Source organism: Manis javanica, chromosome 14 (genome assembly GCF_040802235.1).
Source record: "Manis javanica isolate MJ-LG chromosome 14, MJ_LKY, whole genome shotgun sequence".
NCBI lineage: Eukaryota > Metazoa > Chordata > Mammalia > Pholidota > Manidae > Manis > Manis javanica.
The window spans coordinates 44,194,129-44,266,217 of NC_133169.1; the positions used below are offsets into that span (position 1 = coordinate 44,194,129).

The window sequence follows — 72,089 nt, forward strand, 5'->3', positions numbered from 1 at the left end:
ATGGTCTATATCTGCATCACCGTCCCCAAGATGCTGCGAGACCTTCTTTTCGAGGAAAAGGTCATCTCCTTCCTGGGCTGTGCGCTTCAGATCTTCCTTTACCTGACCCTGATTGGAGGTGAATTTCTCCTTCTGGGCCTCATGGCCTATGACCGGTATGTGGCTGTGTGCAACCCCCTCAGGTACCCTCTCCTCATGACCCGCAGGATTTGCCTGCTCATTGTGGTGGCCTCCTGGATTGGCGGCTCCCTGGATGGATTCCTACTCACCCCCTTCATCATGAGTTTCCCTTACTATGGATCCCGAGAGATCATTCACTTCTTCTGTGAGATCCCAGCTGTGCTGAAGCTGTCCTGTGTGGACACATCGCTCTATGAGACCATGATGTATGCCTGCTGCGTGCTCATGCTGCTCATCCCTGTATCCGTCATCTCTGACTCCTACATGCGCATCCTGCTCACTGTCCATCGGAAGAGCTCTGCTGAGGGCCGGCGCAAAGCCTTTGCTACCTGCTCTTCCCGTATTATGGTGGTGACCATTTCTATGGGGCAGCCTTCTACACGAATGTGCTTCCCCATTCCCACCACACACCAGAGAAAGACAAGGTTGTGTGGGCCTTCCACACCATCCTCACCCCCATGCTCAACCCACTCATCTACAGTTTGAGGAATAAAGAGGTGGCTGCAGCTCTAAGGAAAGGGCTGGGGAGATGCACCTCCTCCCAGAGAATCAGAGCAGGGGATGCGCCCAGAAAACCCTAGATGGGCTGGTGCAAACATCTCTTATGTTCTGGTCAAAGGCACAGTTATTCCAGAAAATATATCCTTGGTTCTGAAAAACATTCACCATCATTTTAATGATCGTTAATTACCAACAGGTCATCTCAGCATATGCCAACCTGTCTGGATTCACTGAAAAACATCTTTCAGAGACCATTCTCTTCGAGAGACCATCCTCTGCAAACAGTACTATTCATCATCCCAGGCAGGCCAGGTATCCCTATGAAGAGTCTTGAATAAATGTGTTTATGTGTTACACGTGTTCATGTGTCTTCTGTGTCCGTATTGCTGACCTACTTTGGAATGAGATCCACAGGGAGCAGTCACCGTGTCCTTAATGATTCAATGCCAGGCATCAGTACCAATTAAATGTGTTCTAATGGTAAAAGTGAGGCAGCATTGAGGAAACATTTATTAGGACAACTCAATTGTATTTGGGGTTCTATTTTCTTAGTCACCTTTTATGAATGTTTGTGTTCTCTAACCACTGAAATTAAACTATAGGTACTTACAATGCCTTTATTCACATAGCTAGTCTAATATATGCCGGGAAATCAGGAAACATATACTGATTAATTGGTTAATGTTTGACTTCTGTCTTAAGGTAGTAACATTACTACAATCCTTCTAAAACATCCATTCATACCTTATTACTGTGGTATAGATAAACATAGAATGAAGAAATCAAGATATTTTATGAGTTAACCCAGCTCCATTGGTCAATTCTATTCTCAGCCTCTCCCTCTGGTATACTGGTAGACAAATATTTCTTCTTCTAATTAGTTTGTAGTTAATTGTGGTGTTTTGATAGATGTAGAGTGCTGATAGAATATAAACTAAATAAGGACCACACTGACTGAGCCTTCTCCACCCATTTACCCAATTGTGACTTCCTCCTGCACCTGAGGTTCTAAAATGTGACAAGCCAAAAAGAAGTTTGCATTTACCCAGTATTTATTTTCTGTATTGGTAGAGGGCTGTTGGGCATGTTTGGGAGAGGTTTGCTAGTTTACAATGTCTAGGAAAGGTTACTCAGCCTATGTCATTCTGGTGTCAACACAGAGGGAAAAAGTGTTTCCTCCACTGATACTGATGTAAGCAAGACATATTCTCATCAATATGCTAATCACAAGGCTAAAGAATTTCTCCTTGGAAAACTCCTAGTAATTTGATCTTACCCTGAAATCAAACAAGAAAACAGAAAAGAGCTTGTAAAATGGCTTGGATGGATAAATCTCTTCAAGTGGAGCAGGTACCCAGGATTAAATTGTGAATCACCATTGATGTTGCTTCAATTCAGTTCCATTCTCTGCATCTCCGCACTGCTACTTCCTCCTCTCTTCTTCTCTTGCCTTGTTAGCGCCTCTCCTCATCTTTCCCTCTGTAAAATCCTTCATTTTGCAATTCCCATTTCCGCTCTGCTCTGAGTACTTGTCTTCTTTCCCATTTCCTCAGAGTCCTGCCTAGACCTGGGTTGTTATTACCAATATTAACAGGGCTTTTGTTCTTACATCCCCAAGATGAATCTTTTGCCCATGTAACAAGGACATTTTACACAGACAATTTTAAATATTTCAAATGTATCTGAGAAGCAGCAGGTACAGGAGATGCATTCTGATAAGTTCCTAGAGGTATCACAGGAATTAGTGATCAGGGCAGGGAAGGGGGGCCTGTGGGATGTGGTCAGGCATCTATTCCCTACCTCAGTGGTGCGAGGGTGTGTTCACTTCACGGCGATCTGCCAACCTCAGCACTTCTCATGCACGCAGTGTTCTGTTGTGTGCTATATTTTAATGCAATCAATTATTTTTTAAAAATCACATCATATATATTGTGGTGTCTTCTCCCCTCACACACAAGACTAGTCTTACCTTACAGGGAAGGATCAGGGATTTTTTCCCAGTCACCATAACAAATTCTTATATAAGGTAATTTTTGGTTACTAGATATTCCTGTTTATTAAAAATATATAAGTTGGTAATGAAAATGTTAAGTTATAACAATTTACAATGATTCGATATATAAAAAGTGTCCACTCTGAAGATGTCAGGTACTGTTTTAGATTATGGGGAAAATAATGAAGGGAAAACTGTCCCTATTTTTTGAAGCATCTTCAACTGCATTCTCTGATTTTGATCCTGATCTTTACAAAGTTCTACCAAGTATTTGGAGAAGGAATCAGCCTGAGGGGAGATGGAGAAGCTGGGGCTGAGTGCAAATGATCACCTCTGCAAGAGGCAGATGGTAGCTTCAGAGCTTTGACTTCTGACCTGCAGTCTTGTGTTCTTATGCCAATTCTTACTCTTAATTGACAGAAAAGAGAGAAGCATGTGGTGCAAAGTGCAGCTGCCAGCCTGTTAATCCTGCTAGTATCCTAGAGAAAAAATTCTCTGTGGACTAACATGCTTATAAAAATCCACATTTGGGGGTGGAGCCAAGATGGTGGTGTGAGTAGAGAAGCGGGAATCTCCTCCCAAAACTACATATATTTATGAAAATATAACAAGGACAACTCTTCCTAGAATAGAGACCAGAGGACACAGGAAAACATGCAGACCACATGCACACCTGCGAGAACTCAGTGCCTCGCAAAGGTGGTAAGATACAAGCCCCAGCCCAGTGGGACCCGAGTGCCCCTACTCCCACCTCCTGGCAGGAGGAGAGGAGTCAGAGCAGGGAGGGAGAAGGGAGCCAGGACTGCTGAACACCCAGCCCCAGCCATCAAGACCAGAGCACAGACACAGTGCATGTGTGGGGTCCTGGATACTAGGGAAACAGGGCAGGAAGACCAGTGAGTGGGTCCCAGAGGCCAGCACCTGAGGACAAAGAAAAGCGAGAGGCTTTTGTTTTGTTTTGTTTTATTTTGTTTTGTTTTGGCGAGTGCTTTTTGGAAGTCTTAAAGTGACAGGGTGAGATGCTTAGTCTAGAGGAAGGGAATCTGGGGATCTCTGGGCACTATAACCCCCTGGGCAGCAGGAAGCACAGACGCAACTCACAGAGATAAATAGCCTCACTCCCTCTTCCCCTACAATGCAGCTCCACAATTTTGGAGCTGCAGCCTGAAACAGGCCATGCCCACAGAGACAGCAGACATAAACTCCATAGCAGCCAGGCAGGAAGCAGAAGCCCTGACTGCACGCAGCTGCACAGCACAAGCCACTAGAGGTTGCTGTTCTCCCAGAAGAGGAGGGCCACAAACCAACAAAAAAGGAAGTTCTACCAGCAGTCACTTGTCCCAGCTCTGCAAACTACTTCTAAAACCATGAAAAGGCAAAATTACAGGCAAACCAAGATCACAGAGACAACAGCAGAGAAGGAGGCAGACCTAACCAGTCTTCCTGAAAAAGAAATATAAGTAAAAAAAATAAACATGCTGATGGAGATGGAGAGAAATATGCAAGAACTAAGGGAGGAAGTCTGGAGGGAGATCACAGATGCCAGGAAGGAGATTACAGAAGTGAAACAAACTCTGGAAGGATTTATAAGCAGAATGGATAAGATGAAAGAGGCCATTGATGGAATAGAAACCAGAGATCAGGAATGCATAAAAGCTGACATAAAGAGAGATAAAAGGATCTCCAGGAATGAAACAATATTAAGAGAACTGTGTGACCAAGCCAAGAGGAACAATGTCCATATTATAGAGGTACCAGAAGAAGAAGAGAGAGAAAAAGGGATAGAAAGTGTCTTTGAAGAAATAATTGCTGAAAACTTACCCAAAATGGGGGAGAAAATAATCGAACACACCACAGAAATACACAGAACTCCCAACAGAAAGGACCCGAGGACACCAAGACACATAAAAATTAAAATGGCAAAGATCGAGGACAAGGAAAGAGTTTTAAAGGCAGCTAGAGAGAAAAAGGTCATCTATAAAGGAAGACCCATCAGGCTATCATCAGACTTCTCGACAGAAACCTTACAGGCCAGAAGACAATGGCATGATATATTTAATGCAATGAAACAGAAGAGCCTTGAACCAAGGATACTGTATCCAGCACGATTATCATTTAAATATGACAGAGGGATCAAACGATTTCCAGACAAACGAAAGCTGAGGGAATTTGCCTCCCACAAACCACCTATACAGAGCATCTTAGAGGGGATGCTCTAGATGGGAGCACTCCTAGAAAGAGCACAGAACAAAAAAACCAACAAATGAAGAATGGAGAAGGAGGAATAAGAAGGGAGAGAAGAAAAGAATCTACAGACAGTGTATAACAGCTCAATAAGCGAACTAAGCTAGGCAGTGAGATACTAAAGAGGCTAACCTTGAACCTTTGGTAACCATGAATTTAAAGCCTGCAATGGCAGTAAGTACACATCTTTCAATAGTCACCCTAAATGTAAATGAACTGAATGCACCAATCAAAAACAAAGAGTAATAGAATGGATTAAAAAAAGCAAGATCCATCTATATGCTTCTTACAAGAAACTCACCTCAAACCCAAAGACATGCACGGACTAAAAGTCAAGGGATGGAAAAATATATTTCAGGCAAACAACAGCAAGAAGAAAGCAGGGGTTGCAGTACAAATATCAGACAAAACAGACTTCAAAACAAAGAAAGTAACAAGAGATAAAGAAGGACACTACATAATGATAAAGGGCTCAATCCAACAAGAGGATATAACCATTCTAAGTATATATGCACCCAACACAGGAGCACCAGCATATGTGAAACAAATACTAACAGAACTAAAGGGGGAAATAGACTGCAATGCATTCATTTTAGGAGACTTCAACACACCACTCACCCCAAAGGATAGATCTACTGGGTAGAAAATAAGTAAGGACACAGAAGCAGTGAACAACACAGTAGAACAAATGGACGAAATAGACATCTATAGAACTCCACATCCAAAAGCAACAGGATATACATTCTTCTCAAGTGCACATGGAACATGCACCAGAATAGACCACTTACTAGCCCACAAAAAGAGCCTCAGCCAAAATATTAAAATTCTACCAACCAACTTTTCAGACCACAATGTTATAAAATGAGTAATAAATTCTACTATGAAAAAAAAGGCTCACAAACACATGGAAGCTTAACAACATGCTCCTAAATAATCAATGGATCAACAAACCAATTAAAAAAGAGATCAAGGAATATATGGAATCAAGTGACAACAACAACAAAAAGACCCAACTTCTGTGGGATGCAGCGAAAGCAGTCCTAAGAGGAAAGTATATAGCAATCCAGGCACACTTGAAGAAGGATGAACAATGCCATGTGAATAGTCTAACATCACAATTATCAAAACTGGAAAAAGAAGAACAAATGAAGCCTAAAGTCAGCAGAAGGAGGGACATAATAAAGATCAGAGAAGAAATAAACAACATTGAGAAGAATAAAACAATAGCAAAAATCAATGAAACAAAGAGCTGGTTCTTTGAGAAAATAAACAGAATAGATAAGCTCTAGCCAAACTTATTAAGAGAAAAAGAGAATCAACACAAATAAACAGCATCAGAAATGAGAACAGAAAAATCACGACAGACTCCACAGAAAAAAAAAATTATTAAATACTACTATGAAAACCTATATGCCAACAAGCTGGAAAACCTAGAAGAAATGGACAACTTCCTAGAAAAATACAACCTTCCAAGACTGACCAAGGAAGAAACACAAAAGTTAAAAAAACCAATTATGAGCAACAAGATTGAAACAGTGATTAAAAAACTACCCGGAAACAAAACCCCAGGCTGGACGGATATACCTCGGAATTTTATCAGACACACAGAAAAGACATACCCATTCTCCTTAAAGTTTTCCAAAAAATAGAGGAACAGGGAATACTCCCAAACTCATTGTATGAAGCCAACATCACCCTAATACCAAAACCAGGCAAAGACCCCCACAAAAAAGAAAATTACAGACCAGTATCACTGATGAATGTAGATGCAAAAATGCCCAGTAAAATATTAGCAAACCATATTCAAAAGTATATAAAAAGGATCATACACCATGACCAAGTGGGATTCATCCAAGGGATGCAAGGATGGTACAACATTTGAAAATCCATCAACATCATCCACCAGATAAACAAAAAGAAAGACAACCGCATGATCATCTCCATAGATGCTGAAAAAGCATTTGACAAAATTCTACATCCATTTATGACAAAAACTCTCAGAAAAACGGGTACAGAGTGCAAGTACCTCAGCATAATAAAGGCCATATATGATAAGCCACAGACAACATCATACTGAACAGCGAGAAGCTGAAAGCTTTTCCTCTGATACCAGGAACAAGACAGGGATGTGCACTCTTCTCACTGTTATTTAACATACTACTGGAGGTCCTAGCCATGGGAATCAGAGAAAATAAAGAAATACAAGGAATACAGATTGGTAAATAAGAACTTAAACTGTCACTATTTGTAGATGACATGATATTGTACATAAAAATCCCCAAAGTCTCCACTCCAACACTAGTAGAACTGATATCAGAATACAGCAGAGTTGCAAGATACAATATTAACACAAAGAAATCTCTGGCTTTCCTATATACTAACAATAAACCAATAGAAAGAGAAATCAGTAAACAATTCCATTCACAATTGCATGAAAAAAATAAAATACCTAGGAATAAACCTAACCAAGGAAGTGAAAGACCTATACCCTGAAAACTGCAAGTCACTCTTAAGAGAAATTAAAGGGGACACTAACAAATGGAAACACATCCCATGCTTGTGGCTGGGAAGAATTAATATCGTCAAAATGGCCATCCTGCCCAAAGCAACATACAGATTTCATGCAATCCCTATCAAATTACCAGCAACATTCTTCAATGAACTGGAACAAATAATTCAAAAATTCATATGGAAACACCAAAGACACTGAATAGCCAAAGCAATCCTGAGAAAGAAGAATAAAATATGGGGGATAACACTCCCCAACTTCAAGCCCTAATACAAAGCCATAGCAATCAAGACAATTTGGTACTGGCACAAGAACAGAGCCACAGACCAGTGGAACAGATTAGAGACTCCAAACATTAACCCAAACATATATGGTCAACTAATATTCGATAAAGGGGCCATGGACATACAATGGTGAAATGACAGTCTCTTCAACAGATGGTGCTGGCAAAATTGGACAGCTACATGTAGGAGAATGAAACTGGACCATTGTCTAGCCCCATACACAAAAGTAAATTCAGAATGTATCAAATACATGAATGTAAGTCATGAAACCATACAACACTTAGAAAAAAACATAGACAAAAACCTCTTAGATATAAACATGAGTGACCTCTTCTTGAACATATCTCCCCGGGAAAGGAAAACAAGAGCAAAAATGAACAAGTGGGACTATATTAAGCTGAAAAGCTTCTATACAGCAAAAGACACCATCAATAGAACAAAAAAGTACCCTACAGTATGGGAGAATATATTTGTAAATGACAGATACAGTAAAGGCTTGATCTCCAAAATATATAAAGAGCTCCCCACCTCTACAAACAAAAAACAAATAATCCAATTAAAAAATGGGCAGAGGAACTGAACAGACAGTTCTCCAAAAAAGAAATACAGATGGCCAACAGACACATGAAAAGATGCTCCACATCACTAATTATCAGAGAAATTCAAATTAAGACCACAATGATATATCACCTCACACCAGTAAGGATGGCTGACATCCAAAAGACAAACAACAACAAATGTTGGCGAGGTTGTGGAGAAAGGGGAACCCTCCTACACTGCTGGTGGGAATGTAAATTAGTTCAACCATTGTGGAAAGCCATATGGAGGTTCCTCAAAATGCTCAAAATAGACATACCATTTGACCGAGACATTCCACTCCCAGGAATTTATCCTAAGAATGCAGCACTCAAGTTTGAAAAAGACAGATGCACCCCTATGTTTATCACAGCACTATTTACAATAGCCAAGACTAGGAAGCAATCTAAGTGTCCATCATTAGATGAATGGATAAAGAAGATGTGGTACATATACACAATGGAATATTACTCAGCCTTAAGAAGAATACAAATCCTACCATTTGCAACAACATGGATGGAGCTAGAGGGTATTATGCTCAATGAAATAATCCAAGTGGAGAAAGAGAAATACCAAATGATTTCACTCATCTGTAGAGTATAAGAACAAAGGAAAAACTGAAGGAACAAAACAGCAGTGGAATCACAGAACCCAAGAATGGACTAACAGGTACCAAAGGGAAAGGGACTGGGGAGGATGGGTGTGTAGGGAGGGATAAGGGGGGGGAAGAAGAAAGTGGGTATTATGACTAGCATGCATAATGGGGAGGGTGGGAGAAACGGGAGGGCTGTACATCACAGAGAAGACAAGTAGTGATTCTACAACATTTTGCTATCCTGATGGACAGTGACTGTAAAGGTGTTTGTGGGGGGACCCTGGTATAGGGGAGAGCCTATTAAACATAATATTCCTCATGTAATTGTAGATTAATGATAAAAAAAGAAAGAAAAGGGGGATTACTCTCTTATAGGATAAAACTAACTGTAAATCAATGATTAAAGCATGCTTTAAATATCCTTATTTTTGATCATTTAAAGGGTGTCAAATGATCAGCTATGGAAGTACATTTTTCTGATAATATTCCTTTCTCTTAAAAAAAAGCAGTTCCTGTGGGGTGATATCCAATGTGTTCTTCACAATGATATAAAGGGCATATCAAAGTGTAGGCATAGGGTTTGTTTGTGTTTATACAGAGGATCAAAGCCTAATTTGGCTACCCAGAAAACGAATTATGATACGATATGAAGAAAAACTTCCAACATCAACATTGTCTGAAAGAGTCATTCCAGAAGATGATCATCAAAAAACTTCAACAAAGATCCTGGCGCTGTTGCAGTTGTAGCTGCATTCATCCCTGTGGTTACTGGACTTGCCATTGGAATGAAGAACGAGATATCTAAGCTGGCCTGTCCATACAGTAAAACAACAAATTTGACTGGATGTATACTGTTGGAACTCAACCAAGAATTAGGAGAAGTGCAAGTTGCAGTTCTCCAAAATTGTGCAACTATAGACTACTGTTAAAAGAACATATGGGATGTGAACAGTTCCCAGGAAAGTGTTGTTTTAATTTGTCTGATTTTTCTCAAACTATTCAAATTCAGTTAGACAATATCCATCATATTATTGATAAGTTTTCACAAATGCCTAGGGTGCCTAACTGGTTTTCTTGGTTTCACTGGAGATGGCTGGTAATTGTAGGTCTGCTTTGGTTATGTAGCTGTATTCCTATTATGTTAATGTGTGTGTGCAATTTAATTAGTAGTTTAAAACCGATATATGCTTATGTTACTCTACAAGAAGATATGTCAAAGAAATAATCAATCTTCCCATGTTTTCTTCCATCTGCTACTTCTATACCTTTTCTTCTTCCTTCCTAATTCCAACCCTTAAGTACAATTCGTGCTTCATAACAAAATTACTGAGAATCATAATTCTTCCAAGTGGTAAAGTTACCTCAAGACAAATGCTGGGCATAAAAGCCACAGGGCATAAATCTGCAAAGAAGTAAAAAGCTAACCTTTTCAAACAATATTGCTTCTCTCTCACTTACCAACTTTACATTTACCTGTATGACCCTGGAAGAAGACTGGTAAGTCAGAGACGGGTAAGATTCCTCAAGGGAGGAACAACCTAAGGACTGTGCCTAAGACAGGCACTGTCTCAGGGGGGCCATCAGGTGAGAAATTGGGGATCAACAGAGGTGAGGCTTAGATCCCCACACCCCCTGTTTTGAGAGAAATCTTCTGCATCCATGGATGTTTTGTTGCCTTTGTCTAGCTTGGATTAATACTTAGTCTAGAGACACACACCTGATCATCTACATTTGCCCTCTTACAGCACTAAACTATGTTTTCTATCTTTATACTGCATCTACCTACCACTTCAACATTTTATTAAAAATAATAATAATAACAATAATAATAAGGGAGAAATTTGGGATTCACATATAAATCAAGTATAAAAATTGAACGAATATTCATATTTGACCTGATTGTTTATAGTTCATAATGCGTGATCAAAACTGAAAGTTTCTGTGATGACTGTGTTTGCACTGTTCACCATGTAAGAACTTATTCACTATGTAAGAATTTGTTCACCATCTAAGAACTTGTTCGTTATGCTTCAGAAGATTGGAGACTATTGAGAACTAGGCTTGGGGTTGATTAATGATTGTGCATTGAGGCCCCTATACAGAATTTTATTGTTGTTAACAACCATTTGATCAATAAATATGAGAGATGCCCTCTCAAAAAAAAAAGAATAAACTATTGTCAGCTGAATTTGCACTATCAGTGAATACTTTGATTTACTCCATAATTACATGTATATACATACATAGGTGTATATATATATATATATATATATATATATATATATATATATATACTTATGTATACAATAATACATATATAACAGCATATTAAACTATATACAGTTATATATATATACACGTATATAAATGTATATATATATTCATCATACATATTGGTGATATATAGATATGTGTGTGTGTATATATATATATATATATATACACATATCCTTATTTTATATATATATGTGATACACACATGTGTATATATACCAAATTTTTCACTAAGAATGTAATGAAATTGTCATACTAGCATAATAATTATGAATCCATTTCATATCCTAAAGGTCATTTGGAGATGTGAATATTAATACTAAAATCTATATTACTTATTATGTTTCTGAAGCAGATGCTTAAGTTGCCTCTGCTTTTTTATATTGCAAATAATATCAAAATGAATACTTTTACAAAGTTGTCTGCTTATCTCTTGATTTCCATTTAACATTTTGTATCTTTGGAAATCTATACACATTATTTTTAACGTACTGATATTGGCTTTGTACCATCTCACAAAATAATACCTAGTCCCATTCCCATGAACAATTTACAAAATCCCTCAATAGTCAATGTTAATACCACCCATCTCTCAATGGGAGGCTCAAATTGAGTAACTCAGTGGTCAGTCTCGATTCCTACACTCAGGTCTGTGCAGCAGAGGAGAAATTAACCAGTGCTCCCGGCATCTTTCCTGTTGAGAAAGTCTCCTGGTGCTCATACTACAGGGAAGAAACCACGTGATTTAATGTCAAGTTCCAAGCCTGTAGCCATGGACGGCCGATGCCCAGCTGAGCACCCAGACCAGTGGCCTCACACGAGTCAGATGAAGGTGGCGTCATGCGCTCAGTGGTAAGTCCACAGTCAGGGAGAAGGAGCGAGAGCTGCTTTTAGGCAGCCACCTGGCAAAATCAGAGGGGACTGGTTGGTTGGAAACGAAGGCCGAGAACACCTTTAATTTTCCAATGACATTGTGTTTAATAACTAACTTGGATCCAGCTCAAGAAGGGAATAATCATCTTGAAAATGTCTGTTTCCGTAGAACTAATCACCTAGATCAACAGTGGAGAAGCACTCAGAGCACCTCCCCCTTTAGGGAGGCTTTGGCTTAAGAGAGTGATGTACTGTGTTTCAACAGCAAAATCAGACATGACCATAAGAATATCGAGATCTGGTTGCAGTTAACATTTTATTTTTGTCTTTTTTTAAAAATACTATTTTAAAAACAGATGACCTCCTCTTCCTATTTAGGAGCATCAGCACCTAGAAAAATATGGTAGAAGCTGAATATGTTTCTAAAAACTTGATAATTTAACTCTTGGTTCTAGATTTGTAAAGTTTTCAAAGGATTTCTCTCAAAACATTTCAATTTACTATACAAGGATTTAAACAGAATTTATACCTCCATGCAATATTTGATATGTTTTGTTTAATCTTTGCTCAGCATGGAATAATACTCTTATTCGCAGGGTTCATTTATTATTTTGTACTGACGTATGTTTGATATACAACATTACATTGGTTTCAGGCATATAATACAATCATTTGATGATTATACACATTAGTGTATGCTTAGCACTATAAGAATAATTACCATCTGTCATCAAAGATATTACAATAGACATAGATATTGCAATACTATTGACTATGTTCCCTATGCCTCATTTTCATCCCTTTGACAGAAATCATTTATTCTTGAGTGAACTCTGCTGCTTCTCCATGACACACATTACAGAGGAAATATATTATCTTTACAAGGCTGCATATCCAGTGTTGTTTGAACTGGTGGAAGCCTGGGGGCAGGTCTCCTGGATGTGGCACTATTATGTCTCCTTAGAGATGGGAGGTTGCCCACAGTGATATATAAGTCTGGGGCTTGCAAGTCGTTCTCATGGTATATCAGGTGAACACTTTTCTTTCCATGGGACCTCAGCAGGAAGCCAAGCAGCCAGTTAGACACACTGCATGCAGATGCAAGATGGCTAAGCATTGCCCTGGAGTTTGAATGCCTTTTGGATTTCTGGAAACAATTAACTTCCTTTTATTACTTTACAACACTGTTGACACCTTTTAATCAGAAATTCAAATTACTGTTAAATGTGATCCTGGCCTTGAAGCCTATATTCCTTGGACTTTTCTTCACTTTTTGTAAACCTAACTGATACTTAAAAAGATAGTGTGCATTTGGGTGTCAGTTGAACTTAATTGTGGTAAGTAAGGAAAACAAAACCTGAGCCCTTGAGCCAAGACAAAGGCTCACCACTTGCCCACTTTTAACCTCAGTTTCTCCAGCTGCAAGATGTTGATAATCACAGTACATGACCCTATGGCTGTGCTCTGCAGAGTGACTACATCAAAACACAATGATGAGGAGCATAAAGAAACAATGCCTGGCAGAAATTCAGCACTAACATATTATTAGGAACATGCTTCAGTCATGCTTATGCTCTGCAATCAGAGCTCATTATTCTTATGGTTATGTTTAAAAGTTGATAAAATTATTTATTGGTATGGCAGCTGCATCAAACTCATTGGCTTAAAATGACATGGCTGATTGTCTTACAGTTCTAGAGCTCACAAGTCTGACATTAGTATTGCTGGGCTGAAATCAAGGTGTCAGGAGAGTCTGCACTCCTTTCGGAAGGCTGTAGGGGAGAATCCACTTCTAGCCTTTCTCAGATTCTGGAAACCACTCCTTGCCTTGCCTGTGGTCCCTCCACTTTCAGAGCCAGTGTTTGGATCCTGGGGAACCATCTGTACATGATGCCGCATCTCCCCCTCTGTCTCCTGCCTCCCTCTTCCCCCATCCCTCTTTTGGGACTTTTGTAATTTCACTGGACACAACAGGACATTCCCAAATTATCTCCCATCTCACCACCCCTAACTTAATCACATCTGCAAAATAGGAATTGAACATATTCATGATCTGGGTATTAGAACATAGTGCCTTTGACTGGGGACATTATTCTGCCTAGCACAATTGGATTTATTGCCCATTACAGCTTTGCAAAATTTAAAAATGACATATTAATAGTAACATTTTAAGATAAATTTTTTGAACATAGTAAACACATGGAAACTTTCTCTTAAGAAAAGTCATACATAAGTTTTTTTCTCCTTTTATGTGTATCTCACAGATTGAGTTCCAACTGTATTACCATCCACAATACAAACTCTGGATGGATGACAGCATCTGAAGTTACAAGTATCTTTCATATGATAACTGGGATATAGTAAATGAAAAGCTGTCACAACAAGGGGAGATTCAGAAGAGAAAGAAAGTGGTGAGCCCATTGTTTGCTGTACTTTGTGTTGACATGTGACTTTGTCTAAGATGGTATAGTAAGTACCAGAAAGTGATTGTCTCAAAATGTTATATATAACCTTAGAAATTTATGTTTAATTCCTCTTTCCTAAAACTAAGTTTATTATTAGAAAATGTGAATGGATCCTATTTTGCAGGAAGCTCATTTTGGATTGAAGATACACACAAGGGCCTGCTATTTAACACATTTTATTTTCCTTAACCACATTATGTAAAACATACCCAGATATATTTTAAATAATTTCTACTAGAAGGGCATCACCCTAAACAGAAAAAATTTTTTTAAAGCATCATATAGATAGCAAATGTTTAGCAATCATTCATTTAAACATTGAAAAAAATATTTGCCAGGTCCCAGGCATTCTTTTATATTGTCAAAGCACACAGAAAACAGAATAGGCAGACACCCTTGCTTATATTGAACTTACTGTCTAGCAACAGTAGACTAATAAAAAATAAGATGAATATATGAATATATATGTGAAGTGTGTTAAGAGATGTGAAAACCTGAGTCATCAAGTCCAGTAAGAAGGGGCTTCTCTGAGAAGTTGGGTACAGAGCGAAGCCCTGAAGGGCACGAGGGCAAAACTGGGCTCAGATGTGGGGAAGGGGCTTGGGCCTGGGTCACAGTGTGGGTAAAAGCCACTGGCTGAGGGTGAAGGATCCAGCAAGGAGAACGTGGGGTCTGCAGCACCAGGGTGAACACACTGGAGGAGCAGGAGATGATGAGAGGGTGAAGGGTCACAGCAAGGCAGGATTTGCATGGACCCTGTAGCACCAGAGCAGTCCTGAGCAGGATGACTTGGTCTTATGTAGGTCTTTCAACATCACTTTGCTTTGTCTAAAAACACAGAGATAAATGGAGATAGTGGGAAAGGTTCTGGAATAACCTGATTGAAATAGGGTGACTAGAACATTCATGAAGCCTCAGCCATGGCTTACCCTTTTGTGATGTTGTAATGCATAAAAAGAGGTACATGTTTGTGCTTTGTCTCCATTCTGGCACAGACCCCTAGAACCCTCGGGATTGTCTAAATGAAAAGAGCTATGTGGGTATCTTTTGTTATTCACAAAAAGGCCCTTCAGAGTAACCCATGAGTTCATGGTAGTGAGCTGATGCATGAAACTCTCTGAAGACTCACAGCTTGTTGCCAGGAAGCTGACCATATGATCAGAGGTCAGAAGTTTTCAGCACTCACTTCCAAGGCCTCCCAGAAGACAAGAGGAGCTAAAGGTTCAATCAATCACCAATGGCCAATGATTTGTTCAATTATGCTTAAATAACAAAACCTGTAAAAATCCAAAATGTAATTCAGAGAGCTTCTGGTTGGGGCACAGGTGGAGTTGCTAGGAGGGCAATGCACACCCATGGAGGGCAAGAGATATCTGCACACCACCCCACAGCTCGCCCCATGCATCCTCGGTCACTCCCAGGCTTTATGCTAGTCAGCCTAGTAAGTAGATTATTTTCCTGAGTTCTATGAGACACTTTGGAAAATTACATGAACCTAGGAAGGGGTCATGGAAACTTCCTCCTGAAGCCAGCAGATCAGAAACACGAGTGACTGAAACTGGCGTCCCAGGTCAGACCCTTGTGCTTGCAGTTGGCATAGGAGCCACAGGCAGGCTTGTGGGAATGAGCATTTAGCCTGTAGGATATCAGGCTGACTCCAGGCAGACATTGTAAGAACTGAATGAAATTATAAGAAACCCAGATGCTGTCTGGAGAACGGAAAATCTCTTGGTATTGGAAAGAAATCTCCATATATCTGGTGACCAGAAATGTCATAGGTGAAGCATGGACAGCAGAGCAGAGACACAGGATGTGATCTCACTGCACACACTTCACTTCCTGTGTTTTTTTCTTTTGTTAACCTTTAGCCATTCAAATAATAAATCAATTGCCCTTTTCTCCAATTACTATTGACTTAGCCTGACTGTTAGAGATTAAGGTAGATGTGAGAAACTGGGGAAGAGGAAGTTAGAGTTCAAGGAAAAAATTGCCCACACTTCCCAAGCAGGGGGTTCCACGAGGAGACCACAAAGGCTTTGCAGGGAGATGACTGCTTGCCTATCGCAACCTAGCCAACCTGTCCCAGCCAGGTCCCAACACAGCGGACATCAAAGAAAATTAAGAACCACCCAAAACACAGTTCCTCATGATCTCATTAAAATAAAATTGCTGTTTTGCTCCCCACCATGGGCATTTCTGTGTGCACTTTGGGAAGACATACACACCAAGAGGAATGGGTGTAGAACTTGAGCTGTCCATCAAAAGACCTCAAATCAAAAGAGGTGCCTCGGGGCTTGGTTATGGTAAATAGACCCTCCCCTAAAAGTTCAGGGCCTTTGTCTTCCTTGACTCTAGCCTGTTCCTCCCTTGGAATGGATTTGAATAAAAATATCAGTCTGCTTCACTACTGTGTTTCTATCCTTCACTTTGTTGTCGTGGGGACAAGAACCCGAGATCAAACCCCACCTGGAACACTGGTATGGATGGGACATCACTCTGGAAGCCAGAAAGGCAGAATGCAGAGGACAGACACAGTTAAAACTCTCATATAGATACAGCAAACACCAACTTTACTATGCAATTAGCAAAACCTATACATTGAAACATGATCATAAACAAAATATACGAAGGGTTGTTCTCCAACAGGAGGAATAGGTCTACAGTCACTGATTTATGGATGTGTCTCTTGGTCTGCTTCTCTCTAGCATCTGTCTTGGAAGATGCCATCCTGACAAGTACCCTCTGAGGCGTCATCTCCACTGCAAGTTTCTCTCATAGAGAAAGTTCTTTCTTTCCTCTCCATCCTTAATCTCCGTGGCTTCCTGCTCCCTGGAGCTGTCATAGGCAACGTCAATGAAGAATAGAACTTTGCCAGCAGACTTTATCCTCCTGGGGCTTCAGGTAAACAGCAAAGCTTCATTAACAGTCTTTGCAATTATTTTTGCTATTTTTGTGATGGCTGTAACTGCAAATGTCATGATATCCTTGATTCAGGTGGACTCCCGCTTCCACACCCCCATGTACTTCCTGCTCAGCCAGTTGTCCGTGATGGACACTGTTTTCATTTGTAGCACTGTCCCAAAGCTCCTGGTTGACATGGTTTCTAAGGAGAAGACCATTTCCTTTGTGGGCTGTGGAATCCAGATCTTCCTCTATTTGACCATGATCGGTGCAGAGTTCTTCCTCCTGGGCCTCATGGCCTATGACTGCTATGAGGCCGTGTGTGACCCTCTGCGGTACCCCGTCCTGATGAACTGCAGGGTGTGTCTTCTGCTGGCTGCTGGTGCCTGGTTGGTGGGTCCCTGGATGGCTTGCTGCTCATGCCCGTCACCATGAATTTCCCCTACTGTGTCTCCCACCTCATCAACCATTTCTTCTGTGAGATCCCTGCAGTTCTTAGGCTGGCCTGTGCCAACATATCCTTCTATGAAACCCTAATGTACATCTGCTGTGTAATCATGCTGCTCATCCCAGTCTCTGTTATTGCAGCCTCCTACTCCCTCATCTTGCTAACCGTCCACTGCGTGCGCTCCCCTGAAGGCCTGAGAAAGGTCTTTAGTACGTGCTCTTCCCACTTGACTGTGGTCAGCATTTTCTATGGGGCTGCCTTCTATACACACATATGTGCTTCCCTAGTCCTTCCACACCCCTGAGAAGGACAAGATAGTATCAGCCTTCTACACCTTCGTCACACCCATGCTCAACCCTCTCATCTATTGCCTCAGAAACAAGATGTCACAGGGGCATTTAGAAAGACATTTGTACAGTGCTCTTCCAAAAGCACCCACAAGGGATGCTTAAAGCTCCAGTGACCTGGAAAAATGTCTCCAAGGAACATCCTCTATAGGCCCTGTTTCACAAGAGACTGTTGGTCAGCTATCAGAGATTATTCACATTTGGCAATTAAGATGATTTACCTTAGCTTGTGACTTTTTCCTGGGAGTGACGGAGACCCACAATGTTTCATTACTTAAGCAGAGACTTTCTGGCTATGAAAAATAATGTGTTATTAATTAACTTAAAGATTGCATCTGATCTAGGTCATTTGTTTCTCAAAAAAATGAAGAACAGATATTAGATTTCACACTAACTCTTCACAGGCTCCTCCACACTTAACTCATGGTTAAACAAATCAAAAACCTTCCAAAGCTACCAAATTTCAGTGCCCAAAATTCTGTGAATTTTTTTGTATCAATAAAGAAAAACAGTGCCAATTCACAAGTAACAAAGAAATTAAACCACACAATGTGGGTTGTCTCTGGTTATTGGATTTCTCTCAGTGGATCCTCAGGTCTCTGATCACCTTCATGCCACTCGTGCTGAAAACGGTGACTGTCAAGTGCAAAGTACATGTGACAGTGAGTGAGCCTGACTCAGATGACTATGAATATTCAATATTGAAGTAAAACATATTTACTGAAAGAGAATATACTCTAATATTTAACATAAAGGAACATAACCTTGTCTTCTTCCATGTCATTTTAATAGCAGAGATCTAGGAAGGAGGAAGGCTATGACAGAAAATTTACATTTCCCAAATCTGTATGATTCATCATCAGTATTACTTGAATACATTTTTGGTTTGGTTTTGGGTGAGATGGGAAGCTTTTGAAGAATTTTCTGTAGCAATGTAATTTGATATAATGTACAGTTTAAAAGGATCACTCTGTTTATAATGTGGAGAATAGAGCTAGGAACTAGGTCAGGTAGATACAGGAAGACAACTTCAGAGGCTTTAAAGATGAGAGACAAAGATGGACTGAGTGGAGCAGTTGGACAGCAGGATCAGGTCTCAGGAAAGACGGCTGCTGGGAGGAGTGCAGAGCAAACGTTGGCTCAATGGTTTGGGCTCTAGCGAACTGACAATGGCATTTCTATTTACTGATATTTTGAAAACTTTTCAAATGTCAATATTGAGTAGGAGAAATAGAATTTCATTGTTATGAAGACACTTTTGAAATGCTTGTTAGTTGTGTGAAGTCAGTTGGGCTTCAGATTAGAGTTCTGGGCTGAACATCTAAATATGGAGTCTTCAGAGTTGAAGGGATATCAAAAGGCATAGGATGAGTTGCGATCATTTAGGTAAGAATAGAGGGTTGAGAGTGAGAACTGAGGCAGCTTTGTTCACTGGGAAGCAAGTGAGACAGTAAAAAACAAATGAACAAACAAACAACAGAAATAGAGTCAGTGATACCGAGAAAAAATGGGTGATGACTGTACTGGGGGGATAGGTGAAGGGCATGAGGAGATAAAAACTACCAATTATAAAATTAATTACTATTGGGAAGAAAAATGTAACAGGGAATATATTTACTAATATTTAATATCATTGTGTGGTAAGAGATCATAACTACACTTATAGTGTTGAATAATAATGTATATAATTATTGAAACATTACATTGTATAGCTGAAACCAATATATTATTGGATTAAAACTATACTTTGATAAGTAAATAAAAATAAATAATAAAGAGATAGGGATTGATTGGGTAATACAAAATATTTTCTCAGATTCAGGTGTGAGAATGGCTCAAAGATGGGAAGTGCGATCAGCTGCAGCAGGTGCGGCGTCTTGTTGGATCACAGTGAGCTCTGAACACTGACCATTGTATTTGGCAGCCTGGAGTCCGCTCGGGACCTAGTAAGAAGAGTCAAAACGGAGTTATGCTCAGAGGGCATTTGGGGTAAAATAGAGGGAAAGGAAGGGAACAAGATGAATAAAATATTAATTAATACAGTTTGTCTTTTTGTGCTAAATGAGAGCAGAGAAACGGAGGAGTAGCTAGAAGGGTGTATGACTCCAGTGTGTTTTGTTGCTGTGAGATATTACAGGCAGGTTTAAGGGAAGCATTCTATAAAAGAGAAAATTGGTGATGAATGAAAAAGGGGGAAATTTCTTACAGACAGAAGACATTTGAGAATGGTCAAAAGCTTTGGAATCAATTTCTTGTGTGAGCAAGGCCAGCTCATTAACCACAGCAGGAGGGAAGGCGGAGAGAGCCCCCGCGTGGCACGAGTGACTTACTGTCTTTTGCCTCCTGTTTTCTCGGTGCGACCAGAACCAAGAAGAGCTCCTCTCTGTGAGAACAGGGCGGATTGTTAAAAACTTTAGAATAAAGGCATTTTGGAGAGTAGGTGAGCAATGAACAAGGTAGAGATATCAGGATTGTCAGGTAGTCTTAGGAATCTTTTGGGATTGATTTATAAATTTAAGATAAACATATCTGTGCAATAGTCTAATAACTGCTCCCCACGGGAGCCTAGCAAAGAATGAGCATCCACTGTGTTACCTACAACTGATTATGGCAACAATAATGACAAGAATAATAGGAAAAACAACTGCTATCACTTCTACAGACTTAGCATTCTTTATGTGAGTAAACATGTTGTAATCATTTATGTTTTTCCAGTGCTTAGAACTTGAAGCATGTAATCGGTATGCATCATTGTTCATTTAATGGATTGTTCCCTTTATGTAAATTAAAGGCTGTATAACCCACATTCCTTCCCCTGTGGATCTTCTAGGACAACATGACGTGATTTGGAATCATAAGGTAACATCCTGTTCTTTCAATATGCTAATTATTAAATTCAGGAGTTAACACACTCCCAGCATATCCAATCTTTACTCTTGTGTTTGTGATGGCTTATCTGCTGAAAAGCTGTCTCCACATTTAGTGTGAATTAACGTCCCCAAGCTGCAGTTGTGCTCAGTGAACAGCCTTTGTGTTCCGACAGATCTGATTGACACGATCCAGGTTTCTACTTTTGTGCATGCCTAAGAAGTGATCATTCAGCTCTTGACCTCATTGTTTTTCATAAGGTTTATTTTCTGTTAACATGTAAATGCTCTTTAAATTACCTGATACCTATATACCACTTTCAGGTGTGAATTAGATAGGCCTTAAAATCATTGGCTTATAGTTAAACTATCTGTTGTTTGAAGCTTTTCTTGTTAATGTCTAGCTCATGTATCCTTGGCCATGATAACTGATCTCTGTACCATAGTTTCCTGTCTTAAGCACTAATCAAAAATCAAGAAGTGGGAGAAGCGTCTTATAACAGAAGTTTTCTGTGTCTGTGATGGTTGCTCCTTGAGGTGAAGGAAGTTCTGCCTTTGTCATCTGGCCGCTTAGCACCCTCTGCATGTTCTCAGGATACCACTCTTGCCAGAACTCTCTCTATGCGTTAAGAAGCTTGTTCCTCAGCTACCGGAATCATAGATATTTGTGACTGTATAGGAGACTCTTATATCTGTCCCCTTTATCCCTTGGCTAGATGATCTGTCTCCACAGGAAGGAGAAATGTGTATATTAATTGAAGGGATTATTTTCAGATTCTATCTAGAACTCTAGTAGGCTAATATGGGAACGATTTGGCATCACCCATGGCCACCTGGTGGATAATTAACATAATATTTTTCCAAAGCTACATTGTATGTCCTCGGTGTATTTCTTAAAAGAGCATGTATGACTAGGGGAATAAAAAACAAAATATAACTACAAAATGATATTAAGAGTACCTATGAAGGATTGATGTTGATTTTTAAAAATTTTGTCATTAAATATTTTCTGCATTGAGCAGACTATTGTTTGACATATCATTATTAGAGGTAGTATTCTGTGTTTAAGCACACAAATCAGTTGGATTTCAACACAACACAACCACTTACAGCCTTGAGGAAAGCACTTCACATTTTTGTGACTCAGTTTCTTCATTTTCATAAACATTAAATTTGTACTGTAAGTGGAGTGCTTTTCTGACTAGTTTAGTTTTTGGGTTAGTTTTTATAACCAGCATCATCATCATTACTATAGTCCTCAACACCCAGGGTACATCCTGGATTAAGGGATTAAACTCTAAATTCAAACACCTGAGTATGAACCCTATGGGATGTGGATAGTTTAATACCACCAGGAATCATAGGAGCAACTGGTTCATCGTGATATCCACTTCACTGAATAGAAGGGAGGATTACGTCCACCACTGATATATCTAGTGGTTCTCTGTAAGAGCCTAGAGGTGTACTGAGGTATTGCCATCATAGTTATTTTTACAGTTGCCCTTCACATCTCACCTTGGTCTTTACATGTTCTGTCTCATTTTTATTCCATATCCCTCTAGAAGCAATAAGGGAGATACAATATTTTCTTTATTACTTCTCTCCAGACATATTTTTGTTAATATTAAGAGAAGTTCATTGCTTCAAATACATTTCTAAGGCAATTTCCCTCCTATTGTATTATAATGATAGAATAAAGATGGTTATTCAATGTACTTCTGTGGTAGAGAAGTAATTCCTTATTGGGTACATTTATTTGTATCTTTGTACTAATTTCTATAAATTTTACTTGAATGTTTCATATTTTTTAACAATTCACCATTTTATCATGTATATTTAGGTTATCATTAAACACTACTTAAAATTTTTAATGGGTGTGCATTATACCACTGCGTGACAAAAAGACCTTATTAATCTGTTGCTAAGGTTTTCCTCTCATAACAAGAACATTAAAAATGCCAAACAATTTTCCAATGATTAACATGATTTATTAAAGTGCAATATTTGATAAGCAAGTATTACTGCCCCCAAGTTTTATGATCCTGATACCAGGAAAGACAGAGGTCTAGGGTGGGAACTCTGTCCTGGCTGAGAGCCAGACTTAGGGAGAAAGATCCATGGAGCTGGATACCACCACTGATAACATTAATGGTAATGCATATCATTAAAATTTTTAAAAATATATGTATCATTCAAAAAATTGTATCTGTGTGCATCTTTAGTTGCCATTCTATCATTCTATCTCATTGGAATAAGACATTATGACAAAAACCCACACAGCTCTCTTTGACAAAGAGGAGAAATCCTTGCTTTAAAAATGTTGGGAAAGAAAGGTAACTTAATATTTAAATGTGGTATCTGCACAACTTCAGGGAAAGCAATAGAGAAGGGACCACATGAGTAAAAAATTTATTGAGAGTCACGAAAATCTAAGGGAAAGCACCTACCACGAATATTGGAGGGTCAGTGATTTTAAACCAATCTTACCTAGATATCAAGAGTTACTATGACATCTGTGTTCTGACATGAATAGAAAGTATTCTTGAACAACAGAAGCTATGTTATAATAGTCAGTCTGTTGGTAATAGACACTTTGAGGGTTTTACGAAAGTATTCAAATGGTTTGTATATCAGATGTACAACTGTGTTAGGGTTCTTCAGAGAAACAGAACCCATAGGGATAGATCTATTGATAAGAGATAAATAGATAGATGATAGATAGACAGATGACAGATAAATCAGATGGATAAAGATATACAAATATAGATATATAAATTCTATATAGTTATATAATCATACATAGGCATATATTTTATATATAGATATTCATATAGAGATAGATGTGGCACCAATCACCTATCTATCCACTGAGAGAGAGACAGAGAAGATTTATTATAAGAAACTGGGCCACATAATTATGGAGGCTGAGAAGTCCCGTGATCTCTTTTCTACAAGCAAGAGACCTCATAGACCTGTGGTGAAAGTCCTAGTCCAAATGCAGGAGACCAGTGTCATAGGTCAGACTATCAGAGTGTAGGAGACCAGTGTCATAGGTCACACTGTCAGACAGAGTGCAGGAGACCAGCATCATAGGTCAGACTGTCAGTCAGAGTGCAGGGGACCAGTGTCATAGGTCAGACTGTCAGACAAAGTCTAGGAGACCACTGTCATAAATTAGACAGTCAGACAGAGTGCAGGAGACCAGTGTCATAGGTCAGACTGTCAGACAGATTGCAGGAGACCAGCATTGTAGGTCAGACTGTCAGTCAGAGTGAAGGGGACCAGTGTCGTAGGTCAGACAGTCAGACCAAGTGCAGGAGACCAATGTCTCAGGTCAGACTGTCACACAGCATGTAGGAGACCAGTGTCATAGGTCAGACTGTCAGTCAGAGTGAAGGGGACCAGTGTCGTAGGTCAGACAGTCAGACCGAGTGCAGGAGACCAATGTCGCAGGTCAGACTGTCACAGAGCATGTAGGAGACCAGTGTCATAGGTCAGACTGTCAGATAGAATGCAGTTGTCCAGTGTCGTAGGTCAGACAGTCAGAAAGAATGTATTCTTCCATCCTCGGTCTTTCAGTTCTATTCAGGTCCTGGATGGATTGGATAATGCTCACCCCCATAAAGAAAGGCAAAATTCTTTACTCAGTCCATGAAATCAAGGGATTATCTCATTGGAGACATCCTCACAGATAAATTTTAAAAAATAATTTTAAATAGGTTGTGTCAATCAAAAAACTTGTTTTTATTCTTCTGATTTTCAAAATCCTTCTTTCCAATTTAATATCTTCTCATATTCTTATTTCTCTGAGTTGATAAATCGTCGTTCCCTTTGAAATACTCTTTTCCTTCCTTGCATTCACCGTTTGCTTTTTTACTCTGCCTTTGGTTTGCTGAATGTATTTTGTTTTAGAAAATCTCTTATGTGTCAGCTAATCCTTGCATTTCTGCTGTTAGGAAGGTCTTTGGACAAGAGTAAATCTTAAAAACTGCCAAGTTGTGCTGAACTATGACCCAAGTGATTCATTCATCTAGGAAACAGTCAGCGCCAGTGTGACATTTCCCTGGTTGCCATCTGATTCCCCTGGACAGAGTCTCTCGGGGACTGGAGGCCATGGTGGGGGGCCGGCACCTGAGAGCCCAGCAGCAGGAAGGGGCTGGATGCCTCGCAGTTCACTGTGTAGATGTCCCCTTAGTGACCATGCGCTGCCTATCTTTCCAAATTCAGAGCCTCTTGAAATCACCACCTCCTTAAACTATAAGATGCCCAGCTACATGACATAAGTGTGAAGATGAACAGTCAGGTTTTAACAGCCTTATAAACACACTTTTGACAAAGCCTCCAATTTCAGTACCACCTGTAGTCAATGGCAATACCTGGTCACTCCAGCTTCAAGCTATTGGAGAGTGTTTTTCAGCATGATTTAACTTGCTTCCATTACCAACTTATTTCTCTTAATTACAATAATTATTGGTATATGTAACCTTGCTTAAATTTAATTAAATACTGTTTATTGTTTTTCTTTTCAGCATATTTTATTGCTGTTGTATCCAAATCTCATGATCTTTGGACATTTATACCTAAACTTAAAGTTTTCAGACAGTGCTAAACAATCATATCAAAAAAAAATTAAAATATCTTCTTTAAAAATTGTTATTTTTTCTTATTCTTGAATGATAGTTTAGCTGGGCTTAGAGTTTAGAACTTGTGCATTTTCCTCTGAGCATTTTCCTTTGAGGCTTCCTTTTTGACTCATGGGTTATTTGGAATCATGTAGTATAATTTCCATGTACTCAGAGATTTTTCTAAAATATTTCATTTGTTATGTTATTGATTTTCAGTTTTATTACATGATTACAAGAGGACACAGTCTGTAGAGTTTCATTCTTTTAAATTTTTCATGTTCATTTTATGGCCCATAATATTCTCTTCTTTGGTGAATGTTTTTGGGGACTTCAAAAAAAAGGTATATTCTATTTTTGTTGGGTGAAGACTTTTATCTATTTCTGTCTCCTAGTCAGCGTAACTACGAGTTGTCTTTATATTTTCAGGGTTCATTTCTGCTCATACGAATGTTTCAGCAAGAAAAGGTCAGTGCCATCTTGAGAAAGGCTACTTGGGAACATTGCTAAGTGGCTTACATCTCCACCATGATAATAACTTGACTCCAGCTGTTGAGCAACTCACACACTTAATCTGCTCCTTGTGCTTGTTAGTATCTACTCAGTATAAGAATAGCAATGGGACACAGTTCAAGCATCAATTTTCTCAGCTGAGAATATTGACAGGCAGTGGCCAACTCCTGGACAGGAAATATTTAAAATAAAAATAAATTGAGTAAATAATAACATATTTCAAAGAGGGGCTTGATTGGATAGTAGGAGAAGAAAAAGACAATGAAGCAAGGATGATAAGATGAAAAGCAGGAAAAAAATAACACATAGCTACAATTTATTGGGTCACCCAACAGGGCAAGCAGTGTTTACTGCTATTTTTCTATCTATGAAGTATTATTAGGCTTTAGAAAAGAAAAACTTTTCATGTAACTACTTTGAAAAAGCAACTCCTCTTTAAGCCACATCACAAATAAATATCTCTTCCCTCCCATCTCCAATAAACATCTCTAACTGAGCCTATTGTTTTTTATGATTATGACAGACATTACACTATTCAGCAATACACCGCTCTGCCCCACAGAGCTCTTGTCTAAATCACCTAGAAACTGGTGCAGTGACTCTGGCATAAATCAGAGAATGGGTATGTATTATAATTTATTGTAAGTAGGTGGTATCTTTTGGTATTTCTGAGAGCACAAGGACCTTTAAATTGTTCAATTTACCCTAATGAAATTTTTTAATTCAGGTTTTTGTGTTAAAGTGTTGGGTTCATCATTTAAAATCTGAGTTTAATTTTCAAAAATCCACTTGGATTTAGACTGAGTTGTGTTTTACCACCTTACCAAAAAGGAGATAACATAGAGAATACATGAGGCAGTGAGTTTTATTTTATCCTTTGTTTTATTTAAAGATGGCTTTGTATAATGTAGGTAGAATAGATTTGAAACAAATATGTACCATATTTGTAATCACACAGAGATTGAGTTTGGGTTTAAACATCCTTCTGTCTCATGGGATGAGAGCCTGCACATCCTCGGGAATAAGTACCCCAGAGGATTATCACTCTCATGGGTATGTCTTATGAAAATTCTAAATAAAAGAAGAATATAGCAAAATGTATGCAGGAAGCACTTCTTAGTACCCAAGATGTCATTCAGATACCAAACTTAAAAAGTAAAACTGCATTTAAACAGAAAGCTAGGAAAACTGTAGGAGCATGTCTCTCCTTTCAGGTTTATGTAATTGAGTTTTTGGAGTGCGGTTACATTCATTTAAAAAAATTTAAACAGGTATAGCAGATAACATAATTTGTTGGTTTTCTAATATTGAAATGTTGGTACTTAATATGCTATTAAAAAATCATGAATTCATCCAAATAACTCTGCAAACAGCATTTCTCCCTGTGGAAGAGTTAATAGGTGGACAAAATGGACAGACTTTTTCTTACCAAAATTTCTTGTAAATTATTAGGAATAAAGAATAATTCATGAAGTACTGCCTTTGACCTAAGCCCTCCCTCCTCTACTTAGAATTCAGACTCTCCACTGTAGAGTGGGTGCAGATCATGATTTTCAAATTAGTTCCAGTCAAAAACTCAATTTATTATTTCCCCTCACGCTGTCCCCCTTCCTCAGGAGTCTTTGCAGGGCCCCCTTCACCTCTTTGTTCTGCAGGGTGTAGATGAGGGGGTTCAGCAATGGTGTAACCATGGTGAAGAAGAAGGTGACAAACTTGCCGTGTTTGGAAGCAAGTTGGTTCTTAGGGTCTGTGTACACCATGGCCACTGTCCCATAGAACATGATGACCACGCTGAGGTGGGGGAAGCAGGTGGCAACGGCCTTCTGCCTTCCCTCCTCAGACTGGATTTTCCCCAAGACTTGAGCTATGAAGCCATAGGAATTCAGGATCAACCCCACTGGCACGATGGTGAAGAGAACAGCAGAGATGGTCATCTGCCACTCACTGGCAGCGGTGTCCCCACAGGCCAGGCATATGAGTTCAGGAACTTGGCATAAAAAGTCATCCAGGTGGCGGTGAGCACCGAAGGGCAGCTGGAATGTGACGGGGGTTTGGGTCACAGATTCCATCAGGCTGCACAGCCAGGCCGTGAGCACCAGCTTCCAGCACAGCGGACGGTTCATGATGACAGTGTAGTGCAGGGGCCGGCAGATAGCGACGTAGCAGTCAAAGGCCATTACCACCAGCATGACGCCTTCTGTGGCCCCAAGACAGAGCAACACACAGACTTGGAGAACACAGCCTGTGTAGGTGATGCTCTTGTCTGGCCCCCACAGGTTGGACAACATCTGGGGCACAGCAGCTGTGGTGTAGCAGAGATCCAGGAAGGAGAGATTGCTGAGGAAGAAGTACATCGGGGTGTAGAGACGAGGGTCCACGCAGGAGAGCAGGATGATGGCTGAGTTGGAGAGGACGATCATGGTGTACAAGAGGATCACAGCCCAGAAGAGAACAGTTTCTAGCTGTGGCTTTTCAGAGCAGCCCAGAAGGATGAAGCCGGCTGGGAAGCTCTTGTTGGTCATGCCTACTGCTTTTGGCTTTGGGGTTTGCATGTAATTGTAAACAATGTTGTGAACAAGTTTTGCAGAAAGGCTTTACTTTCACTTATTTGGAGAATGCAAGCATTAATAGCTTTCCAGGGAGTTTTGGGAAATGGGATATATGGGTATTTTTTACAACATTAGACCAATAGGATATTATATTTTTCATAAGGCTATGGTTTTAACATTAAAGTAGTTTGGTAGCACACTAAAGTTGGGACTCCTATCCACAATCTTTAATCACAAAATACAGTAGACACCTTCATAATCACCTTAGATCATGTGAATGTTCCTCCAAGTTTATTCTTGCAGTCATGCATATAGAATGTCTAAAATATTTGGAACTGCATGTAGAACACCAAGTTTTATCTTTGAAATACATAGCCCTCCAATACAACAGAGCATTTATTTTCATTGCTTGATATTGTGAATAGGAACAAGCAAACTGAAGTTATCCACAAAATAAGGCTGTTCTGTTCTCCATGTAGGCTCTAAACCATGAAGACCCTGAATAAAAGTCATTTTCAAGTATATGAAAAATAACCTTGGGATTGGAGACATACCAGTTTTTAAATGAGGGAAGCCTAGCTTGGATACCTGGTTCTTTCATTTAACTAAAGTAATTCAACTCTACTTAAGCAAACAACTTAAAAAATGAGTCTATATTCTTATATGAGAAATGGTTATAACCTTCACCTCTGGGGAATAACCGTAGATATAATTGTTTAATTGTGCCCGCTACCTTAACAACAAAATGGTAAGCATTATAATCACAGTGAAATGAAAGCATTATAAATGCCCTTTAATTCTTGCACGACAAATGTCCATTATTGTGCTCCTCCATAATCACTTGGCATACTAAATAAATTTCAATAAAGAACCAGAATTTAATGATAGAAAAAAATCTAAGTGAAAGATGATGCAGAGGCATTAATTAAACAATAGAATCATAGCACATTCCATTTTTCATTACTGTCCTGGAATATTAATTCCTGTCTCCTAGGAGCAGTTAAATAATTCAGAGGATATCAAGAATGTGGAAGGTATAGGACAAAAAAATGCTGTCAGGTGGAGGAAACTGACTTTTAGATTATGAAAATTAAATTTTGGAAGTGGCAAAACAATGCACAGATTTTGAGGAATATACAGGGTTATGCTTCTCTTCAACAGCGACTTTCTGTCTCTATTTAGCAAGTGCTGTGTACCAGCCACTGTGCTCTGACGTGGGAATACACTGGGAAAGAGAGAAATGAAATCCCTGATTTTGCAGAACTCAGAGACCCATGGGAGATAGAGACAGCAAGGGCAGAAACAAGTAAATAAATAAGAATTCAACCATTTTTAAGATAAGTCTAAAACATAAAAAAAAATGAGGGTATTACAATTTAGGGTAACACTAAAAGGTGGAAGAATAGAGAAAGATAATTCACAGAGGGGAAATGGGAGGACCTTCTGGTGCTGAGGAAATGTGCCTGCTACAAAAAGTCCAGCTGAATGGGGCAGAGCGGGAGCTGTGTGGCTGGATGTGGTCAGGAACGTCCGCTGAACTCAGCTTCTTGGCGCTACATTCCCGTGATCATGCCCTGAGCCGATCCCATCATCTTCGGTGCAGATACCCCTGAATTAACTACAGAATATCCATCTGCTACTTCTTCCGTCCTCTCTGTACCCACAGAGTTTGTTTCCTATACTCACCTTGGTCTGCCTCAGAATGCAATACTACATTAAAGTTGGTATTTAGGTAAAATGTTTTATTTTCATCTGGTTTTTTTTTATTGAAGTATAGCTGATACACAACATCTATTGGTTTCAGGTGTACAACGTCATGATTCAACAATTAAATACATTATGGAATGCTTACCATGAAAATAATTCACAGGGATAAAAAGTACAGCAGGGGGGATATTGTCGAGTAATATTGTAACATCTGGATTTTGTTTTGAAATGATATCATGGGTTCAATTTCCTTTATCTAAAGAAAAATAAACTCATATCAATGGTATTATGCGAATGTTTTTGCTAAAATTATGTTGAATTATTTTTTAAAGCCTATAGTCTATAAATGCTTCTAATGAGCACTACAGATTATTTAACACACATGTGGAAAAAAGGAGAAATAAAAACATCTCTAACCCCACCATCAAATATAATCTTTCCTTTAAAACATTTGTTTCTTTTTTTTGACACATTTTTAAATGAATAATGTATATACAAATACAAATATTTTACATAAAAGGTATATCTAGAATACAACTTAAATGTGATAGCTCTCTATATATGCAAATATTATAATTGTGTACATGTTCTCATGACTAAATACTTCGGAAATATTACTTTTTTAATATGCAATTAGAAGTGCCATAGAATTTTACCTAAGCAACAGATCCTATACAAAAAGTATTTTATTATTTTTAAAGAAAGTTTCTTCAAATTTTTTAACAAAACAACATGGATATAGCCATCTCTATGAATAATGCTGACTGAGAATACATTTTATTAAGAAAGTATTGTCTTTCAGGCTCATATTGCTTCCCAGGAAGGATCTACGCCCTGATCTGCCACAGAGGACAGTCCTAGCCTTTTAATTTTTCCCACAACCAATGATAATCATCAATTTTCCTGTCTGTGATTCATAAAATAAGGATAAACACCCTATTATGGATTTAATATGCATTTTTTTGCTAATATGTTCACCTGTTTCTGCATATTCTTCACCAAAATGTTTGTGATATTTTTAACTTGATTTATCTTTTTCTGCTTAATATGTAAGAAATGGTTCCACATTACTGACTTTCAATTTTTGATGTATACCCACATGAACTTTACATTTTAAAACATCTTTTAGCATAGTTTGTATCTTTCTTCTTCTCAGATACTATTTTTTTCTTTTTCGAATTGTAATTTGTATTGCGTGGTGTTTCCTTCATCAAATTTGCTCATGCTTTACGTATTTCCCTATACGTTTGTTTTGTTAAATTGGAGTTTCATTTTCTACATCTAAATCTTTAATCAATCTTATTTTTTTTGTGGGGGAGGGCATCTCTCATATTTATTGATCAAATGGTTGTTAACAACAATAAAATTCTGTATAGGGGGGTCAATGCTCAATGCACAGTCATTAATCCATCTCAAGCCTAGTTCTCTTCAGTCTCCAATCTTCTGAAGCATAATGACCAAGTTCTTACATGGTGAACGAATTCTTACATAGTGAATAAGTTCTTACATGGTGAACAGTACAAGGGCAGTCATCACAGAAACTTTCGGTTTTGATCACGCATTATGAACTATAAACAATCTGGTCAAATATGAATATTCAATTGATTTTTATACTTGATTTATATGTGGATACCACATTTCTCCCTTTATTATTATTATTATTTTTAATAAACTGATGAAGTGGTAGGTAGATGCAAGATAAAGGTAGAAAACATAGTTTAGTGTTGTAAGAGAGCAATTGTAGATGATCAGGTGTGTGCCTGTAGACTATGTGCTAATCCGAGCTACACCAGGGCAATAGAACATCCACGGATGCAGAAGCTTTCTCTCAACATGGGGGGGGGGGTGAGGTTCTAAGCTTCACCACTGTTGTTCCCCAATTTCTCACCTGATAGCCCCCCTGTGAACTGTGCCTGTCTTAGGTTGTTCCTCCCTTGAGGAATCTTACCATCTCTGGCTAACCAGTCATCTTCCGGGGCCATACAGGGAAATGTAAAGTTGGTAAGTGAGAGAGAAGCCATATTGTTTGAAAAGGTTAGCTTTTTACTTCTTTTCAGATTTATGCCCTGTGACTTCTATGCCCAGCACTTGTCTCGAGGTATCTTTACCACCTGGAGAAATTATGATACTCAGTAAATTCGATATGAGGCACGAATTCTATTTAAGGGTTGTAATAAGGAAGGAGGAAGAAAATCTATAGAGGTAGCATATAGAATAAAACATGGGAGGATTGATTATTTCTTTGACATATCTTCTTGTAGAGTACCTTAAGCATGTATAGGTATTAAACTACTAACTAACTTGCACACACATATTTACATAATAGGAATACGGTGACATAAACAAAGCAAATCTATAATTACCAGCCATCTCCAGTGAAGCCAAGAAAACCATTTAGACACCCTAGGCATTTGTGAAAATTAGTCTATGATATGATGGATATTGTCCAACTGTACATGAACAGTCTGACAGATGTCAGACAAATTAAAGCAACCCATTTCTGGGATCTGTTCACATCCTATAAGTTCTTTTAACTGTAGATAGTCCATAGTCATAAGATTTTGTAGCACTACAACTTGCACCCCTCCCAACTCCTGATTGAGTTCCAACAGTACAGATCCAGTCAAATTCATTGTCTCACTGTATGCACATGCCAGCCTAAACATCTCCCTCCTCATTCCAATGGCAAGTCCAGGAAACGGTGGGGTGGACGCAGCCACAACCACAGCATCGCCTGGATCCCTGTGGAGGCTTTTTGATGATCATCCGCTGGCACGAGTCCTCCACAGAGTGCTGATGCCGGAAGCTCCTCCTCATATCGTATCTTAGTTCATTTTCTGGGTATCCAAGCTAGGCCTTGATCTTCTGCATAGAAACAAACAGACACTTTGCCCACACTTTGACATGCCCTCTATACCACTGTGCAGAACTCATTGGAGGTCAGCACACAGGAACTGATTTTTTTTAAAATCTTTAATCTACACTTATATGAAGAATACTATGTTTACTATGCTCTCCCCTATATCAGGTCCCCCCCAAAAACCACATTACGGTCACTGTCCATCAGCATAGCAAAATGTAGAATCTCTACTTGTCCTCTCTGTGTTGTACAGCCCTCCCTCCCCTTTCTCCCTTCCCCCACTATGCATGCTAATCTTAATATCCCCCTTCTTCTTCTCCCCCTTATACCCCCCTGCCCACCCATCCTCCCCAGTTCCTTTCCCTTTGGTACCTGTTAGTCCATTTTTGGGTTCTGTAATTCCGCTGCTGTTTTGTTGCTTCAGTTTTTCCTTTTTTCTTATACTACTCAGATGAGTGAAATCATTTGGTATTTCTCTTTCTTTGCTTGGCTTATTTCGCTGAGCATAATACTCACCAGCTCCATTCATGTTGCTGCAAATGGTAGGATTTTTCCTCTTCTTATGGCTGAGTAGTATTCCATTGTGTATATGTACCACATCTTCTTTATCCATTCATGTGTCGATGGACATTTAGGTTGCTTCCAATTCTTGGCTATTGTAAATAGTGCTGTGATAAACATAGGGGTGCATCTGTCTTTCTCAAACTTGATTGCTGCATTCTTAGGGTAAATTCCTAGGAGTGGAATTCCTGGGTCAAAAGGTAGGTCTGTTTTGAGCATTTTGATGAACCTCCATACTGCTTTCCACAATGGTTGAACTAATTTACATTCCCAACAGCAGTGTAGGAGGGTTCCCCTTTCTTCACAGCCTCGCCAACATTTGTTGTTGTTTGTCTTTTGGATGGCAGCTATCCTTACTGGTGTGAGGTGATACCTCATTGTAGTTTTAATTTGCATTTCTCTGATAATTAGCGATGTGGAGCATCTTTTCATGTGTCTGTTGGCCATCTGTATTTCTTTTTTAGAGAACTGTCTGTTCAGTTCCTCTGCACATTTTTTAATTGGATTATTTGTTTTTTGTTTGTTGAGGCGTGTGAGCCCTTTATATATTCTGGACGTCAAGCCTTTATCGGATCTGTCATTTTCAAATATATTCTCCCATACTGTAGGGTTCCTTTTGTTCTATTGATGGTATCTTTCGCTGTACAGAAACTTTTCAGCTTAATGTAGTCCCACTTGCTCATTTTTGCTGTTGTTTTCCTTGCCCAGGGAGGTATGTTCAAGAAGAGGTCACTCATGTTTATGTCTAAGAGGTTTTTGCCTATATGTTTATGTCTAAGAGGTTTTTGCCTATGTTTTTTTCCAAGAGTTTAATGCATTCATGACTTACATTCAGGTCTTTGATCCATTTTGAGTTTACCTTTGTATATGGGGTTAGACAATGGTCCAGTTTCATTCTCCTACATGGAGCTGTCCAGTTTTGCCAGCACCATCTGTTGAAGAGACTGTCATTTTGGCATTGTATGTCCATGGCTCCTTTATCAAATATTAATTGACCATATATGTTTGGGTTAATTTCTGAAGTCTATAATCTGTTTCACTGGTCTGTGGCTCTGTTCTTGTGCCAGTACCAAATTGTCTTGATTAATATGGCTTTGTAGTAGAGCTTGAAGTTGGGGAGTGAGATCCCCCCTACTTTATTCTTCTTTCTCAGGATTGCGTTGGCTATTCGGGGGCTTTGGTGTTTCCATATGAATTTTTGGATTATTTGTTCCAATTCATTGAAGAATGTTGCTAAAAATTTGATAGGGATTGCATCAAATCTGTATATTGCTTTAGGCAGAATGGCCTTTTTGACCATATTAATTCTTCTTAGCCATGAGCAGGGGATGAGTTTCCATTTGATAGTCTCCCCTTTAATTTCTCTTAAGAGTGACTTGTAGTGTTCAGAGTATAAGTCTTTCACTTCTTTGGTTAGGTTTATTCCTAGGTATTTTATTCTTTTTGATGCAATGGTGAATGCAATTGTTTTCCTGATTTTATCTTTCTATTGGTTCATTGTTAGTGTATAGGAAAGCTACAGATTTCTCTGTGTTAATTTTGTATCCTGCAACTTTGCTGTATTCCGATATCAGTTTAGTATTTTTGGGGAGGTGTCTTTAGGGTTTTTTATGTACAGTATCATATCATCTGCAAATAGTATCAGTTTAACTTCTTCTTTACCAAACTGGATTCCTTGTATTTCTTTGTTTTGTCTGATTGCCGTGGCTAGGACCTCCAGTACTATGTTAATAACAGTGGGAAGAGTGGGCATCCCTGTCTGGTTCTCGATCTCAGAGGAAATGCTTTCCGCTTCTCGCTGTTCAGTATAATGCTGTCTGTGGGTTTATCATATATGGCCTTTATTATGTTGAGGTACTTGCCTTCTATTCCCATTTCGCTGAGAGTTTTTATCATGAATGGATGTTGAATTTTGTCGAACGCTTTTTCAGCATCTATGGAGATGATCATATGGTTTTTGTCTTTCTTTTTGTTGATGTGGTGGATGATGTTGATGGATTTTCGAATGTTGTAGCATCCTTGCATCCCTGGGATTCATCCCACTTGGTCATGGTGTATGATCCTTTTGATATACTGTTGAATTCTGTTTGCTAATATTTTATTGAGTATTTTTGCATCTACATTCATCAGGGATATTGGTCTGTAATTTTCTTTTTTGGTGAGGTCTTTTCCTGGTTTTGGAATTAGGGTGATGTTGGCTTCATAGAATGAGTTTGCAAGTATTCCCTCCTCTTATATTTTTTGGAACACTTTAAGGAGAATGGGTATTATGTCTTCTCTTGTGTCTGATAAAATTCCGAGGTAAATCCGTCCGGCCCCGGGGTTTTGTTCTTGGGTAGTTTTCTGATTACCGTTTCAATTTCTTTGCTCGTAATTGGTTTGTTTAACTTTTGTGTTTCTTCCTTGGTCAGTCTTGGGAGGTTGTATTTTTCTAGGAAGTTGTCCCTTTCTTCTAGGTTTTCCAGCTTGCTGGCATATAGGTTTTCATAGTCGTCTTTAATAATTCCTTGTATTTCTGTGGGGTGTGCCATGATTATTCCATTCTCATTTCTGATTATGTTGATTTGTGTTGATTTTCTTTTTCTCTTAATCAGTTTGCCTAGAGGCTTATCTATTTTGTTATTTTCTCAAAGAATCAGCTCTTGGTTTCATTGATTTTTGCTATTGTTTTATTCTTCTCAATTTTGTTTATTTCTTCTATGATCTTTATTATGTCCTTCCTTCTGCTGACTTTAGGCCTCATTTGTTATTCTTTTTCAAGTTTTGTTAGTTGTGATGTTATACTATTTATTTGGCATTGTTCTTCCTTCTTCAGGTGTGCCTGGATCGCTATATACTTTCCTCTTAGGACTGCTTTCACTGCATTACCACAGAAGTTGGGGCTTTGTGTTGTTGTTGTCATTTGTTTCTATATATCCCTTGATCTATATTTTGATTTGTTCATTGATCCATTGATTATTTAGAAGCATGTTGTTAACCCTCCATGTGTTTGTGTGCCTTTTTGTTTTCTTTGTAGAATTTATTTCTAGTTTTATGCCTTTGTGGTCTGAAAAATTGGTTGGTAGAATTTCCATATTTTGGAATTTACTGAGGCTCTTTTTGTGAGCTAGTATGTGGTCTATTCTGGAGAATGTTCCATGTGCACTTGAGAAGAATGTATATCCTGTTGATTTTGGATGTAGAGTTCTATAGATGTCTGTTAGGTCCATCTGTTCTAGTGTGTTGTTCAATGCCTGTGTGTCCTTTCTTATTTTCTGCCCAGTGGATTTATCCTTTGGGGTGAGTGGTGTGTTGATGTCTCCTAAGATGAATGCATTGCAGTCTATTTCCCTCTTTAGTTCTGTTAGTATTTGTTTCACATATGCTGGTGCTCCGGTGTTGGGTGCTTATATATTTAGAATGGTTACATCCTCTTGTTGGACTGAGCCCTTTATCATTATGTAGTGTCCTTCTTTATCTCTTGATACTTTCTTTGTTTTGTAGTCTATTTTGTCTGATATTAGTACTGCAACCCCTGCTTTATTCTCGCTGTTGTTTGCCTGAAATATGTTTTTCCATCCTTTGACTTTTAGTCTGTGCTTGTCTTTGGGTTTGAGGTGAGTTTCTTGTAAGCCGCATATAGATGGGCCTTGCTTTTTTATCCATTCTATTACTCTATATCTTTTGATTTGTGCATTAAGTTCGTTTACATTTAGGGTGACTATTGAGAGATATGTACTTATTGCCATTTGCAGGCTTTAGATTCGTGGTTACCAAAGGTTCAAGGTTAACTTATTTAGTATCTTACTGCCTAACTTAGCTCGCTTATTGAGCTGTTATATACACTGTCTGGAGATTCTTTTCTTCCTCCCTTCTTATTCCTCCTCCTCCATTTTTCATATGTTGTATGTTTTGTTCTGTGCTCTTTTTAGGAGTGCTCCCAACTAGAGCAGTCCCTGTAGGTTGCCCTGTAGAGGTGGTTTGTGGGAAGCAAATTCCCTCAGCTTTTGTATGTCTGGGAATTGTTTAATGCCACCATCATATTTAAATGATAGTCGTGCTGGATACAGTATCCTTGGTTCAAGGCCCTTCTGTTTCATTGCATTAAATATATCATGCCATTCTCTTCTGGCCTGTAGGGTTTCTGTCGAGAAGTCTGATGTTAGCCTGATGGGTTTTCCTTTATAGGTGACCTTTTTCTCTCTCTCTGCTTTTAAAACTCTTTCCTTGCCTTGATCCTTGCCATTTTAATTATTATGTGTCTCGGTGTTGTCCTCCTTGGATCCTTTCTGTTTGGGGTTCTGTGTATTTCCATGGTCTGTTCGATTATTTCCTCCCCCAATTTGGGGAAGTTTTCAGCAATTATTTCTTCAAAGAGACTTTCTATCCCTTTTCCTCTTTCTTCTTCTTTTGGTACCCCTATAATACGAATATTATTCTTTTTGGATTGTTCACATAGTTCTCTTAGTGTTGTTTCGTTCCTGGAGATCCTTTTATCTCTCTCTATGTCAGCTTCTATACCTTCCTGTTCTCTGGTTTCTATTCCTTCAATGGCCTCTTGCATCTTATCCATTCTGCTTATAAATCCTTCCAGGGATTTTTTCACTTCTGTGGTCTCCTTCCTGACATCTGTGATCTCCCTCCGGACTTCATCCCATTTCTCTTGCATTTTTCTCTGCATCTCATCCCGTTGCTCTTGCATTTTTCTCTGCATCTCTGTCAGCATGTTTATGATTTTTATTTTGAATTCTTTTTCAGGAGGACTGGATAGGTCTGTCTCTTTCTCAGGTGTTGTCTCTGTGATTTTTGTCTCCCTGTATTTTTGCCTTTTCATGGTGATAGAGATTGTTTGCAGAGCTGGTACGAGTGACAGCTGGATGAACTTTCCTTCTTGTTGGTTTGTGGCCTGCCTGTCCTGGGAGAATAGCTACCTCTAATGGCTTATTCTTGGCAGCTGTGTGCAGACAGGGCTCCTGCTACCTGTCCGGTTGCTACGGAGTTTATGTCCACTGTTGCTGTGGGGGTGGCCTGGTTGGGGCTGCTTCTCCAAAATGTTGGAGCCCCGTTGGATGGGGAATGGCCAAGAGGCTATTTATCTCTGTAATGGGCCTCTGTGCTCCCTGTTACCTTGGGGGTTACAGTGCACAGAGATCCCCAGATTCCCTGCCTCTGGGCTAAGTGTTCTGTCCTGCCCCTGTAAGACTTCCTAAAAGCCCTCTCCAAACCAAAACAACAACAGCAACAACGAAAGAGGAAAAAGAAAAAAAAGGAAAAAAACACGCGATTTTCTTTGTCCTCAGGCGCTGATCTCAGGCACCCGCTCACCGGTCTTGCTGCCCTGTTTCCCTAGTATTGGGTTCCCTGTCCCTTTAAGGCTTCCAAAAAGCACTCACCAAAAAAAAGGGAAAAATGCGCGATTTTCTTTGTCCTTGGGCGCTGGTCTCAGGCACCCGCTCACTGGCCTTACTGCCCTGTTTCCCTAGTATTGGGGTCCTTGTCCCTTTAAGGCTTCCAAAAAGCACTCGCCAAAAAAGAAAAAAAAAACTGCTCCAGTTTCTTTCCACCCGCCGGGAGCCGGGGGGAGGGGCGCTCGGGTCCCACTTGGCCGGGGCTTGTATCTTACCCCCTTCGCAAGGCGCTGGGTTCTCGCAGGTGTGGATGTGGTCTGGATGTTGTCCTGTGTCCTCTGGTCTCTATTTTAGGAAGTGGTCTTTGTTATATTTTCATAATTCTATGTGGTTTGGGAGGAGAGTTCCTCTGCTCTACTCACACTGCCATCTTGGCTCTGCCCCAGGCCATGCTTTTTTCAATCTTATTTTTTACATGTGAAATTGGGACCTAAATTTGATTCCTAATTTGTTACTATCTTATCAAAATATTTTATTGAAAAATATTTTCTTAGTTTATTTCATCACAATTTTTCTGCTTTTACTTGCCAAGAACTCTGCTAAAGTGATGGCATGGAGCCACACATCACATCATCGTGGTCATGGACAAAAATTTGACAATCTGTAAGGGGAATGATTTCTTTCTCTCCACCATTTCCTATTTTTTCAGATAATAACACTATAAACTTTCTGTAATTGCACTGGGAGTATTTAATAAGTAGCTTAATACATACATGTTAGTTCTAAATGAACAATAAATTCTTTAAGGCTGACCCTGTTTCAGATTACTATACAGTGCCCATAGATGTGAAATCATTAACCTCTAGGGTTTATGCTAAGTTACATTGTACTAAATATTGCATTACACTTCTCGGTATCCCATTTAATATCAGGGATTTTAAAAATTTACTGTCATGACATGATAAATGAAATACTGGGCATAAAATTTCTGTAACAAAACAGCAAAAAATTAAGTTATGATTCTGTATGTGGTGTGTGTTAAGAAACAGATTCTCCATAAAGTACGAGGAGTTATTGAGACTGAAAAGACCATAATGATAAAGTATGCATCTTAAAATACACTTGACACATTTTCTGTTCCCTGAAATTCCACATAAATTTGGGTAGGTTCCCTTCGAGTCCAAGGAAATGTTAATGAGTCTTAAACTTATGTGAGTCTGATTTGTTCCTTTCTTGTTTTCTAACATCTCAACCTCAGATGTAAGCTTACCTGTGCTGGAAAGAAGTCAGTGGCAGGATCCAGATAATAAGCTTTAGGCTGCCTGGGAGCCATCTGATGACCTTCCAGCTTTGAGTCCTTCTCTCAAGCTTCCCCACGTGAGGCGACTCCCACCTAGATATATAGCATTGTCTGTTGTCATTCAGATGTGAGAAAAGGGGTGAAAACATTTCCGTTGAGGGGAAGAGCATAAGAAGCTTAGAGGGAACAACTCAGGAGGTCCCCAGGGGACTCATTATGTGGTTCATTAGCTAGCATTCCAAAGAGTTTAAAAAGCTTGGAAAAAAATGATCCCCATGTTTTCAGTATGTGAACTGAGCTAGCACTTTACCTTGTTCCATTTGACTGTCTTCAGGTGATCCTTACTTAACACTATGAAGCAGTTGGTACACTGACTCTATCTGTTAAAAATTTTTAAGTCACCAGTTTGCATATTCATTCCACAGATGTTCAATAAATTTCCAACTCTTATGTTACACATTGAAAACACAAAAGAGATGAAAGGAAATAAGAAAGAATGAAAATAATAATCTTTATCAGTTTGAAATTGATTGCCCTTATCATTATATAAAAAAAAGTCAGAGGACATTAAAGGAGTCAAAGCAGTATTTACATGAGAGAAAAGAATCAGTTGGGTTTAGAGACTAAAGATAGAGAGGAAGATAAAATAACCCAGTTTTATCTAATACATGCAATGAGGGGTAGCATACATATATATATATAGGATTCTTTAATGGTTCATTAATTATCATTATAGGAAATACATGTAACATGTAAAAAAATCTGAAAGTCTTTAAGCACATTTCAAAGCCAAATTCTGAATTACATATACTGACAACTAAAATTAGAAACCTGTAAGTGTATAAAATTCAGGCATCATTTATAAAATGTAAATAAGGAACATGTGATAATACAGGAAAGAAAAGCAAAAGCAGGTATGACATCAACATGACACGGGTATGAATCCCATCAATTTACTCCCCCAAAAACATGAAAAATACATCATCTGTCCATGGACAAAAGGGCTTTTGAAGAAACTGTGAGATCTTCATCCATATACAAACTACCCTGGGGAAGTCTCACCCACACACGCATCAGGTCACAGGCAGACAGAACTCAGTCCTAGCTGTGAGGCCTGCAGTGGCCAGAGAGCCAGGTCTGGACTTTCTCCAGTGCACTTGTGACCCCGTGAGGGGCGATCACAGACAGAAGAAAAGAAACTTTGTTGATATCCAGGTTTCCAGAGGAGAATTTCTAGCACACTGCTGGAGAGAAAAAAATACAAATTTGGACACATTGAAGTGAGTGAAAGGACCAGTTTATCTAGATAAATAATTTATTAATGAGCACAACAAAAACATAATATAAGGGAGAGAAATAGAATTTTTGTAGGTAATTTAAGCTAAAATGTTCCCAGTGTAAAATAGACCGCAGTGTCTTGGAGAGGTTTTGCATAAGCCTCATGGTTACTACATAGTGAAAGTCCACAGAGGATTCACAGAAGAGAAAGAGAAAGGAATGAAAGCATTCCACGTGGAAATCACAACTTTATGACGGATTTCAGCCAGAAGAAAGGGACAAGGCCAGAACAAAACAGCTAGAAAACACTGGGATGTCCTTAGTAAATCTGTACCAATAAACAGTTATATTAAGTGTAAATGACTCCAGTTGTCCAATGAAAAGATGCTGGGATGAGAGAATTAAACTAGAAGCGGTCGGAGGACAATGGCAGGACAGGATGTCACCGCGACGACAGCCTCCCCCACACACGCCAGGAGCAGCTGGGATGAGGGCACCTAACCGGGAGCTCCCCGAAGGCCGCAGAGCAGACCGCCTGCCCCTGGCGAGGAGGAGAAGCCCGCACCGGGAAGGCAGAGCCGCTGCATCCTGGACCCTCCGAGCCCACGGGCAGGAGCAAGAGGCCCAGCGTGGAAGGTGCCCGTGAGCAGGTACCCGGCATGCCTGGCTCCGGGGATCTGATTCAGAAAGACAATTCCCCATTGCACTGGCTTTGGAGGCTGGCAGGGTGGGACACTGGAGGGCGTGGAGCACTGAGGGGGGCTGAGATTCCATCACTTGGGGAGGACTGGAGTGCTTTGTGGGTCCCTCTGAGACCCAACACAGAGGAGACGTTTGAAAGGCTTTCTAGCCTTAGGAAGTGTGCAGAGGGCCACAGCTCTGAGGGAGCCGTCTAAGGAGGAGAAGGACACTTTCCAGCATTCCCGCAGATGATTGCAGCCAGGCGGTAGTGGGGCCATCTCTGAAGCCCTCCCCCTGCAATGCTGGCTCAGGCCCTGCCTTCCCTGCAGCCCTGCCTCCCCAGGTACACCCCCCAGGGGTTCTCGACCATTGCTGACAGACATACAGGGCCATCTGACCCATAGCACACCCCGGCAGAAACAGCTGCATGTCACAGAAAAGGACACTCAAGAGGTGAGCAATGGAGAGCCATTCTGACCAGGAGACAGGCAGGAGGTTGGCCCCTCCCACAGCCCCACCTCAGCAAGTGTCAGCTGCAGAAGAGAAGCAGGCTCATGAGAGCAGGGGGTGTGAGCTGTGGGCCCCACAAGATGCCTGCTGCATAAATACATGACTCTCCAGGCCAGGAGACTGGCATCTAATTCAAAGGAGGAAGCCCAGAGGCCCGGACAGAATGAGGAGGCAGAGGAATATATGCCAAACAGAAGAACAAGACAAAACACCAAAACATTCCTATATGAAATGGAGATAAGCAATTTCCCTAAAAAGAATTCAGCATACAGGTTTAAAGATGCTCACTGAACTGGGGAAAGAATTGGTAATCAGAGTGAGAACTTCAACAGAGGCACAATGTATGTGGGAGTCATTGAGAGCTTCAGAATAAATATCCACAATGAAAAATGCAGTAGAATGAACAGTGGGCTGCAGGAGGCAGAGGACCGCACTGGTGAGCTGGGAGGTAGGGCTGTGCAGAGTAAAAAAGATGAGGAACAGAAGGAAAAAATTAGAAAAAAGGGAAGATACTGAGAGAGCTCTGTAATAACTCCAGATGAAACATTATTCTCATAATAGGGATTCCAAAATGAGGAGAGACACAAAGTGGTAGAAAGTCAATTAGGTGAATCCTACCTAACATATGAAGAAGAGCTAATATGCATCCTTCTTAAAGTTTTCCAAAAAATATTGGAGGAGGGAACACTTCCTAACTCATTCTGAGGCCACCATCTCTCTAACACCAAAACCAGATAAAGAAACTACAAAAAAATTACAGACCAATATCCCTGATGAACATAGATGCCAAAATACTCAAAATATTAGCAAACGGAATTCAAAAATGTATCATAAGGACCAGCCATCAACAAGTGAGATTTATTAGAGAGATGCCTGGATGGTACACTATCTGCACATCCATCAATGTGGCACGCACATTAACAAAAAGAAGGATAAAAACCTCGTGATTATACCACCAGATGCTGAAAAATCATTTGACAAATTTAACGTCCAACCATGATAAAAACTCTCAACAGAGTAGGTATAGAGGGAACATATCTCAACATAATGAAGGCCATATACAAAAAAGCCACAGCCAACATCATACTCAACGGCAAACAGCTGAAAATATTTTTTCTAAGATCAGGAACAAGACAAGAATGCCCACTCTTCCCACCTTTATTCAACATAGCACTGGACAACACACAGAGATAACAGGCATCCAGGCTGGTGAGTGAAATAAGTCTAACAGAGAAAGCCAAATACCATATGATTTCACTTATATGTGGAATCTAAAGAAACAAACAAATAAAATGAGAATAGATTAATAAATACAGAGAACAAACTGGTGGTTGCTATAAGGGAGGGGTGAAAATGTGTGTGAAAGAGGTAAAGGGGATAAAGAGGTACAAACTTCCAGTAAAAAAAATACTTATGCCACAGGAATGTAAAGTACAGCATAGGGAATAAGGTCGGTACTATTGTAGTAGCTTTGTGTGGTGACAGGGTGTAAGTACACCTATTCTGGGGGGCATTTTGTAATGTCTATAATTGTGGAATCCCTATGTTGTACTTCTGAAACTAATATAATATTGTGTATTGATTATACTTCAATTTTTTAAAAGTTAAAAACATTTGTATTCCTATACTATTTTAAAGTATGTTATTCTAATTTAATATCTGCTTTTATGTTGCTTAAGATTAATTAAGTTCCCTTTTGAAAGAGTTATTTTGTTCCCTATAAAAATTGTTTATTATGTTTACTCCATCCATTTGTTATGATTTCTATCTTTCATTTTAGAAGTTTTCTTCCAAATTGTTTGTAGGCTTTCCATTTAATAACCCATCCTATGTCTATTTTTCTGAATCCAGAACACTTTTGCTTCCAGTATGTCCTTTAGTTAAATTTCCACAGTCATGTCTTATCAGGCAGGAGCAGTTTCACAGCTTTATGAAGTGGGTGCAATGTGTTATTGATATTGTTTGGTAACGTTACTACAGGAAAACACACTATATATGGTTTCAGTACTTTTAAATTTCTTCAGGTTGTTCATGGCCCAGGACATGGCCTATCTTGAATGTTTAAGTTCTGTCGTGTTTTTCTTGGGTAGAATGCTCTAGCTGTCTGACTTGCGAATGGTAGGACTCTTTTTTTCTCATTTAGTTGTGTTTTCCACTTCTTTGCATCTCTAATATGAAAAGTTCAGTGCCCATTTGCCCAAAATCACTTGAAACACATTGCAAATTGGGCCCATGCATAAAAACGGTGACCAGAGCTCCATCTGCTGATCATCTCTGACTGCTCATCTGCTTCTGGGCTTAATAAATTGACTCAGCATGTGAACGGTGGTTGACATGTGAAAAGCATCGATTCACACATTTAACAGGACTAACAGTAGTGGTCACATATTGGCAAAGAAAATATTTTAAAGTGAAAACAAACCTAATAAATAATAAAATTATTTGAAAGAAAGGATTAAATGGATATTGAAAGAATTGAAATGGTGAAGAGAGAAGATAAATGAGAAGATAAATAAAAATACATGCACACAGTGGCCATTTCATTGACTCAGCCAACAGTGCAAAGGATTTCTTGCAATTCTTCCTTCTATGAAGTTTTCATCAGCTTTTACAAAAAACAATTCCACACAATCCCAACTACTCTGAAATATGAATTTCTGCTTGTTCAGCTTTGTGAAACTCTCCTCCCATCTCCACGAAGCCTCAGCAGCTCTGTCCCTCTTTTACCTTATGTCCGTGCAGTGAGCATTCCCATAATCCCTATCACCCAGGCATGTTGCGATTGTGTAGATATTTTAGAAAATCTCAAACAGCCTATTTGACCATAACTTCCACTGTCCTGGGAAACATAAGAGGAAGAGGCATGTGTAACTTCCGGGAGGAAGCATTTAGTTGTCCAGCTCTCCATTCTCTCATGGGATCACACGTGGAAATGGACTGGTCCCAAGGATGAAGCAGCACAGAGTGTGAAACCCGCACACAGGACACTGCCCCAGAGAGCTGTGTGCCTCCACACTGGACCTTGAAAGTACAAGAAGTAAACCCACACTGTTGATTAAGGTGCTGATAATCTGCCACGGCTGCCTTTGAAGTCTCTTAAGTAATCTAGTTAATACATTCATCAAAGTTTACAAGGGTCTATAAACAAAATGAATTGTAGCCTCTAGCTCTAAGCCATCTGCTTTGAAGACATCTGCCAGGAATGTTACTCCCAGACCTCTGCCTAACTAACTCTTCATATGACATTTGACAGCAACCCAAAGCCTCTGTGATAAGCCAGAGAACAGATAGGACTACAAGGTACCTCATAGCTTTGGGATTTCTACCGGCAAAAGGGTCTAGATGCTTTCAGCAAACTTAATGGATACTTCCAACTCAAATTATTGCATTAAATTGGTGGGACCCGTTAAATACCTGAGTTTCAATTGCTAAAAATCAATAGAATGTGAACAGAGCTGTGTTTGTACAATTTCATAACAAAGGAGATAACTCATGAAATTAATGAGGCATTCACATTTTTCATACTAATTTTACATTATTAAAGTCACTTTTAAGTTACCAGTCTGTCTCAGGGAATAAAAGTGGCCACAGCTGATCTGGATTCAAAAATCTAACAGGCATCTGTCATGGCTTCATCTTCTCACAACACGAAATGAAGTAATTTTATATAGTTCAATAAGTTCAGGAGATATTTCTTCTTTATTGCCAACATTTTCTTGTCATAAATTTAAAAAGGAAAGACTGTATAAATAGTAAAGACCTAGGGAAATGCCAGGAAAATTCCCTTCTTTCCAGTTGCATATGAGAATACATAAAACACATTTCTCTTTATGACTTTTCATTAATACTAGATATGTTGTAATTTAACAGTTTTTACTTAAAAACTTTCAGCTCATGGTACTTATGTTGCCTGAGATAGATGTTTTTTGAAATTTAGCTCCACAAAGATTTTTCCCCCAAAGACAAAATATTTTGACTACTCATTAGCTGCCCAAACCTAGCATCATATTTGGATATATTTTTTAAAAAACAACTTGTAAAAACATGGGAATAAAGGAAAATAAGTCATAATTAATGCCTTCTAACTAAACCAACCCTTTTTTAATGATGATTCAAAGATTCTCACTGATAGGGAGTGGTGAGTATCATGACCTTCTACTTCCTCCAAGTTCAAAAGTTCTCATTTTACTTCTTTGTGGGTACAGCTTTGCAGAGCAGCCTTACCAGGGCACCCTTCACTTCTTTGTTCCTTAAGGTATAGATGAGGGGGTTCAGCAGTGGTGTGACCAAAGCATAGAAGAAGGTGAAGAACCTGCCGTGCTTTGAAGCAAGTTGGTTCTTAGGGTCCATGTACACCATGGCCACTGTCCCAAAGAACATGAGGACCATGGTGAGGTGGGAGGAGCAGGTGGCAATGGCCTTCTGCCTTGCCTCCTCAGACTGGATTTTTCCCAAGGCTTGAGCTATGAAGCCGTAAGAAATCACGATCAACACCACTGGCAAAATGGTCAAGAGAACAGAAGTGATGGACATCGGCAATTCATTTGCAGAGGTGTCCCCACAGGCCAGCCTTATGAGGGCAGGCACCTCACACAGAAAGTCATCCAGGCGGTGGTGCATGCCAAAGGGCATCTGGAATGTGAGGGAAGATTGGGTCACAGATTACAGCAGGCCACACAGCCAGGCCGTGAGCACCAGCTTCCAGCACAGCAGACGGTTCATGATGACAGTGTAGTGCAGGGGCCGGCAGATAGCGACGTAGCGGTCAAAGGCCGTCACTACCAGCATGACGCCTTCTGTGACGCCCACACAGAGGAACACGTAGAGCTGGATGGCACAGCCTGTGTAGGTGATGCTCTTGTCTGACCCCCACAGGTTGGACAACATCTGAGGCACAGCACTTGTGGCGAAGCAGAGATCCAGGAAGGACAGGTTACTAAGGAAGAAGTACATGGGACTATGAAGCCGAGGGTCCACGCAGGAGAGCAGGATGATGGCTAAGTTGGAGAGGACGACCATGGTGTACAAGAGGATCACAGCCCAGAAGAGAACGGTTTCTAGCAGGGGCCATTCCGAGAAGCCCAGTAGGATGAAGCCCACTGGGAAGCTCTTATTAGTCATTCCTGTTGTTTTTGTTACTGGGATTTGGACATAAATATAAATAAGAGTTGCAAGCAAATTTTGAAAAAAGGCTCTACTACAATTTATTTAGAGAAAGTAGATTATTTTTTCAAGAGGACTTGGGCATAGTCCATATGAATATTGTTTCATATATTTAAACAGATTACAGTGTGTCTTCCATGTGGCTATTTTTCACCTAACACATATTTGCAAGGTACTTCTTTTTGGAATTCAATTTCGACTTGAAATTAAAATTGTAATCACAAAAACATTTGTGGCCACCTTGAAAATTTATCTTAGGTAATATGCATATTTTCTCCACTTGTCCTTTCTGTCAAGTATGTGGTCACTGTCACAAATATTCAAAATGAAATGTTGATTATATTTCATTTGTATACATTCCTCAAAGGGACATAATATTATATGGGGATATTTTTATGATGTTTGTAGGAACCCGTCACATGAGGATCATCCCAGAAACAAAGCCCTTCTGCACTGATTCCAGACTCTTGACAGAGACCCCAAACATGAATCATCTCCATATCTATGAAACCCACCTTGGCAAAGGAGATATACTAGTGTTTAAATGAGGCAAACCACGTTTGTACAACTTGTTCTTTCACTTTCTAAGTAAACAACTGCGAAACCTCAGTTGACGGTCCTGTCTAGATGTGGTTACAGTAGATCCCACCTCATGGGGCTCAGGTCCAAGCCACAGGGATGAGGGTCTGACAGTGTCTGCTACTTTCTAGAATAAAACACTAAGTACTATAAAACTGTAAGCACTATGTTGTCCGATGTCTACCCCACAAATGTGCAGTAATTTCTCCTCAATAATCAATTGGACACAACAAATTTAACCAAGAACCATAATTAAATAGACCTTAATCAAAGTGCAAAATCATGAAACCTGTAATTATCCTAAAGCTCTGCTTCAAGGACAGGGAGAAGAGATGATGCACAGGCATCACATGTGTAATATCAGCCTGGAGCATTGCTTATGAGAAACACTGGCCTTGAATATCAACATTTTGTCTTCCAAAAATTGTAGAATTTGTCAGAGAACATTAGCAACATGAGTGAAACTGTACACATAAAACATTGTTCTGAAAATAAACTGAGTCAGATTGTGAGAATCAGATTTTGAAAAAAGAGCAAACAATGTAAAAATGTCTAGAACAATAGAGGACATATTCTGTTCAATAGTGTCCCCACAGGTGTTTGTTCAGTACCTGTCATGTACCCAGCTCTCTGTTACAGTGTGGGAATGCACTGTGAATAAGACAGATGGAGTCCCTGTTTTAGTAGAGTTTTCAGGCTCCAGGAAAGAGAAAGAGACAAAAAGTAAAGAAATGAGCAAATATGTCATAAGGGTTCATATATTTTACAGGATAAGCTCTCTAAATGCAAACAAACCAGGATTTACACTGAGGATAACAGTGGAAGATTCAGCTCCACTCAGGGAGAGCAGGAAGGGAGCTGTGCGGTGCTGAGGATGTGTGTCTCCTGCAAGGGGCCAGCCTGGTGGGGGAGGGCAAGTCCCTGTGCAGTGAGTGTGGGCAGGATGATGCGTGCGGTCAGCTGCCCTCTTCTAAGTTTATATGATCACGCCTGGAACTCGCAGCATTTTGTTCTCTGCAAGCACCCTGCATGTAGCACAGAATGCCCATTGTGTTGTGCCCCATGGCATCACTTTACTGTTCTGTCAGTTTCCACAGTGTTTTCCCGCCTGTGCCTGTCCCCACCTGCATTGGACTGCAATGATGAATTTAACTGTAGCATTTAAATGAAAATGTTCAAGTTGTTCAACTGCCTTCTTTTTTTTTTTTTTTGAGAGGGCATCTCTCATATTTATTGATCAAATGGTTGTTAATAACAATAAAATTCTGTATAGGGGACTCAATGCTCAATGCACAATCATTAACCCACCCCAAGCCTAATTCTCATCAGTCTCCAATCTTCTGAAGCATAATGAACAAGTTCTTACATGGTGACCAAATTCTTACATAGTGAATAAGTTCTTACATGGTGAACAGTGCAAGGACAGTCATCACAGAAACTTTCAGTTTTGATCACGTATTATGAAGTATAAATAATCAGGTCAAATATGAATATTTGATTTTTATACTGGATTTATATGTGAATCCCACATTTCTCCCGTATTATTATTATTATTTTTAATAAAATACTGAAGTGGTAGGTAGATGCAAGATAAAGGTAGAAAACATACTTTAGTGCTGTAAGAGGGCAAATGTAGATGATCAGGTGTGTGCCTCTAGACTAAGTATTAATCCAAGCTAGACAAGGGCAACAAAACATCCACGGCTGCAAAAAATTTCTCTCAAAACAGGGGTGCGGGGTTCTAAGCCTCACCTCTGTTGATCCCCAATTTCTCACCTGATGGCCCCCCTGCGACTGTGCCTGTCTTAGGTTGTTCCTCCCTTGAAGAATCTTACCCATCTCTGGCTAACCAGTCATCTTCTGGGGCCATACAGGGAAATGTAAAGTTGGTAAGTGAGAGAGAAGCAATATTGTTTGAAATGGTTAGCTTTGTACTTCTTTGCAGATTTATGCCCTGTGGCTTTTATGCCCAGCATTTGTCTTGAGGTATCTTTACCACTTGGAAGAATTATGATACATGGTAATTGCATTATGAGGCACTAATTCTAAGAAAGGATTGTAATAAGGAAGGAAGAAGAAAAGGTATAGAAGTAGCAGATGGAAGAAAACATGGGAAGATTGATTATTTCTTTGACATATCTTCTTGTAGAGTAACATAAGCATGTATAGGTTTTAAACTACTAATTAAATTGCACACACACATTAACATTATAGAAATACAGCTACATAACCAAAGCAGACCTAGAATTACCAGCCATCTCCAGTGAAACCAAGAAAACTAGTTAGGCACCCTAGGCATTTGTGAAAACTTATCAATGATATGAAGGATATTGTCTAACTGAATTTGAATAGTTTGAGAGAAATCAGACAAATTAAAACAACACATTCCTGGGAACTGTTCACATCCCATATGTTCTTTTAACAGTAGATAGTCTGTAGTCGTAAGATTTTTGAGCGCTGACACTTGAACTTCTAATTATTGGTTGAGTTCCAACAGTATACATCCAGTCAAATTTGTTGTTTCACTGTATGCACAGGCCAGCTTAGATATCTCCTTCTTCATTCCATTGGCAATTCCAGGAACCCGTGGGATGAATGCAGCTACAACTGCAACAGCGCTAGGATCTTTGTTGAAGTTTTTGATGATCATCTTCTGGAATGACTCTTCCAGAGTATGTTGATGTTGGAACTTCTTCTTCATATCGTATCTTAGTTTGTTTTCTGGGTAGCCAAATTAGGCTTTGACCTTCTGTATAAACACAAACAGACCCTTTGCCCACACTTTGATATGCCCTTAATACCATTGTGAAGAACTTAATGGAGGTCATCACACAGGAACTGCTTTTTTTTTTTGAAGAGAAAGGAATATTATCAGAAAAATGTATTTCGACCGTTTTGAGGAACCTCCATACTGCTTTCCACAACGGTTGAACTAATTTACATTCCCACCAACAGTGTAGGAGGGTTCCCCTTTCTCCACAACCTAGCCAACATTTCTTGTTGTTTGTCTTTTGGATGGCAGCCATCCTTACTGGTGTGAGGTGATACCTCCTTGTGGTTTTAATTTGCATTTCTCTGATAATTAGCGATGTGGAGTATCTTTTCATGTGTCTGTTGGCCACCTGTATTTCTATTTTGGAGAACTGTCTGTTTAGTTCCTCTGCCCATTTTTTAATTGGTTATTTGATTTTTGATTGTTGAGGCATGTGAGCTCTTTATATATTTTGGACGTCAAGCCTTTATCGTATCTGTCATTTACAAATACATTCTCCCATACTGTAGGGTTCCTTTTTGTTCTATTGATGGTTTCTTTTGCTGTACAGAAGCTTGTCATCTTAATATAGTCCCACTTGTTCATTTTTGCTCATGTTGTCCTTGCCCGGGGAGATATGTTCAAGAAGAGGTCACTCATGTTTATGTCTAAGAGGTTTTTACCTATGTTTTTTTCCACGAGTTTAATGGTTTCATGACTTATATTCAGGACTTTGATCCATTTTGAATTTACTTTTGTATATGGGATTAGACAATGGTCCGGTTTCATTCTCCTACATTTGGCTGTCAGTTTTGCCAGCACCATCTGTTGAAGAGACTGTCATTTCACCATTCTATGTCCATGACTCCTTTATCAAATATTAATTGACCACATATGTTTGGGTTAATGTCTGGAGTCTCTAGTCTGTTCCACTGGTCTGTGGCTCTGTTCTTGTGCCAGTATCAAATTGTCTTGATTACTATGGTTTTATAGTAGACCTTGAAATTGGTGAGTGAGATCCCCCCTACTTTATTCTTCTTTCACAGGATTGCTTTTGCTATTCGGGGTCTTTGGTGTTTCCATATGAATTTTTGAATTACTTGTTCCAGTTCATTGAAAAATGTTGCTGGTAATTTGATAGGGATTGCATCAAATCTGTATATTGCTTGGCTGGATGGCCATTTTGACAATATTAATTCTTCCTAGCCACGTGCAGAGGATAATTTTCCATTTGTTAGTGTCCCCTTTAATTTCTCTTAAGAGTGACTTGTAGTTTTCAGAGTATAGGTCATTCACTTCTTTGGTTAGATTTATGCCTAGATATTTCATTCTTTTTGATGCAATTGGGAATGGAATTGTTTTCCTCATTTCTCTTTCTATTGGTTCATTTTTACTGTATAGGAAAGCTACAGATGTCTGTGTGTTAATTTTGAATCCTGCAACTTTGCTGTATTCCAATGTCAGTTCTAGTAGTTTTGGGGTGGAGTCTTTAGGGTTTTTATGTACAATATCATGTCCTCTGCAAATAGTGACAGTTTAAGTTCTTAGTTAATAATCTGGATTTCTTGTATTTCTTTGTTTTGTCTGATTGCCATGCCTAGGACCTCCAGTACTATGTTAAATAAAAGTGAGGAGAGTGGGTATCCCTGTCTTGTTTCGGTATCAGAGGAAAAACTTTCAGCTTCCCGATGTTAAGTATGATGCTGGCTGTGGGTTTATCATATATGGCCTTTGTTATGTTGAGGTACCTGCACTCTATAACCATTTTGCTGAGAGTTTTTATCATGAATGGATGTTGAATTTTGTCACATGCTTTTTCAGCATCTATGGATATGATCATGTAGTTTTTGTCTTTCTTTTTGTTGATGTGGCAGATGATTTTGATGAACTTTCGAATGTTGTACCAACCTTGCATCCCTTGGATGAATCCCACCTGGTCATCATGTATGATCCTTTTGATATATTTTTGAATATGGTTTGCTAATATTTTATTGAGTATTTTTGCATCTACATTCATCAGGGATATTGGCCTGTAATTTTCTTTTTTGTTGGGGTCTTTGCCTGGTTTTGGTATTAGGGTGATGATGGCTTCATACAATGAGTTTGGGAGTATTCCCTGTTCCTCTATTTTTTTGAAAACTTTAAGGAGAATGCGTATGTCTTTTCTGTGTGTCTGATAAAATTCCACGGTAAATTCATCCGGCCCGGGGTTTTGTTTCTGGGTAGTTTTTTAATTAGTGTTTCAATTTTGTTGCTCATAATTGGTTTGTTTAACTTTTGTGTTTCTTCTTTGGTCAGTCTTGGAAGGTTGTATTTTTCTAGGAAGTTGTCCATTTCTTCTAGGTTTTCCAGCTTGTTGGCATATAGGTTTTCATAGAAGTATTTAATAATTTTTTGTTTTTCTGTGGAGTCTGTCGTGATTTTTCTGTTCTCATTTCTGATTCTGTTGGTTTGTGTTGATTCTCTTTTTCTCTTAATAAGTTGGCTAGAGGCTTATCTATTCTGTTTATTTTCTCAAAGAACCAGCTCTTGGTTTCATTGATTTTTGCTATTGTTTTATTCTTCTCAATGTTGTTTATTTCTTCTCTGATCTTTATTATGTCCTGCCTTGTGCTGACTTTAGGCCTCATTTGTTCTTCTTTTTCCAGTTTTGATAATTGTGATGTGAGACTATTCATTTAGGATTGTTCTTCCTTCTTCAAGTGTGCCTGGATCGCTATATACTTTCCTCTTAAGACTTCTTTCACTGTGTCCCACAGAAGTTGGGACTTTGTGTTGTTGTTTTCATTTGTTTCCATATATTCCTTGATCTCTATTTTAATTTGTTTGTTGATCCATTGATTATGTATGAGCATGTTGTTAAGCCTCCATGTGTTTCTGAGCCTTTTTGTTTTCTTTGTAGAATTTATTTCTCATTTTATACCTTTGTTTTCTCAAAAGTTGGTTGCTAGAATTTCAATATTTTGTAATTTACTGAGGCTCTTTTTGTGGGCTAGTATGTGGTCTATTCTGGAGAATGTTCCATGTGCACTTAAGAAGAATGTATATCCTGTTGCTTTTAGATGTGGAGTTCTATAGATTTCTATTAGGTCCATCTGTTCTACTGTGTTGTTCAGTGCCTCCGTGTTCTCACTTATTTTCTGCCATTGGATTTATCCTTTGTTGTGAGTGGTGTGTTGAAGTCTCCTAAAATGAATGCATTGCAGTCTATTTCCCCCTTTAGTTCTGTTAGTATTTGTTTCACATATGCTGGTGCTCCTGTGTTGGGTGCATATATATTTAGAATGGTTATATCCTCTTGTTGGTCTGAGCCCTTTATCATTATGTAGTGTCCTTCTTTATCTCCATTTACTTTCTTTGTTTTGAAGTCTATTTTGCCTGATATTAGTACTGCAATCCTGCTTTCTTCTTGCTGTTGTTTGCCTGAAATATGTTTTTCCATCCCTTGAATTTTAGTCTGTGCATGTCTTTGGGTTTGAGGTGAGTTTCTTGTAAGCAGCATATAGGTGGGTCTTGCTTTTTAATCCATTCTGCTACTCTGTGACTTTTGATTGGTGCATTAAGTCCATTTCCATTTAGGGTGACTATTGAAAGATATGTACTTATTGCCATTGCAGGCTTTAAATTCGTGGTTACCAAAGGTTCAAGGTTAGCCTCTTTAGTATCTTACTGCCTAACTTAATTCACTTATTGAGCTGTTATATACACTGTCTGGATATTCTTTTCTTCTCTCCCTTCTTATTCCTCCTCCTCCATTCTCCATATGTTGGGTGTTTTTTCTGTGCTCTTTTTAGGAGTGCTCCCATCTAGAGCAGTCCCTGTAAGATGCCCTGTAAAGGTGGTTTGTGGGAGGCAAATTTCCTCAGCTTTTGTTTGTCTGGGAAATGTTTGATCCCTCTGTCATATTTAAATGATAATCATGCTGGATACAGTATCCTTGGTTCAAGGCTCTTCTGTTTCATTGCATTAAATATATCATGCCATTCTCTTCTGGCCTGTTGGGTTTCTGTCGAGAAGTCTGATGATAGCCTGATGGGTCTTCCTTTATAGATGATCTTTTTCTCTCTAGCTGCCTTTAAAACTCTTTCCTTGTCCTCGATCTTTGCCATTTTAATTTTTATGTGTCTTGGTGTCCTCGGGTCCTTTCTGTTGGGAGTTCTGTGTATTTCTGTGGTGTGTTCGATTATTTTCTCCCCCATTTTGGGTAAGTTTTCAGCAATTATTTCTTCAAAGACACTTTCTATCCCTTTTTCTCTCTCTTCTTCTTCTGGTACCTCTATAATATGGACATTGTTCCTCTTGGCTTGGTCACACAGTTCTCTTAATATTGTTTCATTCCTGGAGATCCTTTTATCTCTCTTTATGTCAGCTTTTATGCGTTCCTGATCTCTGGTTTCTATTCCATCAATGGCCTCTTTCATCTTATCCATTCTGCTTATAAATCCTTCCAGAGTTTGTTTCACTTCTGTAATCTCCTTCCTGGCATCTGTGATCTCTCTCCAGACTTCCTCCCTTAGTTCTTGCATATTTCTCTCCATCTCCATCAGCATGTTTATTTTTTTTACTTTTAATTCTTTTTCGGGAAGACTGGTTAGGTCTGCCTCCTTCTCTGCTGTTGTCTCTGTGATCTTGGTGTGCCTGTAATTTTGCCTTTTCATGGTGATAGAAAGTTTGCAGAGCTGGGTCGACTTATGGCTGGATGAACTCCCCTTCTTGTTGGTTTTTGGCCTTCCTATCCTGGGAGAACAGCGACCTCTTGTGGCTTGTGCTCAGCAGCTGCGTGCAGACAGGGATTCTGATTCCTGCCTGGCTGCCATGGAGTTTACCTCTGCTGTTGATGTGGGCTTGGCCTGTCTCGGGCTGCTCCTCCAAAATGGTGGAGCCACATTGGAGGAATGCAGCAGGGAGGCTATTTATCTCTGTGAGGGGCCTCCATGCTCCCTGCTGCCCAGGGGGTTAGAGTGCCCAGAGATCCCCAGATTCCCTGCCACTAGACTAAGTGTCCCACCTTTCCCTTTAAGATTACCAAAAAGCACTTGCCAAAACAAAACAAACAAAAAAGAAAAAATTAAATGAATAATTAAAAAAAAAGTTAAGATAAAAAAAGCTGCTTGCTTTTCTTTGTCCTCAGGCACTGGCCTCAGGGACCCGCTCACTGCTGTTGCTGCCCTCTTTCCCTAGTATCCAGGATCCCACACACGCACTGTGTCTGTGCTCTTGTCCGGATGACTGGGGCTGGGTGTTCAGGAATCCTGGGCTCCCTTCTCCCTCCTGGCTCTGACTCTTCTCCTCCCACCAGGAGCTGGGGGGAGGGGTGCTCAGGTCCCACTGGGCTGGTGCTTGTATCTTACCCCCTTTGCAAGGCGCTGTGTTCTCTCAGGTGTGAATGTGGTCTGGTTGTTGTCCTGTGTCCTCTGGTCTCTATTCTAGGAAGAGTTGTCTTTGTTATATTTTCATAAATATATGTGGTTTTGGGAGAAGATTTCCGCTGGTCTACTCACACCACCATCTTGGCCCTGCTTCTCAACTGCCTTTTGTTTGATAATTATATCAAGGATTCAGTTGTTTTCTATGTGTAAAGAAAATATGACATTTAATTTTTAATTATTTTGAACTATTTTATAAAATGATCTTTTTCATACTATAAAAGCATAATAAGGTAATTGGATTATCTGACAAATAAAAGCACCATTAAATATAACATTTATCTAAGATTTGATTTCTTTTTTATAAATTAAATAATACCTATAGGTAAATAGACATGGACCATAAAAAATAGATCAGATGTAAAGTAGAATCATGCTATATATGACTCTAATTTTCCTAAATATTTAAATTGTGTATTTAGTTCTCATGATTTAAATAGTTCTAGAAAATCATATTTGAATTACATTTAAAGCTACTAATATTTTGCCTTACTAACACAATTTGGATACAACTTTTCTATTTTTAAAAATGTATATGGCTTGAGTCATTATTTTGTATAATTGAAGCCAATATAATGTTGTATATCAACTATATTTCAATGAAAATATATCAACAAAAATTAAAAAAAATTAATGAAACATAATATGTTGTTCTCCTATAGTTTTTTTAAATCTAAAACAACATTTAATTTTTATGGAACTAATTCACTGAGTCTATAATTACATTTTTTAAATAATTTCTTTTTGGTTCATATTTTACTCTGCTTCCCATTCAGTTTCTATCCTGATACACCATCCGAGGATATCACCTTCTTTTTCCTTCACTTACAGAACCACTGATAACCATCCTGTTTCCTGTCTGATTCTGCAAGTAGAAGAGCAAGGCCCCGTTTGTGGATTTAATTTGCATTTTTATCATTCATATGCTCTTTTGTATTATAGTCATCTGAAAATTCTTCTTCACTGAAGTTTTGTACCATTTAAAAAATTAATGTGAGATCTTTATCTGCCTAACATGGAAGAGATTCTTATGCATTACACACCTCCAACCTTGGATTTGTCATATGAGCCCCATAAATTACTAAATTTAAAAAGTTTCATATAGTTCATCCTTTTTTCTTCTTCTCAGATACAGGTAGATGACAGAGAGATGATAGATAAGTAGATAAATATAGATATATAGATATATAGATATATATTTTCCTAATTTTATTTGTCATGGTATTTACTTCATTGTCTTTGCTCAATGACCTATAATTTATTCTTAATTTCTTACTAAATTTTCAGAATATTTACTCAAGAATCCTTCCTCAGTTCACTGCATTGTTGGGAGGTTCATGGCTTGGAGAGTCAGGGATGTCAGAGCACAAGGGGAGGAAGGAATGACCACTGCCCTGCAGGCCACAGAGAGCAAGGAAGAACAGAATCAGGGAAGGTCACTGAACTGCTGGGCATAGGGCACCTCCCCTGCCAACTCCTAAAGCCAGAGTCACTGATGCTCAGGATCTGCACAATGTGGACTGAGTCCCTCCAACCCCAGGATTTGGGGGAGACACAGAGCACTGGATGGAGTGAGATGATGTTCTGAGAACTTCCCAAGGCAAAGAAAGGGGATTTTCAGGCAGCCTGCCAGCGAGTATGAGGCTACAAGCCCTGTGGATGGGAACTTGCAGCCCATATCAGAGCTTCCAGCAGCCCCTCCCTCCCAGGCTGAGGTGGGACAGAGGCAGAGGAAGGCTTGTGCTTAAGCCTAGAGAATAGAATGAAATAGCCAAGTAACATGGACACATACAACTGGGAGAGTGCAGGGACAAAATGCAGTCGGTTGAGCCATGAGAAGCTTACTGAAAGTAAAGAGGTGCACACTCAAGGGGCAGTGTGGGCAACCTCAGAGAGAGGCACACCCAAAAGCTGGGATTCTGTCTTTTATGGAGTTTCAAGAATGTGAAAAAGGTAAAAGATTGAGGGGGACTAGGCTTGTTAGGCTGTCTCCCTATGTCTGTCTCTGGTGGGAGACAGCATGTCATTATCCTCAGCCAGCCCTCTAGGGGATTCTGCAGGACAAACCTCTTGTGCCTCTCCAGGAGAGTGGCCACTCCCAAGCCCTGGGAACTCATCGGGTAAGACTGCGTGCCCTGCCTTAGGACCAGTCACTGGCTGATTACAAAAGAGTATGCTAGGGATCTAACGCCCCCCAACTCTCTGTTCTTAAAAGGAATCTTAGCCTCAAGATAAGTCCCTCCTGTTCCACTAAGCTAGTCACATCTCAGCATTTTTCATCATAGGTGGGAAAAGTTCATCATGATGCTTGTCCCAGGTCTCTGCCCTCTCTCACCTGCATCAGCTGGAGCAGGTCTCAAGGTCAGCCCAGATTCAGAGCCTGTGGATTGAACTCACACTGCAAAGGGTGCTGACTCTGTGAGTCCTTTCTGGCTCTCTTGCTTTATCTGGGCAACTCCTTGAGTCCCATGTAGTGGGCTTCACTGGCCTTATTCTTTCTCCACCAACCATATCTATTTTTCTGCCTAAGAATATTACAATGACAATTTTGCTGCTCTATTTTCCAAAAGCTGTGGTACAATCTTATCAAGCAACCACTCATCCCATTGTCATTGTAATGGCCAAAAATTAACCAACACAGTAGTGTATATAATTGCTGAATCACTATGTTGTACATCTAAAGCCAATATAATATTGTGTATTAGCTATATTTCATCATTATTGAAAGTTAACTAATACATTCAGGGAGAACAACTCCCTCTCTCGCTCTCTCTCTCCTATTTTCATTAGAATATGACAGAAACTTTCAATGATGTTATAAGTGATATTTAACAGTTTTTAGTTCTAAATAGTCTGCTAATTCCTTATGTCTGATCCTATTTTAGATTGGCATATATAAAATATGGAATGATGTGAAAATCTAGGGTTTAGTGTAAAACATTAATAAGCAATCCACTTCCTGTTTATGTCATCCAATAGGAAGAATTTTTAAATTTTACTATTGTGATATGAGAAATATAACAGTGTGCAGCATATTTTCTGTAACCAAACATTCATGAAAACCGTTAAGTGGTTGTGGGTCTGTGTGTGTTAACATACAAGTTCTACACTAAATATAAAGCACAAGATCCTTCAGCTATTTTCATGAATCAAACACTAAGATAATTTCGGCATCTTAAAATATATCTTCCTCCATAAACTTCAGCGAACCTCATATAACTTCCTTCAGGTACAGGGAGATGTTCTGTTTTCTAAATATATGCAAATATGATCTTTCTTTCTTAATTTCTAACTCTTGCAAATTATAAATGTAAATAGCTTACCTGGGTAGAAAGCAGGTCAGTGGCAGAGTTTTGAGAACACAAATCTGTCCAGGTTGACTGCAGACCTCCCTCTTTGGAGGCTGACTCTCTCCCTATTTAAGTACATGAAATTGTCTAGGCATTAGGAGATGCGCAGAAAATGGATGAAGCTCCTCTCCATTGAGTGGTGTATGGAGCACAGAGGAAATGCTCCTCAGGAGGTCCCTGGGGCCTTCTATCCTTGCAAGTGATTAGCTGCCAGGTCAGAAATGTGGCAAGTGACTGTAGAATGAAAAAATATTCCCCTTGCTTTTAGTAAATGGACTAAGACACCACTTTAACTGTTTTCTGTTAACTGTTTTTCAATTGATCCCTTATTAACATAAGCATTGATTTATGGATTATATGTGCTAAAAATGTAATAGGAATTGGCTTACATACTAACTCCATCAGTGTTCATTGAGTGCCAGTCATGTACCCATTCCTGTATATCATCAATGTAATGACAGTATAGGGATTAAAGAAACTCATAAATAATTAAGAATTTTATCAGTTTGAAATTGATTGCATATGCTATTACATAACTAAAAATAGAAGAGATTGGGGAATTCAAAGCCATATTTACACAAAAGACAATAATGATGTTTTTGTATTTAAGAATAAAATATTCTATTAAAGGATGAAATATTAGATGATAAAATATGTTTTAACAGGAATGTGATAATGAATAACAAAATTATATACTAGACTATAGAACATCTTGTTAATTGTTTTTCTATAAAACTATGCAGCGTTTTTAAAATATCTAAAAGGCTTTAAATGCATTTCAAAATCAAGTTCTGTAAAAACAATTTGATAAACAGGAATAAAAACATATTTATTTAAAGAGTAATATATTTCACTTTGGATAATATTACTTATGAAAAGTAAAAAAGGAAGTAAAATAAAAATAGAAAAATTGGTATAACTCCAAAGGTTATGAAGGTTTTCCTCTTGAAATGAAATTAATAAAATATATTTCAGTATGTAATATAATTCAAATGCTATATTTGAAATGTCAAGGAATTATAAAAATGCAGAATAATATTGAACTGATAAACTGTGGTAAAAGTAGAGAAGAAATATAAAATAAAAAAGAAAATTATGGTATGAAGAAAAAGAGTAGACATAACTATAAATGTTTATGACTTGAAAACTGGTTTATAATCCTGAAGAAAATCATTTCCAAAATACATTTGGAAAATACATTTGGAAACCAAATAAAAGTGTCAAAAATAAAATGTATTTATTACAATTGAAAATATGACTAATGAATATGATAAGAATATATACCCAGGTCTAGTTTTCAGAAAGTGACATAGCATTTTATACAGGTAAATACATAATGCAAAAATGTAGTATGATAGGTATCAAGGGAAAATTCCTGGGATCTCAGGGTAAAAATCTCTAGTCACCATACAGAAGGAAATATGTAACAAATCTCTGAAATTTCTGTAGTGACAAAAATTATATGAAAAATAGAGCAATATTTACCAAAGTTTTAGTGAAATGTCTTAATCATCAGAGCACTTCTTCAAGTTTTATAGAAGAAGAAAAGTAACTTCAGTAAGTGACGCTTAAGGAAATAGAGCATCCAGATGGATAATGAAATTAGGAAACTCTTAACTAGAATTATAATGACACTTAGAATATTTAATAATAGCACATGAGGAAATGCATCGATGCATGACTAAATAAATGAAGTCACAGGAAAAAATAGAACATATGTTACAAATGATGAGCATGTGGAAATAATAATATAACCAGCAAGGTCCAGAGGTTGGTGAAATGGATGTGCGAGTGTGAATGAGGAGTACTCTGCCCCCCAATATGTACAAGTCTTTCTTGTCCTTTATGAACAACGCATTCACAGTTTAAAGCTGGAGAACCAGCTAACAGAGGTATAATTAAGGTTATTCTGCATAAGTTCATTTTAAAGGTTTTAAAATAAATAACAACTAAGTTGGGTGTATTTTTGAATGATGAAAGAATTTTTAAATGTATTCATTTCCTTCTTTTTTAAGTGATGATAATTAAATGATGTAGACAAAATGAAGAAGGAAATGTCTATGTAAATTCTTTTTTGTAAAACAGTATAACATTATTTTAGTATTATATATAAAAGAAAACTATAAAACTGAGGATTCTTGAACATGTAACACTCCAACACATAATTAACAGGAGAAGATAAGGAAAAGCAAAGGTAGTTTAAAAAAGGAAATAGCAAAAATAAGAGGCAAGAAAAGAAATGAAACATATTTATGACATGCATAAGTGGAAATAGAGTAGATACACCTATTAGAAAAAAGAATATTATATTCGATTAAAGGAAAAACCTGAATTTGTGTTGCAATAAATATTCATCTCTAAAGAATACGGTGATTGGCTGGTTTACCATTATATAGCTTCCGACACCTTCAAATATACTTTTTTCTCCACGAGAACATGGAAAAAATATCTAAGTATACAGTCTCCTCTGGATCTGAAAATTTACCTTTGACTTAAGATAAACTATCAAGATGCACATGAGAAGATTCAGATGTTGGCAGCCGCGCTCAGAAAATAGCACCCAATGCAGGGCAGCCGGAAGGCCCCGAACTTCCTAATGACAAATCATCCCACACCACTAAACTACATGCTAATTGCGCCTTGGCATAAGGACCAATGAGACCCACCAAATGGTTATGCTAATAAGGCATATGGAGCCGCACCAACCAGGTCAGAGCATGAGAACTATATAAGCAAGCCTCTCCTTCCCCTCTGGGTCCTGCCCAACTCATTTGTTTCACAAAGAGCTGAAGAATAAAGCTTTCTGCAGAAGAATCCTGCTGTTGTTGCATGCTGTTCTTGCTGGCGAGGACAGGGCACGCGACAAGTGGTGCCGAAACCCGGGAACCAGAACATCACCGGCACAGGGAGGACCCTTCAGACATCTGGAGAGGATTCAGAACTGCAGGTCAGAAGAAAGCCCGGAGGGGTAAGTTCCGAGAGGCCCCTGCTTTTTAGGATGATGGTTGATGGTTCTCTGTAAATAAGGAGGCACCATGGGGAATGCACCTTCATTAGTCACGGCGCTGCAGACAGCTCTCAAAGAGCGAAACTTGAAGGTCTCCAGCAAAGTCTTAGGATCTTTTGTGAAGGAGATAGACCGTGTGGCCCCCTGGTTCATTTGTTCAGGGTCCCTCTCAATCCCGAGCTGGGACAAACTGGGGAAAGATCTTGATAGAGAGGAGGAGGAGGGTAGCCTGAGGGGAGGCACCAGGCCCCTCTGAAAACTGATTAGAGCTTGTCTGCAAGATGAGAGATGTGAAAAGGTAATAAAAGAAGGTCAGAGAGCATTGACAGATATCCAAGAGAGCATGTCAGAAACGGAACGGGAAACAGAGAGCGCGCGCGGCTGAAAAAAGGCCACAAAAAGGAAGGTAAAGAAACCTCAGAGTGAGGGAGAAAGCCCGCCTAGGGCAAAAGCGAAAGAGCCCCGAGAAGCGAGTGATGATCGCCTCGGAGAAAATAGTAAATACCCCTGGAAAGAGTTGAGGGACCTCCAACTCTCCAATAGGGAATCTGAGGAGGAATTAACGTCCGCAGAGGAAGGGGAAGAAAATAAAACCGCAGAGTGTAGAAGTAAGGGAACCAGCAAAGTTGAAAAGCGGACCAAGGAAAAAATGAAAGCAGGGTGTCCCCCGACGCCCGTTGCCCCGCCACCTTACGTGAGTGGCGCACTCTCCTTTTGCCACCCAGATACTCTTCAGGCAATTAGACAAATGTTTCCTGTATTTGAGGATAATGGCGTACGCTCTCACCAGCCCCTGAGCCATAAACAAGTTAAGGAGTTAGCAGAATCCATTCGGGCTTATGGAGTCAGTGCTAACTATACCATAGCACAAGTTGAGAGATTAACAGAGACAGCCATGACACCCGCAGACTGGCAATATGTAACTAAGGCATGCCTTTCTAGTATGGGGCAATACATAGAATGGAAGGCATTGTGGCATGATATCAGCATGACCCAGGCACGCACAAACGCGGCTGAAGGACAGCCTGCGTGGTCATATGATATGCTGACGGGCCAAGGACAGTGGGTAGCCAACCAGACCGCCTTCCCCTTACAGGTATACGCACAAATAAACACATGCGCCGCCAAGGCATGGAAAGCCCTCACCAACAAAGGAGAAGTATCAGGCAATTTGACAAAAATTATTCAGGGGCTGAGCGAGCCATTTTCTGACTTTGTCGCTCGTATGATGGAGGCCGCAGGCAGAATATTTGGAGATCAGGAACAAGCAATGCCCCTAGTGGAGCAATTAGTATTTGAACAATGTACCAAGGAATGCAGACAGGCGATAACACCCTGGAAACAAAAAGGGATACATGCCTGGTTGAAAGCCTGTAGAGAAATAGGAGGGCCACTCACCAATGCGGCCTAGCCGCGGCCATATTACAGAGCCACAAACAAGCCAGGATCACTAACAGAAGTATCAAATGCTTTCAATGCGGGAAATTAGGACATATAAAGAGAGAGTGTAGGAGCCCAGCTTCAGAACAAACAACCCAAAAGACCCCTGGGTTGTGCCCTAAGTGTAAGAAAGGCAGGCATTGGGCTAATGAGTGCCGGTCTATTAAAGATATAGAAGGGAAACCCTTAGAGTTGCCAAAAAATGCCCAGAGGGGCCCCCGTCACCAGGGCCCGCAAATATATGGGGCAACCAGCACGCAAGTGTCATTCGGGAACAACCAGGCTCCCCAAGGAGAGCCACTTCAGGTTCCGCGGGATTGGACATCCGTGCCACCACCAGAATAGTGTTGACTCCACAGATGGGAGTTCAGCCTATCCCTTCAGACTTTAAAGGCCCCCTACCACCAAATACCATTGGGTTACTCCTAGGGCGCTCTTCTGCTGCATTGAAAGGCCTGGTAGTTCATCCCGGAGTTATAGATCAAGATTATGAAGGACAGGTAAAAATCATGTGTTCGGCTCCCAGAGGAATCTATCCTATATCCCCGGGAGACCGCATAGCCCAGCTCTTAGTTTTACCTAGTCTCCACGCCAATTATCCTGCTACCAACACGGAGAGGGGAGAAAGGGGCTTCGGCTCCTCTGACTGGGATTCAGCCTTCATAGTATTAGATTTAGCAGACAGACCAAAATTAACTCTTCAAATAGAGGGAAAGAGCTTTGAGGGAATCCTAGACACTGGAGCAGATAAAAGTATTATCTCTGCAACCTGGTGGCCCTCCAAGTGGCCTGTGACCCAATCCTCACATTCATTACAAGGTTTAGGATATGAGTCAAGCCCTTCAATTAGTGCCAAACCATTGAAATGGCGAGCCCCTGAAGGACAAGAGGGTACAGTCACCCCTTATGTACTCCCTCTACCGGTCAATTTATGGGGGAGGGATGTCATGAGAGACTTAGGCCTCAAACTCATTAATGAATACTCCACCCCCGCCCAAGGCATGATGATGGACATAGGATACATCCCTGGCAAGGGGCTGGGGAAACACCAACAGGGACACATAGAGCCCATCCTGCCCAAAGTAAAGAATGACCGTCACGGCCTGGGTTTTTCATAGGGGCCATTGAAGATGCCATGCCCATACCTTGGCTCACAGAGGAGGCCGTATGGGTTCCTCAGTGGCCCCTATCCTCTGAAAAATTAGAAGCAGCTCATTGCTTAGTGCAAGAGCAGCTCCAAGTGGGACACCTAGAACCATCTGTGTCCCCATGGAACACACCCATATTTGTAATCAGGAAAAAGTCAGGATCATGGAGGTTGCTTCATGATCTGAGAGCATTAAATGCTCAAATGAGAATGTTTGGACCCATACAACGGGGACTGCCACTCCTCTCTGTCTTACCTAAAGAATGGAAAGTGCTCATAATAGATATTAAAGATTGTTTCTTTTCTATATCTCTAAGCTCCAAGGACAGGGAAAGATTTGCTTTTACTTTGCCAGCTATTAACCATGAACAACCCGATGCCAGATTTCAGTGGAAGGTCCTCCCTCAAGGAATGGCAAATAGCCCCACCATATGTCAACTGTATGTTCAGCGAGCGCTAGACCCAATTCGTAAGACCTATCCCACGCTAAAGATCATCCATTACATGGATGACATCCTTCTTTGCTCCCCACAACCAGCGGAAATAGAAGAAGCATATATAGATCTCACTAGATCCCTAGAAAATTGGAGACTGAATATAGCAAGCGAGAAGGTCCAAAAATCTAGTGTTAGCAAATTCCTAGGAGCAACCATTTACACAGATGTAATTTGCCCCCAAAAGCTTGAGATAAGACATAATCAATTGCGAAATTTGAATGACTTCCAAAAACTCCTAGGGGATATTAATTGGTTGCGCCCATACTTAAAGATACTCACCACTGAATTGACTCCACTATTTAAAACCCTAGAAGGAGACCCACAACTAACGTCACCGCGCTCCCTCACACCTGAGGCATTACAAGCCATTCGCAAAGTAGAACAGGCTTTGATGACAGCACAATTAAATAGAGTGCAATCGAATGAACCCTTTGAGTTGTGTGTCCTTCCCACCCCGGAGCTGCCAACAGCAGTCTTATGGCAGCACGGCCCACTGATCTGGATCCATCCCCAAGCCTCTCAGGCTAGAACAATAGAGTACTATCCGGCAGCCGTGGCCAAACTTGCTTTGAGAGGAGTAAAAACCTCCATGACACATTTCGGAGAGGCTCCAGCTAAAATTATAACCCCTTACAGCGTAGAACAGATACAAGTATTATGTGCTATGAACGATGATTGGGCCATACTTGCTTACAGTTTCTCAGGAACCTTTGATAATCATTTCCCTAAACATCCCCTCATCAACTTCGCCAAAAATCATCTCCTAGTATTCCCTCGGGTCACTAGCCTAACCCCGCTGCCTCATGGAAAAACAGTTTACACGGACGGGTCTAAGACAGGCACAGGTGCCTATGTCCATGATGGCAAAGTTGTGACAAAAGGCTACACGCCTGACACTCCACAAATAGTGGAATGTCGCATAGTCTTAGAGGTCCTACAAATCTTTCCTGAACCTTTAAATATTGTGTCTGACTCCTGTTATGTAGTTAATGCAGTCAAATCTCTAGAAGTGGCCGGGCTAATTAAAGCGTCCAGCCCAGTAGCCACTTTGTTCAAACAGATACAATCAGCACTACTTCATAGGCAATCTCCTTTGTATATAACTCATATCAGAGCACATTCAGGCCTTCCCGGGCCTATGACCCAAGGCAACCACCTGGCAGACCTCGCAACCAGAAATATAGCTTTTCCCCTGCTAGACCCTATCACCACAGCTTCAAAATTCCATACACAATTTCATGTCACTGCCGAAACACTGCGCAAGCGGTTTAGCATAACCAGGGCCGAAGCTAGGAACATTGTCCTTAGCTGCCAACATTGCTGCAGCTTCCTTCCCACACCTCATGTTGGGATCAACCCCAGAGGTATTAGGCCTTTACAAGTTTGGCAAATGGATGTGACGCATATTTCGTCTTTTGGGAAACTGAAATATGTACATGTATCCGTGGATACTTGTTCAGGAGTCATCTTTGCCTCCCCATTGTCAGGAGAGAAAGCTTCCCATGTCATCCAGCACTGCCTTGAGGCTTGGAGCGCATGGGGATTACCACAGATTCTGAAAACAGACAATGGCCCAGCCTATACCTCTACAAAATTTGCTCAATTTTGTCATCACATGGGGATAAAACATATCACTGGCCTTCCCTACAACCCACAGGGTCAAGGGATTGTGGAACGCGCGAACCGCACGCTCAAATCCTATTTACTTAAACAAAAAGGGGGAATTGAAGATATACCCCCCACACCAAAAACTGCCATAGCCCTAGCACTTTTCACTATAAATTTTTTGAATCTGGATGCTCAAGGCCATACAGCAGCGGATCGCCATAATCAGTGGCCAAAAGACCCACAAGAACTAGTAAAATGGAAGGACGTGTTATCTAACCAATGGAAGGGCCCGGATCCAATCATAATCAGATCCAGGGGAGCTGTGTGTGTTTTCCCCCAGGGTGAAGAAAATCCCTTCTGGATCCCGGAGCGCCTAACGAGGAAAGTCCTAAACAAAGGAGATGACTTCGCTATACCTCCTGACCCTGCTCCTGACACTGGAGACCCCGACTCAGGGAGTATTGAGATGGGGAATCCTGTCTGCCTTTCCTAAGCCTATGCCTGTCCGTTTCAATGCAGCCGTTTTTCCGCGCTTTTTCACTACCAATGCTAGTATGAACTTGCCCTACTTAGTTAAAGACACCCTAGTAGCTCCCCTGGGAGAAAACCGATCCTTCGTAACTAATGGGTCATTATGCTTCACCACTCAGAATCTAGCTGGCTGTATCTCCCTGAAACGGAGGAAATACGGATGGTTCAGTGACATAATTCTAGAGGCCAGTAGCCTCCCCGTTATGTCAGCTAAATTTGAAGGGCCTAATAAGGAAGGGAGCCCGTCCTATAAGAACATGACTATCCACCAGATGGTTCTCTGGATCAATGGCACATTTGTACACTCTCCCAGGAACAATTCCACCGACAGGCCTCGTCAACCCAAATATGCCTCCCATTGTGTGGGCGACTATGAGGGAGAGCTGTGGCCCTGGACTGACTGTCAGTCAACTTTAGTAACGTGGGCAACTGAGAGGCAGGAGTTTACCATCTCCCCAGATATGGAGGGACGGCCAGCCAATGAGGCTTGGTGGCCAGTAAAGGTGCTCGAAGGCAAGTTTCGTCAGCAGCTGAGCATGAACCCCTTCCATAAATGGATGCTGTGTGGAGTCAATGGCTCGTGTACCGACCTCTCCCCCTTTTCCACCCTCCAGGGTGGGGGAATCGGTGTAAAAAATATCACCTTTTGGTGCGAGAATAACCACATGCGTGCACACTGGAACATGATCATGACCCATAACAACGAGAACTACACGTGTTCAGCAAAATCAGGTCCAGAGTCACCTAATTCCCTTTTTCCACCTTCTCCAGTATGCGTATACCCCCCATTTCTGTTTATCTTATCCAATAGTAGCTTTGACTCCTGCTCCAATGAAACCTGCTTTCTGTCTCAGTGTTGGGATGCGCGTAACTTTACCAATGCTTTGGTAGTCCGCATCCCCCATTGGGTCCCTGTTCCCGTAGACGCCCCTAACACCATGACTCTGTTTCGAGAAAGGCGCGATTTCGGTGTTACAGCCGCCATAGTGCTCCTGATCTCCGCGACCGCGGTCGCAGCCACCGCCGCTGGTATAGCTTTAGACACCTCCATCAAATCGGCTACAGAGCTCAATAACCTTGCAGCCTCAGTAGCTTCTGCCCTGGACCAACAGTCCACACTTGATGGCAAACTGAAAGGAGGAATAATGATCCTCAATCAACGCATAGATCTCGTGGAGGAACAAATAGAGGTGCTCTGGCAAATGGCCCAATTGGGATGTGAGCGGAAATATCGTGCCCTCTGCATCACTAGCATTCAATATAAAAATTTTACACGGGCAGCTAATCTGTCACGAGACCTGTCCCAGTATCTTTCAGGAAACTGGTCCCAAGACTTCGATGGGACACTAGAAGAGCTGCGGCGAGAAATTATCACATCAACTCCACCCGTCTAGATATCTCCGTAGCGGAAGGACTCTCTTCCTGGTTCCTCAGAGCTCTCTCCCACGTCAAGGAGTGGGCGGGCATGGCTGGGATGGGCGTGTTCCTGCTTGGAGGTCTCATGCTCTTACTCTGGTTGTTATGCAGACTCCGCAACCAACATAAGCAGGACAAGGTGATCCTTTCTCAAGCCCTAATGGTGATAGACGTTGGCGCCTCTCCCCAAGTGTGGCTCAACATGCTTAAGAAGGAAGCTCGGCTTTAGCTTGAGGTAGCTCTTGCACCCTGAGCCCATGTGGCACTGCACCAGGCCCGAGTACCTCAATGCTTAATCACAGCTTTCTTTAAGAAGCTCATGGTGCAAGAGGGTTGAGAAAAAGGGTCCAAACCCTTTGTACCAAGCGGTCCCAACGCCAGCCAGAGGATGCGAGGCAAAGCACTGCAAGAGGTCTTGGACCCCTCTGAGAGGCATGCCTGACTGCATAGGGGTAGATGCCCAGAACCCCTCTCCAAAAAGGGGGCATCAAGAAGTATGATGGAGGTCAGGCCTCTGTCTCCGCCTCTGCTGGCAAGTTCCGCCTTGAGCTTCTGTTAGACAAAAAAGGGGGAGATGTTGGCAGCCGCGCTCAGAAAATAGCGCCCAATGCAGGGCAGCCGGAAGGCCCCGAACTTCCTAATGACAAATCATCCCACACCACTAAACTACATGCTAATTGCGCCTTGGCATAAGGACCAATGAGACCCACCAAATGGTTATGCTAATAAGGCATATGGAGCCGCACCAACCAGGTCAGAGCATGAGAACTATATAAGCAAGCCTCTCCTTCCCCTCTGGGTCCTGCCCAACTCATTTGTTTCACAAAGAGCTGAAGAATAAAGCTTTCTGCAGAAGAATCCTGCTGTTGTTGCATGCTGTTCTTGCCGGCGAGGACAGGGCACGCGACATTCAGATGGTGGAGATGTGGAGGGGGCTGATTTGCTCCTTGGATTTTGTTCTGTCAGCACAGAGACCCTTTATTTTTCCTTCAGCAGCATCTCAATGTTTATAGAATTCTGAGGCAGGTACAACAGAGCCATCATGAGAAGAAGAATAAAATCAAGAAAGTTCAATAAAATTTTTTATTTAAGTAAACAAGTTTAAGATCTTGAGACACTCTCTTATATTAGAAATGTTTATAATAACTCCCATCTTGAAAACTCATGTCCAGATTAATGGGAATAACATTATAATATTATTTGCCACCTTTCAGCAAAAAAACACATAACATTATAAAACGAGTAGAACAGAAAGCACTGTAATTGCTGTCTAGTTATCACACAATAAATATTTCTTCTATTCTCTAATAATCAATTGGGGATAGTAAATGAATTTTTTAATCATAAAGTGTATAAATAAATCAAAGTGAAAATCTGATTATATCAAAGCTCTGCTTCATGGGCAGGAAAGGAAGTTGGTGCATTGCCATTAGCTAAACAATACTAACCTGGGGAATCTGATTTGGGAAAACAGTACAGAAATATTATTTTCTTATCTTCCAGGGACCGTAGAAGAGTTCAGAGGAAATCAAAATGTAAAAGGCATAGGACACAAAATAATGTTGTTAATAAGTAAAGGAAACAGTTTGTATATTGTGAAAATTAAAATTTGTATGTAAACAATGTAAAAGTTTGAGGAACACTGTGGGAGACATGTCTTAACAATTAATTAACTTCACAGGTACTGACTGAATGAATGCCATGTGTCACTCATTGGCCTGTGTATGAGAATATTCTGGAAACAGGAGAGATTAAATATCTTCTTGTCTCAAACTCACAGTCCCATGGATATGGGAGAGAAAGTAAGACAGTTAGCAAATCAAAAGGATTCAACTATTTTAGGTGACAAGATCTAGAAATGAGGAAAAGGCAGTATATTATAGCTGAGGCTAACAATGAAGGGTTCAGAAACAGAGAGAGAAAGGTCACTTCTCTCCAGGGGAACAGGAAGAGCAAATAGCCTGGTGCTGACGGAGTGTGTCAGCTCCGAGATCCCCAGCATGGTGGGGAAAGTGCAAGCCCTGTGCCCTGCAGGTGATCAGATACTTCAACCAGACACACCTTCTCTCCTCTTTCACACTGTCACCCTGAACTGATGGCATTCGTTCTCTGTGAGGCACCCTGACTCTGATTCAGAATGTCCATTCTGCTCCATCCCACAGCATCACCTAATCAGTTGTCCATTCCCACAATATTTTTTCATCGTCT

General features: G+C 40.0%; 1 protein-coding gene and 3 pseudogenes across 1 annotated transcript; 2 read left to right on the forward strand and 2 right to left on the reverse strand.

Annotated features, from left to right (window-relative positions):
• Positions 1-761, forward strand: part of LOC108383875 (olfactory receptor 2T2-like) — a 13,643-nt pseudogene extending 12,882 nt beyond the window's left edge.
• Positions 762-17,347: 16,586 nt separating this feature from the next.
• Positions 17,348-18,295, forward strand: LOC108383887 (olfactory receptor 2T11-like; annotated as a pseudogene).
• Positions 18,296-20,025: 1,730 nt separating this feature from the next.
• Positions 20,026-28,714, reverse strand: LOC140846000 (olfactory receptor 2H1-like). The gene is made up of 2 exons (XM_073221433.1): positions 27,791-28,714; positions 20,026-20,133 (listed from the first exon to the last, which is right to left on the reverse strand). Exons 1-2 carry the CDS (start codon positions 28,712-28,714, stop codon positions 20,026-20,028), a joined length of 1,032 nt encoding a protein of 343 aa, XP_073077534.1.
• An 18,436-nt stretch (positions 28,715-47,150) lies between these two features.
• Positions 47,151-48,086, reverse strand: LOC118966920 (olfactory receptor 2H1-like; annotated as a pseudogene).
• Positions 48,087-72,089: the final 24,003 nt, after the last annotated feature.

Bases quoted from the DNA above. Each gene is read 5' to 3' on its own strand.
- LOC140846000 (XM_073221433.1), bottom strand. From the start codon at position 28,714: ATGACCAACAAGAGCTTCCCAGCCGGCTTCATCCTTCTGGGCTGCTCT. The intron at 20,134-27,790 runs GTGAGGGGAAAT...TCTTCTTACTAG, and splicing joins TCCTGAGGAAGGGGGACAGC to GTCCCGAGCGGACTCCAGGC.